This window comes from Vitis vinifera, chromosome 15, assembly GCF_030704535.1.
Source record: "Vitis vinifera cultivar Pinot Noir 40024 chromosome 15, ASM3070453v1".
Classification (NCBI taxonomy): domain Eukaryota; kingdom Viridiplantae; phylum Streptophyta; class Magnoliopsida; order Vitales; family Vitaceae; genus Vitis; species Vitis vinifera.
This window is the reverse complement of record NC_081819.1, coordinates 13,850,458-13,921,463: the sequence shown is the minus strand read 5'-3', so window position 1 is coordinate 13,921,463 and position 71,006 is coordinate 13,850,458. Positions and strand designations below refer to the sequence as shown.

At 30.9% G+C, this 71,006-nt stretch overlaps 4 protein-coding genes and 1 long non-coding RNA gene across 6 annotated transcripts; 4 read left to right on the top strand and 1 right to left on the bottom strand.

The window, feature by feature from the left end:
* The first annotated feature begins 10,764 nt into the window (after nucleotides 1–10,764).
* Nucleotides 10,765–18,955, top strand: LOC100254696 (probable serine/threonine-protein kinase PBL19). Of its 2 annotated transcripts, none has more exons than XM_002268294.4 (5): nucleotides 10,765–11,183; nucleotides 12,089–12,505; nucleotides 15,399–15,659; nucleotides 16,435–16,557; nucleotides 18,117–18,955. In XM_002268294.4, the coding sequence occupies exons 2-5, from the start codon at nucleotides 12,155–12,157 to the stop codon at nucleotides 18,663–18,665; spliced, it is 1,284 nt and encodes a 427-aa protein (XP_002268330.1). In that variant the 5' UTR covers nucleotides 10,765–11,183; nucleotides 12,089–12,154; the 3' UTR covers nucleotides 18,666–18,955. The 2 variants fall into 2 exon arrangements, with proteins under 2 accessions (XP_002268330.1, XP_010661424.1); XM_010663122.3 differs by lacking the exon at nucleotides 10,765–11,183 and adding an exon at nucleotides 11,567–11,798.
* Nucleotides 18,956–21,955: 3,000 nt separating this feature from the next.
* On the top strand, nucleotides 21,956–29,819 carry LOC100259799 (protein SRG1). Its single transcript, XM_002268252.4, has 4 exons — nucleotides 21,956–22,392; nucleotides 28,446–28,693; nucleotides 29,008–29,332; nucleotides 29,424–29,819. The coding sequence occupies exons 1-4, from the start codon at nucleotides 22,141–22,143 to the stop codon at nucleotides 29,691–29,693; spliced, it is 1,095 nt and encodes a 364-aa protein (XP_002268288.1). The 5' UTR covers nucleotides 21,956–22,140; the 3' UTR covers nucleotides 29,694–29,819.
* LOC104881813 (uncharacterized) lies at nucleotides 21,999–26,385 on the bottom strand. Its single transcript, XR_787749.2, has 2 exons — nucleotides 26,067–26,385; nucleotides 21,999–22,657 (listed from the first exon to the last, which is right to left on the bottom strand). It is a non-coding gene; the product is annotated as an uncharacterized LOC104881813 (long non-coding RNA).
* Nucleotides 29,820–33,064: 3,245 nt separating the features above from the next.
* LOC100266726 (protein SRG1) lies at nucleotides 33,065–41,098 on the top strand. The gene is made up of 4 exons (XM_002269396.5): nucleotides 33,065–33,309; nucleotides 39,777–40,024; nucleotides 40,392–40,716; nucleotides 40,808–41,098. The coding sequence occupies exons 1-4, from the start codon at nucleotides 33,106–33,108 to the stop codon at nucleotides 41,075–41,077; spliced, it is 1,047 nt and encodes a 348-aa protein (XP_002269432.1). The 5' UTR covers nucleotides 33,065–33,105; the 3' UTR covers nucleotides 41,078–41,098.
* Nucleotides 41,099–57,174: 16,076 nt separating this feature from the next.
* Nucleotides 57,175–58,580, top strand: LOC100264994 (FCS-Like Zinc finger 3). The gene is made up of 2 exons (XM_002268143.3): nucleotides 57,175–57,649; nucleotides 58,251–58,580. The coding sequence occupies exons 1-2, from the start codon at nucleotides 57,504–57,506 to the stop codon at nucleotides 58,408–58,410; spliced, it is 306 nt and encodes a 101-aa protein (XP_002268179.1). The 5' UTR covers nucleotides 57,175–57,503; the 3' UTR covers nucleotides 58,411–58,580.
* Nucleotides 58,581–71,006: the final 12,426 nt, after the last annotated feature.

Sequence of the window (71,006 nt, the reverse complement as noted above, 5' to 3'; positions counted from 1 at the left end):
AAATAATTTAAGTAAAAAGCTCTTTCATACATCACAAGAGTCCCTACGTGAGTGTATAGTTTTAAAGAAAGTTGAATTTCACTTTAAAAAGATTTTACATGAAACAAAGATAATGTTACTTTTCCTTGGGAAGTCTTTTCTAAGTGATGTGGAAACTTTTTGCTTATGTAAGCTTAATTTGAAAAAAGTATAGAGGATAACGTTGACACATAAATGACATTTTTTTATAGTGAAAATTACTCATTTAAAATTATATTTTCAACTTGTTGAAGTTAAAAGTAAACTTCTACTTTTGTTTTTACTACTTAATGATAAAAATTAATAACCATCCCAAATTAGCATTTTATGACCAAAATTATACATTCGAATTCATGTTGTCAACTTGTATATCACAAAAGGCCAAAAGTAAAAATCATCCCAAATAATTTAAAATTATCATTCTAAGCTAACTTCTCGTAACACCCCGATAACGTTTGGGTAAATACGTAATTTAATTATTTTGGATTATGTAACTATGATAGGGCTTTAATTTTAGGTGTTGGGCTTGAATTGTACAAATTAATTTTGAGCTCATGAAAAATAATAATAAATATATTTCTTTATTTTTTGAAAAAATATATTTAGGTAATATTTGTATATAAAAGATTGATAATAATATTTTCTATATTTTGAATGGAATAGTTTTTGGGCCATTTAAATGACCTAACTAGAAGGGGCTGGTTTTATGTCATTCTTTATGATCGGAAGAAAAAAATTTGGATTTGAGTGGTGTGTAGCTCTTATGCTGGAAGTTTATTCCATGCTAAATTTAAAATGTTTCCTATTAATTTCAATTTGGGCTTCTAATTTTGGATGGTAATAAAATATGAGCTACCTCAAATGGAAAATTTATAGTTAAAATTACTACCTCAAATGGGCAATTTATATCCAAAATTACTTATTTAAAATCATGTTTTCCAACATGTGGCTAAAGTCAAATTAAAGAAATTATCCTTATATTTTAACCTTTTAATGAAAGTTTTGTACAAGTAATATTCTTTAGGTTTGCAGAAGGATTCAATAAAGCAAAGATTTGAATATCATGTTACTCTATAATTTGATTTTAATTTGTAAGTTGTTATGGATTATGGACCGACGATGTTATGAAGGTCAATCTTAACTTTAAAGCATGTTTAAATAAATGTTAAAAGTGATTTATCCATGTTTTAAAGAAGTAAAAGGATTTATATTTTCCCTTATACTTGATGGAGAAATGTGTTTTTTTTTTTAATTTAATTTTTTAATAAATTAAAATTATTCTTATTTTTTATGAAAACATCTTTAAAAAATATAAGATTTATTTAACAATTATTTTTAAGAATAATTTTTATTCTCTTGAACAAAAAAAATAAAATAAAGAAAACACGTTAGGCAACAAAGAAACTATTTTCAATTCTTAAGAAAAAGAAAAACAAGGTATTTTTAAAGAACATTTTTTAAAATTATTTTCCATTATTTTCACTTATTTTCTAAGAATTGTTTTAAAAAATAATTATACAAACATGTAAAATAATTAAAAACAAAACATTAGACATAAAGATTATTTTTTGAATATATTTTAAAATATTAAAAACAAGTTAAAAACATTTTAAATCTTCAAACAAACTTTTATTCTATAAATATCAAACAACAATTTTGAAAAACTATCATCAAAAATTATTTTTTTAAACTATTTTAAAAAACAATTACCAAATAGGCTCATAATTTCCAAACATAAAATTCAATTGCATGATAATATAATACTTATATTTCTTCTATTACTAAAACTCAAAAGTTATGCTAATATCCCAAGTAAATATGCCCATATATATTCATCCTTTTTCATCTCTCTTTTCAATATATACTAGAGAGTTATGTTGGATGAAATTATTGGAAGATATCAAAATTATTCTAAGTTTAAGATATTAAAATTTGCTTTTCAAATGCAGAGTTAACAATTAGAGACTTCTACTTCTACTGCTAAATGATAACCATTCCCTTCCAAAATGACATTCCATGGGAAAGAATAATAATCCTCAAAAGCTATTTGGAATAGCACTTAAAGTGTCAAAAGCTATTTGGAACAGCACTTAAAGTGAAAAGCTATTCCAAATAGCTTTTGAGGAGTATTATTCTTTCCCATGAATGTCATTTTGGAATATCAGGATCTGAATATTTATGATTGTCGTCATATTTATAAGGAAGAAAATAAAACAATACATTGTTTAACTAAGAAATGTATTTGTAGTTTAGAATCAATTATTTGGTGGTCAAATTTATTTAAAAATGTTAGAAAGTTTAATTTTGAAGATTAGTGTGACTTATCTTTTAATCATATTAGTAGATATTGTACTTAGTAATTTCCTTTCATTAAAAAAGAAAAGAAAAGAAAAAAGTCAAAAGCTATTTGGAATAGCATTTAAAGTTTACTTCTACAATGCCATTAATTTTTTAATCATTGGGTACTTTATTATTATTATTTGAAAAAAAGATGTTATTAATCATGAGGATATTTCTATTTTTAAAAATTTTAATTAAATACAAAATCTTTTTCTTATCTGCATCTAACATATCAATTCCAAATTTGGAATTAAAATAAATTCTTTATTTCAAAATGTTTTGATATATGGGATGAATTTCCCGATTTGTTACTATGAGTAGATAGAAATGCATAAAGTGGTAGACAAAAGCAATTTCCTTTTATGATTGTTTTGTATATCTCTGCTTTGGCTCAAATGGGCATACTAAAGAAACTTTTAAGTTATGCTATAGAAAAAGGAGGGTGGATTCTTGAATTTTTTTCCTCTCTTGCTTCTAGTTTGAGGAGAAGTATTTATCTCTTTGCTTTTCTGAAACATGAACAATAGATAAATCACATTAAAAAAAGTGTAAAATCAACTTGTTAAAGTTTATGAAAAACTTGAAAAATTTTCTTGACAAAAATAAAAAACCCTTTTATTAATTGATAAACAACTTTTATATCAATAAAATCTTTTGTTATCACTTACCACTAAGGTGTTCGGATACCCATTTTTGTTTCTAGTATTAAAAATAGAAAATGGAAAATACTCCATTATAAAATGTAAAAAGTAAAAACTTAACTTAAAAAATAATAATTTTATAAATTATTTAAAGTTTTTTGGGTATATTAAAAAAATATTACTTTAATTTAAAAATAAATAAATTAATTTTAAGAACATATGTAAATATATATTTTTTATTACAAGAGTTCCAATATTTATATAAAAGTTACTATTAATTTTTATTTTTTAAAATAAAAAATAGATGGTATGTCAAAATAACATAAAAAAATTTATGAGTTAGCTTCAAGATATAAAAATAACATGATAATTGTGTACTTTTTTTTTTTTTACAAGATCATCACATTAATTCAAAGTTTGCATAATGCATAATTGCCTTATATGCACCAAACTAAACTTCTTAAAGAAAGTGGTTTTAAATTTTGTTCAAAATAATAAATTTACTTTTGAAAAAGTGAACATTTATGTTTTTTTCTTTCTTCTTTAAGCTTAATAAAAAAATTTGCTTTTATTTTAGTAATTCTGGAAAATAAAAATAAAAGAATAAAAGTAATATAATAGTCAAGAAACTATTGCAAAGTAAAATAACATTTTCGGGTTACCTTCTAAGATGTTCAAAAATGCTAATTAATTGTTTTACTAACCAATTTTCTTATCTCGAGTCATGAACAGAATTACAAATATGAGAACCATTTTTTTTCATAACATAAGAGTCTTGACCTTCGTTTTTACAGAAAAAAAAAACTTTTATTTTTTCATAAAGGAGAATTGTATTTTTTAAACATGCTCTTCTCTTTTTGGTTTTTGTAAGGGGGATAGTTTTCACATAGAATTTTTTTTAATGAATTTTATTTTAATAGTAGCAATTTCTAGGTAGTTTAAAAAAAACCTCCAAAAATTGCTCTCTTAATTTATCTCATTTATCGGGTTGGGTTGAATCAACCCACTTGGGCACCCTAACCCAACTCCAACACAAACAAAACTTTTATGTATTTTTTTAGTGCAATTTAAACTATATAGTGTATTGGCTATATGTCTATATAAGGAAAATTGTATAAAAATAATTGCACATTATATAAAAAATATGGCAAAATATTCTCCTCATTCCTTAGTAATCATACTTTTTGCTAACAAAATGAAGGGATGCTACCTTTTCCCCTGATTATTATTCTTAGTCAATTAATATTATTAGTAAATTGTTCTTAATTTAATTACAAAAATAATAATTTATTTTAATGAAATCCATGACAAATAAATGGCTTTTAACCTCCAATATTATGTGTTGTAATAGTATTGAAAGTGAATGAAAATATTAACAAAATTATTAAACACCTATGAAAAATTTTGAAGTATTTATGTAATTATTTAATATTTCACATTATTTTTCATATTTTTCAATAACTTATATGAATAAAAAATATCAATATTTATCATTTTATCCATCTCGCTTATGTCTTAAGGTTACGTAATAAGGTTAATTTCTCTTTCTAGGTTATGAAAAATTAAGAAGAAAAAACTTATATGTTAAATCATTTAAATAACTTATATATCATGTCTAAGGAAATCGAGGGAGTCCTTGATGAGTTCAAGGACGTTATGTCGCCCAAGTTGCCCAAAATTTTTAAAAGAATCAAATGAAGAAAGTTTAAAGTTGAGGGAACCCAACCCATATGTGGTAGGCCCAAGTGTTTGGGCTCAGCCCATAGTTCTTTGGGCTTTAAAATTGCAACCATGAGTTGGGCCTTAAAGCTATTTCCAACTCTCATCATCTAAAAATTTCATGTAACTATTTCAATGAATTGTAATCTCGTTTAGTCACAACATATCATTATCGGATCCTGCAATGTTTGGTTTTCCAAAAATATTAAGAGTTCATTCTACTTGAAGCTTTTCTAGTAGAAGTGTTTTCTTTGAAAATATGTTTTAGAGAAATAACATTTCAAGGGTTTTTTCATAAAATACTACAAATAATTTTTCAATGTTATAAGTGATTTTCAAATATTTAAAAGTATTTTCTAAACTATGTCAAACACCTTATTTTTCTTTTAAAATACTTGCTAAAAATAGTTTTTAAAAACACTTAATATATATTAATATTTACATGTATGCATTGGCAAAGCCAATTGAGGTCTAGGGGGTAGGTGCCCCTTCTAAAAATGTTTTGAAAAAAAAGTCCACTTTTTATAATGGAGGACTCCAACCAAGGACTATTTATTGCCCCCCTTAACAATGACAAGTTTGAATCATTGGGCTAAAAACCTTATATATGTTAAAAGTTGTCCTTGAACTAAACTCTTGGCTTCGCCTAAAAGATATGACGAATGTAGTTACATTTTTTGTTTTAATTGTTAAGTTTTTAGTTAGAACTCTTGACATATTTGATTAAATTTCATGAAATTGAGGTACAAATAAATGAGATCAGATACAAAAGAAAGATATAAAAATGTTATTAGAAAAAAAAAAAAAAAAACCTATGAGCAAGTGCTCACTTTTGATTAATCATCACCATTTGATATCACAAAAAAAAAAAAAAAAAAAAAAAAAAATACCTCTAAGAAAGTTTGATATGAAATACCTTCTAGCTTACTTACCTATCTAGGATACCATTAAATTTTACGAAAGTCTATCAAGTTGCTAGAAAGTTGATTAAGTTTGGAAATCAATTAGAACTAGCAAAGGGCACTTGACAATTTGCTCATTTAAAACAAAAGTTAATTTGACTTTAATCAAAGAGTAACCATCCACCAAACTTTGTATTATAAAAACAGCTCTGATTAATTGCTTTTAGTAGATAGGTATCTTAAATAATGAATATAAATGATACTTTCATTATTGAATTCCATAATTTTAACACTAAAAATACTATTAAATATGGTGTGGTTAGGATTTACTTTTTTTTAAAATAAAAATAAAATAATAGCCACTCCTGTATAAAATACAAAAACTCTTAAAAGAACTTATCTTAAAATATTAAAGGTTACTAAAACCTTTTTTTTAAAAAAATAAAATATTAAAAAAATTACTACATTAAATTTTAAAATATTTAGGAATGACTTTCAAGAATATAATGTAAGTCTATATAATTTGTATAAGAATTTTCCCGCTTTACTATTTTTTGTTTTTAAAAACAGAAACCAAGAAACCTTGAAAGACACTTAAGCTAATATTTTAATATTTTTTAATCTAAATTTTAATAAATTTAAATTTATTTTTATATTATTTATTTTTTAATTTCAGTATTGTTTTTATCGATTTTGTCCAAATAAATAAAATAAAAAAGTTTGCCTTTCATTTCAAACTTGAAATTTGAATGAATACATGAATTTTTTTATTTATATTTCAAACAAATTTAAACAAAACTATTCAAATTTTACTTAAAAGCAAACCTCAACTTCGTAAAAGACAAAAAGGGGAAAAAAAGAAAAGAAAAAAAAGGACCGAAAGATCCTCAACATTTAGGCCCTTTTGATAATTTTTTTGAAAATAGTTATAATTTAAAAGTATTTTTAAAATTATTTTCTAATGTTTTGTAAAATAAATTATTGTGGGACCTGAAATTCTTTTAATATGTTTTCTATGATTTTAAATATTTTAAAAATAAATTTTATATGAAGTGTTTTATTTTTAATCATTTCTTATATTTATATAATTATTTTTTAAAATAATCCTTAAAAAAAATTAAAAAATTATTTGAAAATACCTTATTTTCAACGGTTTTTTATTTTGTATCTGCCAAACATATTTTATGATTTTTTATTTTGAAGCTGTCAAATATGTTTTTTTTACTTTTTTTTATTTTGGAAAACAGAAAATTGTTTTCAACTTTGGATTAAAAAGAAATATACCAACATAGGTGAACCAAAATTTTAACAATGACCTCTTATCCTAGCTGAATACAAAGGCATCCTCAAGGGCTAAGGTATTCAACAAAGATCCATAAATCAACTGATAAATCCAAAACCAAAAACAAGGTTGACCTCTAGAAGTTTTTTTCCTGGATGTTTTTGGAGGGGGGGATTATTAATTGCTTGGAAATCTCTTGTGGTTCCCACTCTATCCGTCTTGTGTTTGATGCAAGTTGGCTATAGACTGAGATGTGAGCTGACTCAAGTCACTATTCTAATTCCAAAGTGTGCCCAATACAAGGCATGTGCCCTAAACTCCAAAACCCCTGATTTGATTGAGGATTGAGACCAAACACAACATGACAATTTGGAAAATGACTTTTGGGAACACCCCCTCTCTTTCTCTTTTCTCTTACTTGTATGAAATATCAATTTTCTCAATTTGGTCCACTTGGATTGGGTAGGTGACCTTTCTTGTGGACTAGGGGGTTTTTGAGAAGCATCCATGACTTCACCAACCCTTGACATGACTTGGGGTTTAGCAATTTCAAGAGTCTTATTTTAAATTTGTTATAGATATGTTTGGTTACTCTTTTTGTATCTTAATTATTTTTTTAATTAAAAATTTTAAAAATCATGTTTGATGGCATAGTTTTTTGTTGTTTTTTTTTTTTTTAATTTGACCATAAAATAAAATTTTAGAATGGGAAATTACACCCATTTACATCACTTTCCCTTTACCAAACAAACAATGCTAATGGCACACTTGTCAATATTGAAAAAGCATCAAAATTCATTGAAAATTCACTAAAAAAAAATAAAATATTTGAAAATATTTGCATAATTGCAAACATCATTTGTCTTCTTCCTATTTTGGTAAAACTTTATATGAAGGATATGTTTATATCTTGTATACTTGAACTCATTACTTCCATAAAGTTTTTAAAATTTGAAAATATTTTTTTAAATATAAAAGGTAAATTTTTGTTATATATATATAGATATAGATATAATAATTATTATGTTTTGTATAAAAAATTTATTTTTAAAAATAAAAAATAGGAAGTGCATTCAAAGAACATCCTAGTTATTTTATTTTTATATTTTTATTTAATTTTTTACAACTCATGACAATTTGTTTCCTACAAATTATTATTATTTATGATTAAACATTTGAATATTTGTTTGGACACATTTTTTATTTTTTATTTTTGAAAATAGAAAATAATAATAAATTCTATATAAAACAGAAGAACTTTATATTGAAAATACGATAATTTTAAAAACTCATTAAAACTTAAGATATTACAAAAAAAATCTACTATTTCAAATTTCATAATTTCTCACCGAAACCCTTAAAGAATTCTTATATTTTATATAAAAGGTATTTATTAAGAAAAAAAAAATATAAGAATTATATAGGGTTTGTTTGATAACTTTTTTTAAAAAATAATTTTGAAAAATGATTTTTTAAAATTATTCTCTAATTTTTGTAAAATAAAAGTTTGTTTGAAAACCTAAAATATTTTTAAATATATTTTAAAGATAATATTTATATCTAGTATTTTATTTTTAATTATTCTACATATTTGTATAATTATTTTTTAAAACACCCACAAAAAATATAAATGAAAAAAAAATTTAAAAGATGTTTTCTAATTTTTTTTAAAAAAAATAGAAAATAAAAAATAATTTTCAGTTGGAAAAAATATTTTTTGTTTGGGATAATGGGAAAATAATTCCAAATTGGCCATAGAGTAGACTTCCCCCCACCCACCCACCCTATTTAAAGATTATTGACTCATTATTATAGAGCTGTCATCTTTCCAATTTGTCAGTAATAATCAATGGTGAGCAGAGCAATATTGACCACTAACAATTAGGAAGACACCTACATTTAGATCAAGTATAGTCTCTCAGTATATATATATATCAAGGAAAGAAAAAAAAAGTTTCAATTCAATAAATATTTAAAATAAAAATTATATTATACCATAATATTTGCTATTAAAAAATATGTGAAATTTCTATTTATATCTCAATAATATTCATGATTAAAATATTTCAAATTTATAATATATATATATATATAATTATTAATTTTATTTATATATTTTATATATATATATATATATATATATATATAGCAGGTATCTTGACTTAGAGTTATCATATCCTATTGAAAGAGAATATATAAAAAAAAGATCAATTTTAATATATATTATGACTTAGTTTTATTTTTTATTAATAAGAAAAGTGGAGAAATAAATTATATTATTTTATTAGTGAAACGGAAGAAGAGAAATATTTTTTTATCACAACTTGAAAACTTTTGATACGAATACTGTTCACCCTCTTTTTTCTTTTACCTTTTTTATTATATTTTTCTATTATGTTATTTTCTTGGAAAACTTGAGAAAGAAAAAAAAAATAAAAACAAAGAGAAAAAATAGAGTAAAAGAGAAAAAATAGAGTAAAAGAAAAAATAAATAAAAATAAAAAATAGATTTAAAATCAATATATTACTTTAAATTAATGCCACTAATTTCAATTATCCAATATAAAGATGAAATAATTTAAAAATATATAAATTTATAATTATATTTATTTCTTTTAGTATTTTTCAAAGTATAATCCCGAGAAAATAATATTGTTTAAAACAATTTTCTATTTTTCCTCGACCAACCTAATCTTCATTTTCTCCGTCACATATATTGAAATTGCTACCAAGTTTATGTTGATTTTCAAAGACGTGAGCTGATTTTGAGAGTTTGGAGGGCGGTGGAAGTGAAACTGGGTCAAAGTACTAAGAAAATTTCTCCTAGTCTTTCCTTGAGCTTCGTCCAAAATGATCTCGCTTTTAGCCTTTTCAAATTTATTCTGTTAAAAGAATACTTGTACTGAATCCGCATTTTGAAAATGTGGTTTCAATAAAAAGTAGAACTCAAGTTACATATTTTTTAAAAGTGTTTTCAACTTAAAATTACAAACCATATATTCATTTTCATAATGCAATATTTTCAAAATACCGTTTCAATACAAAATTAAAAAAAAAAAAATTATATTTTTGAATTGTAAAAGTATAAATTTAAAATCACATTTTCAAAACAAGACTTTATCGTAAAAATGGATACTTTTAATTAAATACCACAAAAGTAATAAGTTTAAAAAATAATTATTTTTTAATTTAAATATCTTTTCAAAGTATCCATCAACTAGTCTTTTACAGTTGTACATGTTCTTATTTTTGTTAAATACGTTTTATCCTCTTAACCTTTTTTTGATGTGTTTAAAATTTTTTTTTTTCATCACATTCGAATCTCAAAACTTTGCTCTCCAAACTTATTAAAATGCAAGACTTTACCCCTTAAAATTATTAAAAGGCCCATAAATAGTTCCTTAAGTAAAGAAATAATATTAAAATGTAAAGAAAATGATCAAAACATTTATTACCCAAGTTTAAAGCCAAAATTTTTATTTTAAAGTTATTAATTTAAAATTTGTTTTACCTAATTTCATATTAATGGTAGAATCAAAGTATCAGAAAAAATTAATCTCTTTTATAATTTTATAAAAGATTCGTAATTAAAAGTAAAATATTGATATTTAAATATCGGGTTTTGAACCTGAAGGAAAAGATAAGGTATATTTAATTTTTTTAGTTTTAAATTTAAAAAAAAATATAATTAATGATTATAATTGAGAGTAGGTTTGATCATAAAGTCCTCCTAAGCTAAACTATTGTCGGTGATCATGGTTAGAAAAGAAAAGAACCTACCTACATCTAAATTTAGATTTTTTTTTTTCTTTTCAGAAAAAGAATTAATTTAGAGGCAAACTCCTGCTTCCTTTGTTGCTGGTGTTTCGTTCTTCTCTTTGAAAGCGTACAATGAAAATCACAAAAGGTTGCAGACTTTTTAATATTGATAGTTATATAAAAAGTTGGTCAATTTTCACGTTGAAATTTTCCAAATTTATAAATTATAATATTAGGATCGGTTTATCTTTTTAATTAAGTAACCCCATGTATAAATGGCGGCTCGTCAAAAGCTTGTAAAAGGACAGCTCAGGAGTGCCTGGACCATTGCAGCTCTCCTAACGAGGCACTGCGAACAGTGTTCAAAGTCCAAAGACGACTAGACCTGACAAGATTCAGAAAGCTCAGACAAAAAGCAAAAGAAGAAGAAGAAGAAGAAAAAACAGAAAACAAATCAATCATAAGTTTGAGTTTCTCAAGCCCCAGTTTCGTGGGATTTCTGGACAATCACAAGCATAGCAGGTGAAGCATGTTATGCTAACTGGGCTAATGATTCGTTTTTATGACTCTTGTCTGTGATACTTCGTTTTATCTCTCTGTTTTTCTTGTTTTTCTCATCTGGGTTTTGTTCGGAATGCTCAATTCTCAACTGGGTTTTGCTTGGAATGTGTTGTTTTGGGGTTTTTTTTGTTGAATTCCCATCTGGGTTTTGCTGCAATTTTTTTTTTTTTAGAGTAACTTGTTCTTGAATTTATTAGTCGAGGTTCGCATTATAATAGTTCTTTTCTTGTTTTTCTCGTGTGGGTCTTACTTAGAACGTTCAATTCTCAATCTTTGTTTTGATTAGAATGCTTTGTACTGGGTGCTTCTAATGAATTCTCATGTGGCTCTGGTTCAATTTGTGGTTTTGTTCTAACATTTCTGAATCTGATTCTCATTTGGGTTCTCACTATTTTTTTACACCCTTTTCTGTTTACTCAATTTCTTCCTCAAAATTTTGCGGTTAATTTTGACTCCTTCCTTGTTGTGTTGCCATTTTTCTGTGTTTTGTCAATATAAGATTCTCTTCATTCCTGTTTCTATAACTTCTCATAGGGTTTCCCTTGCCTCCCCCACTTCTTTCCTCTCTCTGTCTCTGTCTCTGCCTCTCTCTCTCTCTCTCTCTCTCTCTCTCTCTCTCTCTCTCTCTCTGTTTTTGTGTAGCCATTTCTGTGTGTTTTGCCAATCTAAGATTCTGCTCATTTCTATTTTGCTAAAACTTTTTCTCATCTGGGTTTCCCTTGCTTCCCCCACTTCTTTCATTTCTTTTTCAAAATTTCCCCTTTTTTTATTATTTTTTATTTTTTATAATCTCAATCTCTCTCTGTGATTGTGTGCAAAATGCTGATTGCTGTTAATTTATTAATGTAGTTGCTATTCTTTTCTAGATGAATTTGATGGACTCCAACAAAGTTCACAGTTGAACGTTGAGAGTGACTACTGAATTCTGAAGAATGAAGTGTTTCTACTACTTTAAAGATAAGACCCGATTGAAGGTACAAAGATCAGCGCCGGAGTTGAAAAACCAAAGCAAATCATACTACTCGGGGTCTGATCTGGTCATTAAATCTTCGTGTTCAACTACTTCACGGCGCAGTATACCAGAATTATATGAAGAGAAGGCTCAAAACTTGCGAGTCTTCTCTTTTTCCGAGCTTAGACATGCCACACATGATTTCAGTAGGATGCTAAAGCTTGGGGAAGGTGGATTTGGTTGTGTGTATAAAGGTTCAATCAAGCCTGCTGATGGAAAGGGAGACTCCTTTGAGGTTGCCATTAAAAGGCTGAACCCAGATGGTGTTCAGGTATGGGTTTGAGAAATTTCATACAATTTATTTGTTTATAAAGTGCCTGAGATATCACATATTGAGTAATTGCAGTACAGTTTTTGATTATAAATCCTTGGAGCTATAAATTATTATATTGAAACGTTTTGGTATGGTTAAGAATGATTTTGTGAAGTGCATGAGATATATCATCAATTGAGTAATTCTCTGTATGCTTTAGACTAGAAAATTTATCATTATTTTCTGTTGTTGTTGTTGTTGTTATAATTATTATTATTGTTTAAATACAAAGAAGGATGAGAAATCCTCTGCAAAAGAAATCAACTGGTTTGGATTGACTCTCTTTTTGCTAACTGATCCGCCATATGGTTAGTTGCCCAAGGAATCCAGTAGCATGAAAACCCCAACTCAAGTGATATTTAAAATTTGACACTGCTATCCACCAAAACCTCACAAGTTTCTCTCCTTCTTATTCACTCAAGACATGATTAGTGCAAAATCTCCAGGTTGGATAAACCATTAGCTTTAGCCAGCTTTAAGATTTCCAATAATCTAATATCTTTGCTTGGATGGCTAGTGCCACTCCAACATTCTTAGAGAATGCTCTCATTAATGTTCCATGATGATTCATAAGTTTTCCTTCAATTCCCAACTGTCTTGGGTTACTCAAGGAGCTTCCATCAAAATTCATCTTGACGCTGCCCATTGGAGGAAACATCCTTGTAGCAATATAACGCTCAAAGGGGGTTGCCTACAAATGGTGTGCACTAACTAACATCGAGAGAGAAGAGGAGAAATAGTTTAGATCACACATTGCCCCTAAAGCGCTCTGTTTGTCCTAAAAAATACTTGCATTTCTCTTCCTTGATATAGTCCAAATTAATGTGGGAATAACAATACCCCATGGTACTTCCCCCTAGGAAGACTTCTAAAACCCTAATAAGCAATATTCAACATCTCCACCACACTCGTATGCTGAACTCAGTCAATCCTAACAAGTCCGAATAATCTATGACACATTATCATTGCTGATGATTTGCTTGTTCTCTGCTCCTCTTACATATGATACAACATTCTGGTTGAAAGGCTTTGTGAGGTATCCTCTTGTGTAGTAAGTCATTAGTATTAACTTTCCTATTTTCCAACAGCCATGTGAAGGCCTTGACTTTGAGTTGGGCTTTAGATTTCCAAATGAAGTTTGTGGGAGGGAAGGATCTCGAGTTGGCAGAAACAGAGAGGGCTTTAAAGAATGCGCCGACGGAAATAGACCTGAGGGTGTTGAAGATCAAACCCACATATCCTGGAAAGTGGATGATAAAAACATGGGCTAAAGTCGACATAGGGAGAGAAAATTCCTTAATTTCTTGAGGGCATTAGTTTGAGCTTTTCAGTGTTTCTTCTAATAGAAATCTGTTTCATGCATAAGATTCACCTTGATTATTACATGTTGAACAACCTGGAGGTTAGTTTTTGTGACCTAAACCTTAGATTTTTTTCCTCTTGTGATCTGTTTTAGTTTTAATGCTTTTCATTTTTTTAATGGAATTTTTTTTTTAAAATTTTTTTATACAATATTGCATGAAAGTTGGTTCTGTCGCCTTTATCTGGCATTATGAGAGGCACACACACAACCATAGCTGTTGCATTTTGAAGCCAACCTTACATTGTCCTTTTTCTTTCATGGTGCTTGATTTCCAGAAAGATGAACTGAATAAAATTGATTCAATTTGTCATGGCTCTTGATGCCTTTTTTTTTTTCTAAGATAGCTCTGCCACATTACTCGTTTTCCAAGCTTTTCTTGTTGAGGAGCATGTCAGTTATCTTCCTTCCTAAAAAACCACACAATCATGTCCATTGCTTTATGTAGTATATTTTAAGTGCTCAATCAACTCCTCCTCATAGTTTGTATAATTCCATCCCAGCTTAAGATATTCACTTGAGAATGCAGTTTTAAATATGCAACCAATTGGCTTGTAATTGAAGCCCAATGTTAGTTCATTTGGAAATTTCAACATCTGCCTTCAGTATACTAATTGGTTGTTAAAAGTTGGTAAACAGAACCATCTAATTTGTCTGCCCTTGCCATTGATTGAAAATATGAATAATTTTACGTTTGTGGTGTTCAATCTTCTAAATATCTTGTACCCCAATTTTCTTTTCTTCTATTCATAAATTTATTCACTGGAGCATTTTGATGTTCTATGGAAATTGAATCAGTTTCTTGTGTTGTTGGATCTCAATTTACTATAATGTGCCTGAAAGCCTTTTATTGATTTTAATTGACTATTTTGTTGTGTTGCCTCCATATGACACTATGCATTAATATGCTGAAATGACATTTAGAACACAACACAATAGGCATTCATTTTTGTCGGCTCCCAAGGCCCCTTTATCATTTTAACACACTGATGTCGAAAATCCCCTTTGTTAATAAAAAACATTGCCGTCAATGTGATACTCGTTGAGATCTAGTAATCTAGCAAGTAAATCTGGGAATCTTTCAAATTTTTGTCTTGTTATCTTGATGAATTATATGGTACTTGTATTCTCTATGGATCAAAGGCTGCTTGGTTTAATGGAAGATGAAATTATGAAAGGAGCTTATAAGTGCTTTGGGAGGATGCATGTGTCATTGTTATTTCAATATCAGTATGCCATATAGTTGAGTACATGTTTAATATGGTATGAATAGGATGTGCATAGGCAGTCAATTTCCTCGATATTGGTGAGCACAAAACCTCCCAAACTGAACATGCTTGGTTCAGGAATTATGTCATTTATTTGTATGCTTAATTGAGTTGATGGATATACTTGCTTTCACTCTTGTTATTGTCTCATCAATACTCTTCCTCTTGATTGCCAAACTTGATGATTTATGAAGATTCTTGTTATCCCTTGTTTCTCATATAGGGTCATAAACAATGGGTGGCAGAAGTTCAATTTCTCGGTATTGTGGAGCACCCAAATCTTGTCAAGCTTATAGGATACTGTGCTGTAGATGGAGAGAGAGGAATTCAACGGCTACTTGTATATGAGTACATGCCAAACAAAAGCTTGGAAGATCACCTCTTCAATAAAGCTATCCCAGCTCTTCCTTGGCAGACAAGATTACAGACAGTACTTGGAGCAGCTCAAGGATTAGCTTATTTGCATGAAGAATTGGAAGTTCAGGTTCACTTCTAAACATATGATTTATTGAAATGCTTTGACTTCTTATTTTAGTATTCATACTAAGTATAATTTGGGAAGTTTTACTTAATAATACTGAATTTATGAGAATGTAATAAAGAGAACTTTGGAAGTTACAGCCAGGTAGGACTGAACTTAAGACCTAGCTGAACTTTACCAACCAGCCATTAAGCTACTGCTATTTCTGGGTTTCCTTACTGCTTATTTTAATACTTTCTCTGAAACGCAATAGAAGATCTTGACCATGGAAGAAATGAATGAAAGGTTTTTCAGAACTCAGAATGATCTTTGTAACAATGACTCTGCCGAAGGTTGTTTGCTGGACATAAATAAAAATCTATAGCTGGCTTTTGTGGTAAAAAATCTGAGACTTGTTGAAGCTAAAATGTCATTGAATGAAAATCTGTATTATATTAAAAAAATGTATGCCTATGATCATAATGATGATATTCATTGCTTTTCGATCATTGTGATATTTTGATTTGAAACAGATAAAACTAAAATTGTTTAAATTATGTGAAATTTTTAATGGGGGGTTGGGGGGTGAATTAAACCATGTTTATTTTGAAAGTAAGTTTTATTCATATTGGAATGATGTAATTGTCCTTCAATAATCTTGATGATGAGCATTACTAGAACCGTGGTGGTGGTTGTTTCCTCATTGACTTTCATTTACCTATTTTGCTACATTATATTCAGAGCTGAAGTTTACTGTTAGTTATTGTTAAACTCCTTTTCTTTTCTGTAAATGATGAAGGTGATATATCGAGATTTTAAATCATCAAATGTGCTACTGGACAAGGATTTTAACCCAAAGCTTTCTGACTTTGGGCTTGCTAGGGAGGGGCCAGCAGATGGGTTTACTCATGTTTCAACAGCAGTGAGTATAGAATGCACTTACTTCTTCCTCATTATCATTTACATTCACCTTGTGGGCCACAACTATTTTGTTACTCATAGCATGTAGTTTGTAGAAAACATACCTTATAGGGATCAATTTTTGAGAACATTTCTTTTTCTCCTGAAATAGATTAGTGTTAAATGTCATTCTGTGCATGCATGCAACCTAAATGTCCTTGTAAGTTGAGAATGCATGACCTGGTTAATAGAAGACAGTGCATATGAATTGATAACTGGGTCATCTTGTTGTAATCCATGGACCTGGTGGCTATGTGTCACTTGGCCTTGAACATAATGCTGTATGTCCTATTCTAATGCCATATTCTCTCATTGTATGGGTCCATCTCCTTGGTGATTGCCAAGGGCAGCTCTCCTTGAGGAATTCCTGTTGAAGGTGCCTGAGGCACAATACTTTGATGCTTGTGAGCCTGGAAGTTGGCTCAGCTTGCCACCACCAAGCATGTGGGGATGGGTTGAGGGGCTTGGCTCACTTGGTTTGGCTAAATTGATAGGAAAGGGAAACTCTGTTCATTGGATGCGTGTTGACTCCAATGTAATTTACATGTAAGGAGACTGACATGTCGATATTGTTACATACCGGACCTGGCTTCTGAGGTCCTGCTAACAAAGCCTACACATGGCAAGGCCTGCTATTGGTATTTGGCTGCGATTCACCTGGTGGCTATCCTCCGAATCATTATATAAAGCCCAAATGGCCATTATTCAGAAAGTGGGGTTGTTGGAGTGTTGAGGGGTGAAGGGTTTGAAGAATCCAACATTATTGGGGGGAAATGGGGAACCCTCCTCCGTCCCTTCAACAGGTGTAAGCCTCAGTGTGGTACATGCAATGTGGGGGCTGACTTGTTGGTAAATATGACCTGCCATACTCGTGGGCTTGCAGCCCTTGTTCTTATAAGGTCTGCACACAAGGCCCACACATTGGTTTGGGCTTGCACCCAGCTCCATGGCATCCTCTAACTTCTTTGTAAGGCCCAAATAGTCACAGTTCAAGGGAGAGAGTCATAACTCTATTCTCGTAAATCTCTCTCAATTCCTTCAGCATTCCTCTAGATTCTAACTGTTGGGTCTAACTGCTACCACCTCCAATCCTGTCTTTTTTCTCTAGCTTCTGTGTCTTCTCTGAGCTCACTTATCATTCATCCGGCTGCCCTCTTCCCTGGAAGAACTTAAAGTAAATACACTTTTAATTAGGAATGATTAGGCAAAATAGAAGTTGAGCAGGAGTAACACTGATTGTTCAGGCAGACTAACAAAACAAGCATATGGTACATTTTAGGATTTACTTAAAAGTGGGAAATTTTAGAACCCTCATGTTACGCACCCCTATCAAATGAAAGGTCTTCGTCCACATTACTGTAGATACTGTTTAGTTGCCAAATTAATAATGTGTGAAATTGGGTGATGCATTTGTAACTGGAGAAGTCGGGCATAATTTGGAACATAAAAAAAGAAGGGCCATTTTGTCAGAATGTTTAATGAAAACTTGTCTTTTTCTTTCCTTTTTTTTTTGGTGATCAGGCGGTAGGAACTTTTGGGTATGCTGCTCCAGATTATATTGAGACAGGCCACCTGACAACTAAGAGTGATGTGTGGAGTTTTGGTGTTGTACTGTATGAGATCCTGACAGGCAGGCGATCGATGGAGAGAAACCACCCAAGAGCAGAGCAAAAGCTTTTGGAATGGGTGAAACATTTCCCTGCTAATAGTAAGAAATTTCACATGATAATGGACTGGCGCCTGGAAAACCAGTATCCTATCAGTACAGCTCGAAAAATTGCCAAGTTGGCCGACAGTTGTTTGTCGAAGAGTGCAAAAGACCGGCCAAAGATGAGTGAAGTTGTAGAGACTTTGAAGCAAATAATCCAACTCCCTGATGAAGGCGGCCCAAGTGAGAAAAGCCCTGAATCTTTCGACAACGATTCAGATGACAAAGATAAGAAGGCAGATCAACCAGGGCCTTCTGACTCCTGGAAAAGGCGGATGGCCCATCTAGCAAGCCTGGGTGAACATGTAGAAGGGTCCAACAGGAAAAGGTTTATGATCATGCAAAGGGCCAAAGTTCCTTGATTGTGTTTTTGTCCTGGAATGCTGCAATTTTTTGTTACTGATAAGAGACTGATGGTTTCATTTTCTGCAACAGAGAAAAATATAGTGAAGTAGATTGACTTGTTGGCAACCCTTGTGTATGAAGTGAATGTGAGCTTTATACAAAATACAGTCATGAGATTGGACTGAAATGTAGTGGTGGGTCTTGTGGGATATAGCCTTTTTCTTGTAAATTTGATGTAATGGAATTTCATGATATGTTCTTTTTTCCCTGTTTCTTCTTCAAATTGACAAAAACGTTCCCTGCTTCATTGGATTCTCCAAGCCACTTTGTCAAGTGTTGGCCTTGGGTTCCTCATCTTCAGTGCTTCTAGAGCGCGTTAAAAATCATTTCTAGTATAAAAAGAGTTCTGTATATGATGAAATTTTAAAATTATTTTTATAAAGTACTTCTGGAGGAAGCACTTGATAGGTATTTACTAAAATTTTTTCAAATGGTATTTAACAATATTTTTAGATAAATGATTTTTCAAATGGTATTTACGTGAATGTGTTTTTTCATCTTTTACATGTAATTTGGGAGAAACATTTTTTATTTCACAAATAATTTTAGCCTGATTTTAGTTTGTTTTTCCCTTTTCCTTTTTTCATTTAGCACTGCTCAATCACTTGGGTGCTGTGGTAGAACCAAATGCCCTGTTATTGTTTCATGAATAATTTTATGATCCCCACAACAAACGGGAAAAATAATTTAGTAATAAAAAAACTGTTTTCTATTTTTTGATCTTAAAAACAAAAAATAGAGTGTTTTTAAAGAATATCTTTAAGTTGTTTTTTGTTATTTTCATTTATTTTTTTATGGCTGTTTTAAAAAATAATCATACAAATATAGAGAATGATTAAAAATAAAGTACTATATATAAAAATTATTTTAAAATACATATTTAAAAACATTAAAAACAAGCTAACAATATTTCAAGTTGTCAAACAAACTTTTATTTTATGAAGTATTAGATAACAATTTTTAAAAACCATTCTAAAAATAAATTATCAAATAGGGTCAAAGGATCTGTTTGGAAACTATTTCCCCATAACGGACATGGAGAAAGTTCCTAATGCTATATAAGTATGAATCCCTTTTAATCATATAGACCTGTTTTAAAGTCATGAGGATCCCTTTAGGCTCAAAGTGGATAAAATATACAAAGTTGGTTGCTAGTTATTACAAATGATATCAAAGTCGATTCCTGAACCTAGTGTGGGGGTTTGTTTGATCCTCTGAGGGGTGTTTGTTTATTTGACCCTACAATTTCGTAAGACACAACGAGGACGTTGTGTTTGTTATGAGGGGATGATTGTGATATTCTACATCGGATAAGAGAGAAAATTTTTAAAACTATATAAATATGAACTCTTTTTAACTATGTAAATGTATTTTAAAGCTGTAACGACCCCTTTAGGCCTAAGTGGACAATGTCTACATAATTGGGTGTGAGTCATTACAATTATTTGATATTAACTTAGGTTCAAGTTAGTTTTGGGTTAATGAACTCTTCTTTATGCTCAATTTGGATTCAGTTCAAGTAAAATATAACTTAATCCCAACTTGAAAAATTTAAAATACTTAGGTAATGTTTGTTTTTTGGCTGAATAGAAAAAACCAAAATATTTGACTTTTTTCTATTCAGTTAAAAGTACCTTATTGATATTAACGAATATAACTAAAGTGAACTTATTATCAAAAAATTTAGTTTAATTATGTTAGTTGATGTCAATGAATTACTTTTAGCTGAATAGAAAAAACCAAATATTTTGGTTTTTTCTATTCAGCCAAAAAACAAACACCACCTTACTCACATCCATTCCAATGTCAAGTTAAGTTTGAGTTGAGTTAGATTAACTTGCCCAACTTTTACCCTTAGAATTCAAAACTAACGTCCTTTTTAAGTTAATTTTGTCCATTTCAATTATTCCAAAACAGGAGGTGAGAAGGTTGAGAATAGAACTCAAGAATAAGTATGAAAAAGGTAATTAGGTGATGGTTTTTAGCTCCACTAAAAGTTTGACATATTTTAAGGATCCTTGTCTCACAAGGATTATGATTTGGTAATTTCTTATATGTTAAGAGTCCCTTTCCCATAAGGATTTTGAATTGGCTTTTTTCAAGGCTTGAGGTTCTATAAATAAGTCTAAGCCCTTTGGTTAGTTAGTTTGAATGACTTTAGCCAAAGTAATTAGACTAACTTTAGTAAATCTTTATGATTTTAGTCACAAAACTTAATGCTTTTAACCAATTTTGCATAAAGAAAACTCCCTCGATCGATTTTGTAATTTTGATTTGAAGATTGGTGGATTAATCATCATTGTCAAAGATATAGGTAAACTCCCTTGACCCATTTTGTAATTTTGATTTGAAGGTTGGTGGATTAATCATCATTATCAAAGATATAGGTAAGACATCGTTATCGAACCTCATTAAATATTGTGTCCCTTCTTTTATCTTTATTTCTTTTGTTATTTTTTCTTTTAATATTATAAGCTAGTTGAGGTTGTATTTTGTTTGATGTGTTTTGAAGTCCTATGGGATTATAATTATGTCAATTGCTTGTAATAGTTGGTGTGATGCTCCATGTATATTCCACTCTTGTATGATAATCATTAGTTTTAGACCTAATTTATTTTGACTTTTTATCATGATGATTATCTACTAATTACATAATTTTTGAAATAACATATAAAATTAAGGGATATTTGATTAAAGGGATGATTAGAAAGCCAATATTAGAAATTTAACCCTTCGTTATTGTCTGATCCCATTTTGACAAAAATATCTTTATTATTTTCTTGTAAAAATAATTTTTTTTTTAAAAATATACAATAAATACTTAAAATAATTAATGACATGTAAAAAAAGAGATTATTCTTCATATAAAAATATAGAAATGGAAAAATTCACAAATATAAAAAATATTTCATCCATTTTAATTAATTATTTCTAAAATTAAATGGCCAGCTACAAAAATCCATCTATTTCCTAATGGGGTTGAACTTGCTAGATTACTGTGATGTGGTGGCTTAAGTTCCTACCAAGTGGCTCTAAAAGTCCAAGAAAACAATCCTCCTCACTTATGGAGGTTTTTTTTTTTTTCAAAATATTGGTAAAAAAAATGCTTTGCCACGTGGACAACTGAGGTAAAGAGAAATTATATCTTAAGCCGACACTCATTTTATTTTTTTATATGTAGCAAAGCCCACACCTTTTTGTCTGATTCCACAAAAATATATCTTAAGCGTAGTGGGTAGCCTGGCTTGGCAGCGACTTTGGATGCATCATAATAATTAAAGATGGCTGAAAAAAATGAAAATGATATGTTGACTACTTTTCATTTTTGAAATTTGAAAAACATCATCATATTTGGCTTCGTCTCAGTCTGTAAGACTATAACAGATCCTTTGTTTCAGGGATAGACAATATCATTATCTCTTGCCGACAGCTATGGAGTCAGGACTGTCAAGCCTTGGAAGCTCTCTGCTGGTGCCTTGTGTTCAGGAGCTGGTGAAGGAGCCTCTAACAGCAGTCCCACATCGATACGTGCGTCCTGAACAAGACTCTCCAGTCTTATCCAACGCTACTGATTCTATGCCCCATGTCCCCATCATCGATCTCCACCGTTTACTGTCAGCAGATTTCACCCATTCAGAACTGGAGAAGCTCCACCGTGCCTGCCAAGAATGGGGCTTCTTTCAGGTACATGTCTTTAATTCTTTTCCCTCCCTCTTTAGTATTTGTTTATTTATATTTTTTGTGAAATTTAGTATTTAAATTTCTTTAGTAATATTATCAAATTTGTTACTGATCATGGGCACAATTTGACATTCCTGATATTTTTTGGACCTTTTTTTTTTTTTTTTCAAAGCATCATATACAAAAGATTTAATTCAATAATCGTATCTCCTTTGTTAATCCCTATCTTTTTGTACCTTAGTCTTCATGTAATCAAACTGGGGATTTCCTGGAATGAAAAAGACAAAGCAATCTGTGGGTCTTCAATTGATGGGGGGTCAGGGATACTGTGATGAACAGGTTGGTGAAAAAACTGAGAAGGGCAGATGCTATCAGGTAATAAAAACAATGGAAAACACCAATGAAGAGGTTGGTGAAAAATTTGAGATGGGTGGATGCTATCGGGCAATAAACAATGGACAACAAGGGGCTATTAAGTTAATTAATGCCATTTATAGGTGGATGATCCTTACGTTGGATGTTAAAAATGTTGACCTCAATTGATTTGGTCATGCACTCGAAGCAGCCGTCATGATTAACTGTGTTTTCTTTCTGGTCTTTTCTTTTGGTTAGAGCTAATATGGACTTCTTGATCCCAGCTTGAGAGCAGCCTCCTTTTTTCTTGCTTGGGTTGCCTGCTTTTGCTACTATGTGTCACACCCATTTTGATCCATATTCTTTCCCCATATTTTCCCATTTTTGGGATGTAGAAAAACATTTAAGGGAGCCTTAGGATGTCACTAACACCTTTATTGTAACATTTAAAAAAAAAAAATCCCATATGGGGATCTCTCCCTATAAATTCCATCCTGACTCCATGAGGGTTCTCATGGGGTTAGTTTTGTTAAACATGATCGAAACATCCCAATATCGGATGAGGGAGCTTGGGTTCCTTTTCCTAAGTCAAGATGAATTTTCGTAGTACTCTAAAGAGTCTCATTTATGAGATCTTGGACTCCATCAAGAACTAGGAGCAATGTAGCCACCTCTTAGTCTCTTGCCACCTAGAAGGGTTGGCAAATGATGATGCATTCCTTTGTGAATCATAGGTGAAAGGTGATAGAAGTGGTCATCACCTCATTACCTCCTTTTGCTTTGTAAATTTTCAATGTGATTTGTTCTCTCTTCATTGGATTCTAACTATGCCTTTGTGTTTTAGATATTTAGGGTAACTAGTTTGTTCATCTTTCTCATCATATATAGCTATAAAAGGGTTGTTACCATCATTCAAATTGGTGCACATTGGATTTCCTTCCTTTTTATCATCCTTTTTGCTACACTAGGCTTCCTCAAGTTCTTATCATTGGGAGAATTCCAATTAGGTAGGTAAAAGATTCTTAACCAACAAAACAATAAATTCTTTCTTGGGTCTAATGCCTTAGAAGGTTGCGATGTGGATCCTAACTAAGAAGAAGCTTGCTATAGGAAGTTTTCTTCTAATTTCTTTAAGGTCGAGAAAAAGAACTTTCACAAAGGTAGAGAAATACTGCTAAGAAGTTTCCTACACCTTTCAAGGAAGTAAGGAAGGAACCTTTTAAAGTTTTCAATGAATGAACCAATTTATTATAGGTTTTGTTTAATGTGTAACCATATACACTAGTGCATTCATCATAAGAGACCCATTTCGATGACCAAGACAAGTCATTTCTCCAATTAGGAGGTAATGCACTATAATTTCAAATGGATTGGCTAAGTCCATGAACCAATTATAAATAAATTGTTTACTTTCATGGAACATATGACTTGGATCTCTATGCAACTCATAATGCACCAAAGTCATGTACAATGTAAGAGATTTCATGCTTGAATACACAAAGAGCATAATGCATGAATAGGATAGAGAAATTGAGGAACTTGAATCATATTATAAAATAATAAATCTATTGTTACATCATCTTTTTTTACTCAAAGACCTTTAGCATAGTACCTTGGAATTAAAGCTATTTTGACATCATTTGGCCTTTTTCTCCCTTAGACATTTACATACGTGACTTGAGAAAAATAATATGCTTGGTGCAAATGAGGTTTTAACTTTGCTCTCTTCTACTGCATTCTTTACATCGCATGATGGAGCATTGCTGATTGATCCCCCCAAATACCATTAGGTCATTGGATCCATACAATTCCTCTCAATCACTTGACCAAATATTTCTTTTCCCATAAACAAGCTCTCTTAGTTCATACATTGCCCATCCACTGATCATTGGTTAGTAGTTAAAAGGGTTCTTCAGTATAAAGGAAAAAAATTCTTGACTTCCTTCTTTGCAAGCACTCACCACTCACTTTCCATGCCTTTGCAAATGCAATTAGGCGGGAAATTTTGATGATCACAATTCCACATTAGCCTATGTTATATCTCTTGTTTCCAATCTGATCAGTTTGAGTTCTAAGAAACAAAAAAATATGGCTCAATTCTTGACCAAAGTAGAATATCGAGTTGTCGTCTCCATTGCAGCTGAAGTCGATTAGGTGTAGAACCTACTCAGTGAACTTAATGCTCATTCTCTATCAAATGATTTATTTTGACAATGTAGGGGTCGCATATGTTTGTGCTAATCTAGTGTTTTATTCTTGCATGAAGCATATTGCCATATATTTCTACTTTGTTCATGATCAAGTGTCCAAGAAGTTGCTATGGGTTTCTCATGTCCACACCTTCAATTAGCTCCCAAATTCCCTCATAAAACCACTATTGTGCTTTCAATTTCTAGATCATCATTCCATGATTGACATGGGGATAGAAGCTCCATCTTGTAGGCATGAAAGGAAAAACTCATTGACATTGTCCATGCATATTTTTGGTGGGTGTTGATTTGTAACCGCTATCCATATTCACTTCCTTAATCTCATTTGTAATAGTAGGAACTACAACTCACACACACATCATTTAATAAGATGTGTAGAGACACACTCATCTTTCTCATCCTCGCTAAGTTTACACTACAAAACCTACCATTTCAGTCAAGGGCCTAAAACCCCTTAGGAGAAAAGCAATTCTAAAGTACACAAAACACACATAAATTTTGTTACACGAGTAGAAAATTAAGAAAAAGACAAGATTTTTAACATTAGATGATCAATGCGATCTCTACGTCCATGGAGTGCACTAAGAGTTACAATGATGCAAGGATTGAGATGTCCAAAAATTTCAGCTATCGGTCGACGGAAATTTCGGTAATTTTTCGAAAAATATCGCCGATATTTCGGTATTTATCGGTAATTTTGCCGATTTTTCGGGAAATTTCCCGATATTTCCTACCAGTCCAGCCCGCGCACAGGATACAAAATCTGTCCATTTTTTTTTTTTTAAACAAACATAAGATGTTATTTGGTAATCTGATCATGATTTGCAGGCAAAGGTTGTGTTTTTCAGCCTGGCTCAAAAATCGTGGATTTAGGGTTCGTGAAATTTAAATCCAACGGCACAAAAGGAAAGAGACCCCTAGAACAGATCCAGAAAACACAAGGAGCAAAAAAAAAGCAATTTTTTTGGTTTTCCTTGGGAGTTTTGCATGGATTTTCTCGGAAATCAAACGAGGATGAATTTTCTCGGAAATCGAATGGGGGATGGATTTTCTTGGGAATCAAACGGGGGTTGCAAAAAAAAAAAAAAAATAATAACATGATTAGATTAGTACCTGCGAGGATTGAGAGGGGCAGAGGAAAATAGGACCTTTTTAGGGATTCTCTTGGAGGGCAACTTCAGAAAAGGGCTTCTTGATGCCCGAGGCCCCAGTGAGAGAAGTGGGTCGCCCTTTTGATTTTTAGATTAAGTAGAGATTAAAAAAAAAAGGAAACAAATCATGAGAACAATTTTCCTCTCTCCGTATAAATAATTATTAATTATCCATTTTTAAATCAAAATTTTGATTTTTATCGGTGATATTTTATAAATTAAAAATAATTTGATAAAATAAATTTCTAATAATTTTAATTATTTAAATAAATTAATGTTAATGAAAAAAGTTGTTACCACATATTTTTAATAAAATTTTAGAAATTAAATCTTAAATAAAATATTTTATATAAATTAATTTAATTTTTTATTTAAAATGTAATAAAACATGTTTTAATAAAAGTATTTTAAAAATTTTAAAATAAATATTGTCTTAAATAAGATGGATTTCCTTTGTCTAAAACCATATTGATCTTCATTTTGATATAAAAGATTATTACAATGTCATATGTATTATATTTATGTTAAATTATTTTTATTTAATAAAATCAAATATTTTTTAATTTAATTATAATTTTATACACTTCCTAAATTCATATTTATTATTCTTAAAATTCAAATATCGAATCTACCATATATCTCTATGTCAATTACACTTATAAAATAACTTTAAAATGTGTATTTTTACTTATTTTATTATTATTTTTAGATCAAACATTCCTATGAATTTTAAATAATTTTTGTTCCACCAACATTTGTGAAAAAATATCCATTGATATTTTTTTAATATTTTCGATATATCAGTAAAATCGAAATACTGATATATCCGTAATTACTAATATTTTCATCTTTACAATGGTGAAACTTTAAAAAAAAACCTCTTAATTACCATTGCACTCTCTGAAAAAACAAAACCTTAAACATAAAAATTTAAATATATAGTAAGGGCAAACTCACCCATCATCACATAAAAAAAAAAATTCTCTAATGGGCAGTACCCCTTTAACCCCCATGAACTCATCAAATAACTTGATCCCATGAGCTCATCAGGGATCTCAACCCCCATGAGCTGATTGGCCAGTTCAACACCCCCCCGGTCTGCATCCTGAGTGAAGCGCAGCAACCTTCACAATCCAAAAAATTTGACATAGCAAGAAAAGGCAAAGTATGACAAACTATCTCCTTGTTTATGATACTAGAAGACTTTAGGTGGTAAGGGTACGTTAGCCACCATTATTATATCCACCAAGATTGGTCGGTTGGACACAAATCCTAACTCTTGACTCAACCTTAATCCTCGCTTTTCCATGAAAGAAGACATAGTATGGAAAAAAAAAAACAGATAGATAAAGAAATTACCATAGTCACTATTGAGGGTCATCATTGATCCTTACATTTGAATGGTGAGGACTTCCAATGTTGATGATTTCAAACATGGGGTCAAAGATAATGGTTAGGACTTTTGAATGGATATATAATGAGATGAAAGGTTAAGGGTCTAGAAGAAGTAGGGAAGAATTGTCCAAAAATAGCTAAGTATCAGGTTTTAAGGCTAGGAGAGGCAAGTAGTCCTTTAGTTCTTTAGCACTTTCTCCAAACTTCAAATATACTTCAATTGGAGATCTTCACCTATATTTTATATGTCAAGTTTCTATACAAAATGTACCTATGTTGCATAGGTAGTTAGGAAGAAGAAAATAAGAAAGTGAAAAGAAAAATCAGAAAACAAGACATTGCCATCCATGTGGTTTGACAAATACCATGTGAGCCATTGGAGAAGATGGCAAGCAAGTTTCATCTTTGCATAAAGATTCCCAATTTCATCTGAGGACCCTGACTCTCTACCAAAATCTGTATCTTTATTATTGTTTCTAATAATATAAGAATATTCATTGTAGGAACCAATTCCTTACAGAAGAAACATACTTTCATCAAAAGGAAGAAAAAGAAAAATGTCCCCATGAAATTTCCTTTACACAGATAGAAATTTTTTTGATAGGAAGATGTTAAGGAATTAGAAATTGAATGTGAAAAACAAACTTGAGAAACTTTCCACAAGTTTTACCTTTACATTAAAATTAAAAGGCCAATTTCTTATAAAGATCAGAGAAACAAGGCTGTATGGACGTACTGTCCTTTTTTTTTTTTTTTTGGTTTATTTACCACTAAATGATCTAAATTCTAAGAACACATTATAGTAGATAAAATTTGGTCAAAGCACATTGCAAGTAATCAAAGTAATTTTGGATAGAAATGAAATTTGAAACAAGAAGTTTTTAATTTCCTTAAACACATTCATACAATTTTTTGCCACCAAAGTAAGTATATCAATTGATTACAGTTGATAAATCATGGAGTGAGCTCTTCATTGGTTGAAAAAGTAAAGGCAGAGACACAAGAATTCTTCAATCTTCCATTGGAGGAGAAAAAGAAGTTTTGGCAAAAACCCGGAGAGGTGGAGGGATTTGGACAGGCCTTCGTTGTTTCTGAGGAGCAGAAACTTGACTGGGGAGACATCTTTTTCATGTCTACTCTTCCAACTCACTTCAGGAAGCCCCACTTATTTCCCAAACTCCCTCTTCCATTCAGGTTCTCTCTCTCTCTCTCTCTCTATCTCTCTTTGCATGTACTTGTTGGGGTAAAATATCAAGTGAAGAAAAATTGTATAAATACTTTTGAAGAATTATGTGCAAACTTGTAAAATTAACATATATCAGATGCATCAAAGATTAAAATGTGTCTATCTAATAATTACATATAACAATTAATTTTAAGTACCCTTCAAATTTTTTTTGTTTGTTTTGTTTGGCCTTCTATGGAAAAAGAAGGGATTAACCAAGGACAAAAGGCATATGGAGCTTCTGTTTACTAAATGAAGTGCCAACTATCTTGCTTTCATGCAGAGATACCTTGGAAGTTTACGTGGTTGAAATGAGAAATCTTGCCCTGACAATGCTTAGCTTCATGGAAAAAGCTCTAAAAATAGAAGTTAATGAGATGAGAAAATTGTTTGAACAAGGGTTACAGGCAATGAGGATGAACTACTATCCTCCATGTCCAAAACCTGAGCAAGTCATTGGCCTAACCCCTCATTCGGACTCAGTTGGCCTCACTATCCTCCTTCAAGTCAATGAAGTGGAAGGCCTGCAGATAAGGAAAGATGGGATGTGGATTCCCATCACACCCCTTCCTAATGCTTTTATTGTCAACATTGGAGACATTCTGGAGGTAACTGAAGAACCTGTCATTTTATGTTCAAATCAATAGAGCATTGTATTTCAATGATTCATGTTGTCTGTTTTCCTCCCTGATTTTGCAGATTTTCAGCAATGGGATTTATAAAAGCATCGAGCATCGGGCAGTCGTCAACTCAGTTAAGGAGAGGCTGTCTATTGCTACATTTTACAACCCACAAATGGATGCAGAAATAGGTCCAGTGCCCAGCCTCATCACTCCAGAGTTTCCAGCATTGTTTAGAAGAGTGGGGGTTGCAGATTATGTCAAGAAATTATTTTCACGGGAACTTGGTGGAAAATCATACCTTGAAGCCCTGAGGATTGATGGAAAGGAAGAAGGCCAAAACATTTGAGTATTGCCTATATATGCAAAAAAAATTGGACAGAATAATGCTACAAGAAAGAATGAATAATGTCCTGAAAATCTGCAAATGATGATGGATGCTTCTGGTGTTTAATGTCAAACTTTTTTAATATCACCATAATTCGCCCCTTTATTTTTAGAAGAACAAATTAAAATTCTAAATATATCTTATTTTAATCCTAAACAATTTGATCTTTGTGTCATTTGTTTAACATCTCTACATATCAAAAATAAGAAAAACAATATCAAGACTAACAAATCTAACCCTTAACTAAGTATTTTGTTCTTAATTTTGCATCTTTCCTGTTGGCAATTACCCAATTTTCATCAAAGCCACTGAAAATAGAGACGAGCACTATGATGAGAAACTTGAACACAAACCACCATGAAGATACAACAACCACAAGTTATAGGTGTGTGAAAAAGATAAGAAGTTGCCCAGCCAAGCTTGGAATATACCACATCACTTGCATACTCAAAGGGGTCTCAAAACATTCATAAACAGCTACCGTAACCGGGACTAATTCATATTTTTTACTTCCCAATCCCCAGATAAAAATAAAAATTGAAAGTTTATATAATCATGGGGAACATGCATGTGAGAACAAAACGTAACAGAAATCTTTGTATTTCTCAAAAAAAGAATAAAAGAAGAAGAAGAAGAAGAAGGGGAAGAAGAGATTTATACGTGGCCTTATATCCTGAAATTGCATTAGAAGAAGCTAATGCTTTGGGGGTAACTACACCCATGGTTATTTTTCAGCCACAAATGTGACTTTAACCGTGGATGGCAGGGCCAGCTTATGCGCACCTCGACTAATCCCACGGGGCCTTAAAATTAACAACTAGGTAAACCTCTAATGACCTTGAGGGGACTCGAATTGGTTAAATATAGTGTTTTTTCATGAGTACAAATTTAATCTCTAAAAAAAAAAAATTCCTTTTTACCATAAAAATAAAATTTGTTGTAATTTTTTTTTTTTCATAAAAATTTATTTGTGCCTAAAAATATGGTAGCAAAATGTAAAATTTGTTGTAGTGAGGTTATGAATTTTACTTGTAAACCGAAATAGAAGTGAACTTCCAAAATCAATTTACATTGTGAAAGATTTCAGAAACAATGCATGCCTCTAGTTTGCTAACATACTACCTTTTCCTACTTAAATTCATTCTCAAAATTTTCTAGCACTACTACCCCTAAGCTTTATTCAAGTATTTAACTTCCCAAGTTTACTGCAATATTTGAGCTCAAAACTTGAAATTACCATAATTGATGTAGTCATTACTATTGATGATGCTCCGCTTTCAATTATTGAAGGGGAGGCTATAGCCTCAATGGATGTAGACTTAATAGTCTCCACACTAGATGTTGATTGAGGCTTTGCTTGAGTTCCATTTTTTTTATACACTTTATTTGGATAAACTTGAAATTTTATTTTGATGAGTGGCATGTTTTCCAAATGATACTCCTTTGACAGTCTTATTTTTTGCTATCAGATTGGTATATCCCTTTATTTTCTTTATATTCTATACATATCTAACTTGATTTTCCTTTTTTTTTTGGTTGTGTTTGTGAAGTTAAGTGTGATGATCTACCTTTTGAGGTAACTTTTCCTACTTTTACATGTGTCTTTCATTACATTTGAGAATAATGCACATTAAGTTAGGGAAGGGAAAGAACCAACAAAAATTTCAAATTTATGTGCTTTTCTTGAAGGGTAAGTGGCTTCCTGTTAGCTCTTTAACTCGGAGTATGCATCACAAAGGTCTCATGGGGCGGCAACTTGGCTCCACGAGTGACCCATAAGTGTAATGCCACCTTACTGAACATGGATTAATCATTGCTAAGGCATCCTTCCAAAACCTTGTAAATATTGTGTCCCCTTCTTCTATTTAATTTTTTTTTCTTTTAATTTGTATTTTATTTGGTGCTTTTGAAAACTCATGGGATTAGAGTAAATTACAATGTATGTGACATTTATTAGGCATTATAATTATGTTAATTACTTGTAATATTTAGTGTGATAATGCATATATATATTCAACTCTTGTATGATAATAATTAGATTCACTAGTTGATGTTATTTATTTTGACTTTTTATCATAATGATTACCTATTAATTACCTAATTTTGGAAGTAACATATATTACCCTCGCATATACTTTAGTATTAAAGTAACATTGTTTTAGTCATAAAGTACCAATATTTTAGGTATAAAGTACATTTTTTGATTGAATGATATACCATCCTTATGTGAGTTAGGCACGACAATCCAAATACACATATAAAGACATTTATGGGTAAGGTGAGGTAGATATTATTTTAGTACATGAAATGAAAATTATTTTTTTTAAGGTATATTTCCTATAAAAATAATTTTTTTTTTGGGTTATCTTTTTATTCATATTTTGTAAATAATATATATTTACATAATTCCCCCTAAATTAATTAAATAATCAAGTACAAAAGTCCATCGGTTGAACTTGCACGATTGTGTGAGGTAGTGGCTTAAGTTCCTACCAAGTGACTTTAAAGTCCAACAAAACAATCTTCTCATTTATGGAGGGTTTTTTTTCTTTTTTTTTTTGGAAAAAGTAATGCTTTTTTATTTTATTTTTAATATTATAGTATTAGGATGCCATTCAAAATATTTGTCAAAGAAATGCTTTGCCACGTGGACAACATATGTAAAGAGAAATTATTTTATCTTTTTATATGTACCAAAGCCCACATTGGCAATATTTGTTTTAAGTTAATTTAAAAAAAATTTAAACAAGCACTAACAGTATTGGTTTCAAAATTTTTTTTAAAAATATTATCAATGATGGTTTCAAATATTTTGTAAAATTATTCTAAAACTAAGATTGGTAATAGATAATAGAACTAAAATTGAGAGCTATAGTATTGGTTCATATGCTCAAACCAATATTGGCAATATTGGTTTTATGAATTACATTAAAACCAATGAAGATTAAAAAGAAAAAAAAAAGCTTCTGCCCACATGACACAAAACATTACTTTCTCCAAAACTCTCAATTACTGAGACATAATGATTGTGATGATATCAAGTTGGATTAATGTTTTCATCATAAAGGAGAGAATCCTTCGATCATCATTTTTTCTGATACCACAAACATGTTTACAAATTTTTATCTCAAGTGCGGTGGGTGGGCTGTCTTGGCAGCGACTGTGGAGTGTGGATGCATCATTTTTAAAATGCCAAGGCAATATTTTATATCATAATAATTAAAGATGATGGAAAAAAAAAATGATATGTTGAGTACTTTCCATTTTTGAAATTTGAAAAACATCATCATGTTTGGCTTCGTCTCAGTCTATAAGACTATAACAGATCCTTTGTTTCAGGGATAGACAATATCTTTATCTCTTGCCGACAGCTATGGAGTCAGGACTGTCAAGCCTTGGAAGCTCTCTGCTGGTGCCTTGTGTTCAGGAGCTGGTGAAGGAGCCTCTGACAGCAGTCCCACATCGATACTTGCGTCCTGAACAAGACCCTCCAGTCTTATCCAACACCACTGATTCTATGCCCCATGTCCCCATCATCGACCTCCACCATGCCTGCCAAGAATGGGGCTTCTTCCAGGTACATATCTTTCATTCTTTACCCCCACTCTATAGCATTTATTTATGTATTTTTCTGTGAAACTTGGTATTTAAATTTCTTTGGTGACATTATCAAATTTTTTACCAATCATGTGCACAATTTGACATTCTTGATATTTTTGGAACTTTTTTTTTTCTTTTTTTATCATACATGTTTTAGAAGTGTTTAGTTGGGAAATTGAAATGATTTTTAGTTGGTGAAGTGAAATTTGAATTTTTATAATGGATCACTTACTTATGTTGTTGCCATTAATTAATTCTACCCATTGCAATTATTACCATTTATAATGCATTTTCTGGAATGAACACTGAGTTGAACTTTCCACAGTTGATATTATGTAGATTATTGCCTTATCATAATTATTTGGAAGGGCAATAATCTGGGACAAGGGATAAATCTCATCTCCTTTGTTTACCCTTATCTTTTTGTACCTTAGTCTTCATGCAAGCAAACTGGGGGTTTCCTGAAATGAAAAAGACAAAGCACCTTCAATTGATGGGGATCAGGGATACCATGATGAACAGGTTGGTGAAAAAACTGAGAATGGCAGATGCTATCAGGTAATAAACAATGGACAACACCAATGAACATGGTGGTGGAAAATTTGAGATGGGTGGATACAATCAGGTAATAAACAATGGGCAAGAAGGGGCTATTAAGTTAATTAATGTCTTGTATAGGTGGATGATCCTTACTTTGGATGCTAAAATGTGACCTCAATTGATTTGGGCATTCATTCGAAGCAGTCATCATGATTAACTGTGTTTTCGGTCTTTTTTTTGGTTGAAGGTAATATGGACTTCTTGATCCTAGCTTGAGAGTAGCCTCCTTTGGCTACTATGTGTCGCACCCCTTTGGATCCATATTCTTTCTCCATATTTTCCCATTTTTGGAATGTAGCAAAACATTAAAGGGAGCCTTAGGATGTCACTATCACCTTTATTGTAACATTTTTTTAAATCCCATATGGGGATCTCTCCCTGTAAATTCCATTAGGGTTCTCATGGGGTTAGTTTTGTTAAACATGATGAAAAGATCCCATAATATTGGGTGAGGAAACTTTAGTTTCTTTTCCCAAGTCAAGAGGAATTTTCCTGGTACTCAAGGAGTCTCATTTATAAGATCTTGGACTCCATCAAGAACTAGGAGCAATGTAGCCACCTCCTAGTCTCTTTCCATCTAGAAGGGTTGGCAAATGATGATGCATTCTTTGGTGAATCATAGGTGAAAGACGATAGAAGTAGTCATCACCTCCTTTTGCTTTGTAAATCTTCAATATGATTTGTTCTCTCTTCATTGGATTCTAACTATGCCTTTGTGTTTTAGATATTTAGGGCAACTAGCTTGTTCATCTTTCTCACCATAGCTATAAGAGGGTTGTTAATGTCATTCAAATTGGTGCACATTGGACTTCCTTCTTTATATCATCTTTTTTGCTACACTAGGCTTCCTTAAGTTCTTATCATTGGGAGAATTACAATTGGGTAGGTAAAAGATGCTTAACCAACCAAACAATATATTCTTTATTGAGTCTAATGCCTTAGAAGATTGCAATGTGGATCCTAACTAAGAGGAAGCTTGCTATAGGAAGTCTTCTTCTAATGTCTTTAAGGTTGAGTAAAAGAACTTGTACGAAGGTAGATACAAACTGCTAAGAAGTTTTCTACACCTTTCAAAGAAGTAAGGAAGGATTAAGCCTTTGCAATATCAAGTGCATGTGCCTTTGCCTATTATTTTCCAATGAATGAACCAATTTATCATAGACTCTTTTCAATAGGTAACCATACACTCTAATACACTCACCATGATAAACCCATTTTGATAACCAAGATAAGTCATTCCTCCAATTAGGAGGTAGTGCACTATAACTTCAAATGAATTACTTAAGTCTATGAACCAATTATGAACAAATGTACTTGTAGGAAACATATCGTGACTTGGATCTTCTATGCACCCAAATTATGTATAATGTAAGAGATTTTAGGCTTGAATACATAAAGAGTATAATCCATGATAGGGTAGAGAAATTGAGGAATTTGAATCATATTATAAATAATGAATCTATTATTGTTATATCATCATTTTTCACTCAATGACCTTGGTCTCTTACCATACTATCTTGGAATTGAAGCTATTTTGACATCACTTGGTCTTTTCCTCTTTTAGACATGTACATAGACGACTTACTTGAGAAAAACAATATGCTTAGTGTAAATGAGGTTTTAACTCTGCTCTCTTCTACTGCATTCCTTACATTGCATGATGGAGCACTGTTGATTGATCCCCCTTAATATCATCAGGTCATTGGATCTATGCGATTCCTCTTAATCACTTGACTTGATATTTCTTTTGCAATAAACAAGCTCTTTGAGTTCATACATTGCCCATTCACTAATCATTGGTTAGTAGTTAAAAGGGTTCTTCATTATCTTAAAGGAAGAACCCTTAATCTTGACATCCTTCTTTGCAAGCACTCACCACTCACTCTCCATGCCCTTGCAAATGCAACTAGGCGAGAAATTTTGATGATCACAATTCCACATTAGTCTATGTTGTACTTCTTGGTTCCTATCTGATCGGTTTGAGTTCTAAGAAACAAAAAATTATAGCTCAATTCTTGACCAAAGTAGAATATTGAGTCGTTGTCTCCACCGTAGCTAAAGTTAATTTGGTGTAGAACCTTCTCCATGAACTTAATGCTCATTCTCTATCCAATGATTTATTCCTACAATGTAGGGGTCACATATTTTTGTGCTAATCCAGTGTTTTATTCTTGCATAAAGTATATGGCCATAGATTTTTGCTTTGTTCATAATCAAGTGTCCAAGAAGTTGCTATGGGTCTCTCACATCCAAACCTCCAATTAGCTCTCAAACTCCCTCATAAAGCCACTATTGTGCCTCTAATTTCTAGATCATCATTCCAAGATTGACATCCATGACGGAAGCTCAATCTTGTAAGGGCATGAAAGGAAAAACACGTTGACATTCTCTATGCATATTTTTGGTAGGTATTGATTTGTAACCACTATCCATATTCACTTCTTCAATAATATTTATAATAGAAGGAATTACAGCTCACGCACACATCATTTAATAAGACGTGTCGAGACACGCTCATCTTTCTCATCCTCACTAAGTTTACACAATAAAGCCTACCATTTCCTAAAAAAAAATCAGTCTGAACAACATCAAAACAACCTCACCAACTCAGCAGCTGAATAGCAACCATTTTATTAGAATGAAGAGTTATATTAGTTAGATGGTTAGATGGTTAGAACTGTAATTGGTTAGCTCAGTTGTTAAAACATTGCATATAGATCACCTCTAAGTAATAAGTTTTTCTTCCCAAATGTCAAAGCTCTTTCATGGTATTAGAGCCACGACCATTTTTCTTGAACTTTCTCTGAAAAAATCTTAGTAAAACAAGTTCCAGAATATTTCTAGAAAACCAAACAAGCTTGAAGCTATTTTCTCCAAATGGCAACTTCGCCTCAAACTTCTGCATACGTCTAATGGAACCATGCAACGAATGTAGGTACTGAATCATGCATTACCAGTTAAACTAGATAGAACTAATTACATTCTCTGGCATACTCAAATGAAGAATGTAATCTCTGAGAATGGATTCGACGAGCATATTGAAGAGATAAAAGTCTGCCCTTTCAAGACAACGACAACAGGTGAACTCAACCCAGATTTCATCACTTAGAGACGCTTTAATAGAATGATCTTAAGCTAGATATACTCTTCTGTTACCCCTGAGATAATGGGACAAATAATTGGGCATCAGACATCCCATGCAGCATAGATTGCCCTAGAGAAAATATTTTCCGTTTCTTCCTATGCAAGAATAATGCAACTTCGTCTTGCATTTCAAACCATTTAAAAGGGTTCTCTTACAATGATGGAGTACATCCTCAAATTCAAAACGCTTAGCCACAATCTTGCTGCCATTGGAGAACCCATTGCAGAAAGGATCAAATATTGCAGCTTCTTGGTGGTCTTGGAGCTGACTATAATTCTATAGTAGCATCTCTCACTGCTTGGGATGATGACATCTCTCTTCACTTCGTCAATAGTATCTTGCTCACACACGAATAATGTCTTAATTTCCAGAATACCATAACAGAAAACGAAGCTATATCAGCCCATATTGTCACTCACAATTGGGCTACTCATCCAAGAATCTATCATAATGGGCAACCCAACTCTCTATTTCATCATCAACATTATTCCCATCATCCTCCAAGAAGAGGATGCTTAGGTGGACGTGGAGAAGAACATCGTCCCAATAACATAAATGATAGACCTCAATGCCAATTATGAGGCAAATTCGGTCACACAGTCATCTCATGCTATCACAAGTTTGATATCCCATTTCAACGATCAGGTTCCCCTACAACAAATTCTGCAAAGCCTTCATCAACCCTAAATGGTGCAACAACCAGCAATGGTATCTAAGCAATGATGGTCTCACCTTCCTTAACACTCAATGACTCCTAGTTCCTTGACATAAGAGCAACTCACCGCCTTACCCAAGTACTGAACAACTCTCCAATCCTCTTACCTATCAAGGCCATGACAAAGTCACCATTGGAGATGGTAAACAACTATCCATTTTACACGTTGGATCCAAGTACTTTCCTACTCCACATAGATCTTTTAAATTATAGCAAGTTCTTCATGTTCCTAATCTAGCTACCAACCTCATAAGTGTTTCCAAATTTTTTCATGACAATAATACATTTTTTGAGTTTCATGCTACTTTGTTTTTTATTAAGGACAAGACTACAAAGAAGACACTTCTTCAAGGAACCATTGAGTAGGGTCTGTGCAGGTTTCCAAGTTTCCATCCTCATTTATCATTAGCTTCTCCTCTCTCTAGCTGACTTCCACACCTGGCACCGAAGACTAGACCATCCAACTGTTCCTATAGTTAAACAAATTCTTTCTTCATGTAATATCTCATGTACTCATTCTCCTACTCCTATATGTAGTGCTTGTCAACTTTCTAATTAAAGTTAAAGACTACCTTTTCACTTGTCTTTGTCCAAAGCTCAACATTCCCTCGCATTAATCCATGCTGATCTATGGGGCCCTGCACCTACTCTATCCACAACTGGTGCAAAGTATTTTTTATTAACATCTGCTACATTCCCTCTCAAGATCAAGTAGTTGATATCTTTACCAAGCATCTTTCAAGCTCACTATTCTTTATGTTTCATACCAAGCTGTACATTATTCCTCACCCAGTGAGCTTGCGGGGGAATGAACCACATCAAAACAACCTCACCAACTCAGCAGTTGAATAACAACCATTCTACTGGAATGAGAGTTATATTAGTTAGATGGTTAGATAGTTAGAATTGTAATTGGTTAGCTCAGTTGTTAAAACACTATATATAGATCGCCTTCAAATAATAGCATATAGTAGTTTTTTTTTCCTAAATGTCAAAGCTCTTTCACAGTCAAGGGCCTAAAACCCTTTAGGAGAGAAAGCAACTCTAAAGTACACAAAACACACATAAATTTGACATAAACTAAGCAAGAAAAAGCAAAGTATGGCAAACTATCTCCTTATTTATGATACTAGAAGACTTTAGGTGGTAAGGGTATGCAAGCCACCATTATTATATCCACCAAGATTGGTAAGTTGGACATAAATCGTAACTCTTGACTCAACCCTAATCCTTGCTTTTCTATGAAAGAAGACAAAGTATGGAAAAAGTAGTTAGATAAAGAAATTACCTAAGTCGCTATTGACGGTCATCATTGATTATCACATTTGAATGGTGAGAGCTTTTCAGGACTTCCAATGGTGAGGCTTTTGAAGGCAATATTGTTGATGATTTCAAAGAAGGTGTCAAAGATAATGGTTAGGACTTTAGAATGGATAATGAGGTGAATCGTAAAAAAAAAAAAAGCCTAGTATTGGGTTTTAAGGCTAGGAGAGGCAAGTAGTCCTTTATATACTTTCTCCAAACTTGAAATATATTTCAATTGGCTATCTTCACCTATGTTTTATATGTCAAGTTTCATTAAAAGGAAGAAAAAGAAAAATGTTCCCATGGAATTTCCTTTACAAAGAAAATTTTTTGATAGGAAAATATTAAGGAATTAGAAATTGATTGTGAAAAAAAAAAAAAAAAAACTTGAGAAACTTTCCACAAGTTTTACCTTTATATTAAAATTAAAAGCCCAATTTCTTACAAAAATTAGAGAAACAAGGCTGTTTGGACGTAATACCTTTTTTTTTTGGTTTATTTACCACTAAATGATCTAAATTCTAAGAATACATTATAATAGACAAAATTTGGTCAAAGCACATTGCAATTAATCAAAGTAATTTCTGGATAAAAATGAAATTTGAAACAAGTTGTTAATTTCCTTAAACATATTCATACAATTTTTTGGCACCAAAGTAAGTATATCAATTGATCACAGTTGATAAATCATGGAGTGAGCTCTTCATTGGTTGAGAAAGTGAAGGCAGAGACACAAGAATTCTTCAATCTCCCAATGGATGAGAAGAAGAAGTTTTGGCAAAAGCCAGGGGAGGTGGAGGGATTTGGACAGGCCTTCGTTGTTTCTGAGGAGCAAAAACTTGACTGGGGAGACCTCTTTTTCATGTCTACTCTTCCAACTCACTTCAGGAAGCCCCGCTTATTTCCCAAATTCCCTCTTCCATTCAGGTTCTCTCTCTCTCCCTCCCTTTCTTTCTCTCTCTTACACACATACATTCATGTTCTCTCTCTCTCTCTCTCTCTCTCTCTCTGTACTTGTTGGGGTAAAATATCAAGTGAAGAAAAATTGTATGCTTTTGAAGAATAATGTGCAAGCTTGTAAAATTAACATATATCAAATGCATCAAAGATCAAAATGTTTTTAATTAATTATTATATACAACAATTAATTTTAAGTACCCTTCAAAAATTTTGTGTGTTTTCTTTGGCCTTCTAAAGAAAAAGAGGGGATTAACCAAGGACAAAAGGCACATGGAGCTTCTGTTTGCTTATCCTCCTACTGAATGAAGTTCCAACTATCTTGCTTTTCATGCAGAGATACCTTGGAAATTTATGTGGTTGAAATGAGAAATCTTGCCCTGACAATGCTTAGCTTCATGGAAAAAGCTCTAAAAATAGAAGTTAATGAGATGAGAGAATTGTTTGAACAAGGGTTACAGGGAATGAGGATGAACTACTATCCTCCATGTCCACAACCTGAGCAAGTCATCGGCCAAACCCCTCATTCGGACTCTGTTGGCCTCACTATCCTCCTCCAAGTCAATGAAGTGGAAGGCCTTCAGATAAGGAAAGATGGGATGTGGATTCCCATCACACCCCTTCCTAATGCTTTTATTGTCAACATTGGAGACATTCTGGAGGTAACTGAAGAACCTGCCATTTTATGTTCAAATCAACACAGGATTGTATTTCAATGATTCATGTTGTCTGTTTTCCTCCATGATTTGGCAGATTTTCAGCAATGGGATTTATAAAAGCATCGAGCATCGAGCAGTTGTCAACTCAGTTAAAGAGAGGCTGTCTATTGCTACATTTCACAGCCCACAAATGGATGCAGAAATAGGTCCAGTGCCCAGTCTCATCACTCCAGAGTTTCCAGCACTGTTCAGAAGAGTGGGGGTTGCAGATTATTTCAAGAAATTATTTTCACGGGCACTTGATGGAAAATCATACCTTGAAGTCCTGAGGATTGATGGAAAGGAAGAAGGCCAAAACATTTGAGCATTGCCTATATATGCAAAACATTGGACAGAATAATACTACAAGAGAGAATAAATAATGTCCTGAAAATCTGCAAATGATTATGTATGCTTCTGGTGTTTAATGTCAAGCTCCAGTGGTTGGTGTACTCCTCAGTGGTTTTCTTATATACAGACCTACAATAAAGGGATCCTTTGACCAAGGATGCCCCAAATGCATTAAATATTTAGACAAATGATACCCTCTAATTTTTGGCAATTTAATTTTTTTACTATTGATAATTTTGGAAGGATTAATGGGAACATAGAGCAAGAAAAAATGATAGCCAGAAGGTAACCAATAGCTTCCATTTTGATTAGCTTACTACTTGGTCATCTATAAGAAAGTTTGAAGAAGATAATCGAGCAATAGCAACAATTAAAGGATTGAGATCCCATAGCTCAACTCTAGAATCAAGGGCCATGATCATGGGATTAATCGACTCTACTATTAAAAGATTGTGATCCCTTTACATAGATATGTCAAAATTCTCCTGCAAACTCAAGTGGGTGCAGTGGAAGCCATCTTGAGCTTGGAAATCAAAGCACTGAAACAACCTGAAGATAAAGTGATGACTTTAGTTGTTCTTCTAAATAAATACTTCCTTAGCACTAATTCCTTATGAGAAAACTATAAAGATCAATCCCGACCACATGAACAAACTCAAAAATTCATGTCTTATGAACTCACAAAAGAAAGCAAAGAGTACTTATGATGAACGTATATATCCAAATATTCCCAACTTATCCATTCCAGATTCTGTTCTTTTATTCTTTTCTGCATCTGATTATGTTCACTAACTATTTTTTACCATGCTTCTGTTTGTTCTTTTTCTTAAAATTGAATATTTTGAGAAATCATAACCTAAAAAACACCTTCATTTGATTATGAATTAAACTTGACCACATCGGAAATAAATTAATCATATCAGACAGCTCATTAAGGGTGTTATGAATTTGATCTGACAAATGAAATCCAAAAAAAAAATAAAAAAATAAAAAAATAAAAAGATCAGAAAGCATAAATTTTAGCATCAAGGCAGTGTTTGGATTGAACATATATAAACACTTTGTAGTCATGTTTGGGAACCTTTGATTATAGTGCTTATGGCTTTTAAAACAATTTAACATAGAAGTAAAGATAAGATGGTTCTTCCGGACAATATGTTTTACTTATGTGAGAAACTCTATAGACCTCAATGAAACTTTTAAATATCACCGTAATTTGCCCCTTTATTTTTAGAACAAATTTAGACTAACAAATCTAGCCTTAACTAAGTATTTTGTTCTTAATTTTGCATCTTTTCTATTGGCAATAACCTGATTTTCATCAAAGCCACGGATAATAGAGTTGAACTATGATAAGAAACCAAACTTGGAATATTCCACTTCACTTGCATGCTCACAAGGGTCTCAAATGTTCATAAATAGGTACTGTAACCTGGGACCAATATATATTTTCCACTTGGAGAAAGTAATAATCATTTTTTCATTATAATACCCAAGATTCATCTAAAACATTTTAGAACTTGAAGTGTGATTAAGGAAGAAGTTATGATTTTTGTGGTTAAATTTTTCTCGGTTAGATGCCTTTGAAATATAAATCTTTGGATTGTAAAAAGCTTCAAGTTTGTTCTATTATTAACTTAGTTGTGCTAAAATTTCACCAGGGGACATACTATATCGAATTCATGAGATATCCTAGTGTCTTTATTGAGAATATCTATTGTTACCTATCTAAACCACTAGTCACGCAATCCATAAGTAATGTACAATCACTCTAGGATCTCACCCAAAGGCCAAAGTAACTACTAACCTTAGCAATAGTAGAATATTTTCTCAAAGTTGAGGAATAAATGAATAATGACAAACCAAAGGAACAAACATCATTGGTTTCTCAGTTAGAATATTGACAACTATGTTATATATAATTAAAATAGTAAAATATTTTCTTTTTTTATTTTGTTTTGATTTAAAAATTAAAGATTTTAACTTAACAAAAATTAGATCCACGTTCAAGTTAAAACCATAAGAAAAAAGATAAAAGCACCATCACTTACTATGATTTTGATATAATAAATTTAAAATAAAAATAAAAATAATATAAATTAATATTTAAAATCATCAAGTATATTATTTGTGGGATAATATTTTCATTTTTGTCTATTATATATATTTATGTTTTTATGTAATTTGTTATTGAAAAACTGAAACTCTAATAGGGAACACCTAAAGGAGGGGTGATTTAAAAATTTTCAATAAAAATTTATATGTTATACCTAATTCTTTTACCCTGCGAGATGATAGAGACAATTTATTCTATCAATTATAGACAATTCAAACAAAATATCAAATATAAAAGATATAAACAATGAGACATAAGATTTTTACATGGAAAACCCCCACACTAACTATAGAAATAAAAAATCATGAGACCTAAGACCTACTAATCTAAATCTACTATATAAAATCAAGTTATATAGATTTACCTAATCGTTTTATCCTAAAGACTTACTCTCCAATACTTACAACTTGATTCACGTCTACAACGCAACAACCTTTAATTGCTCCAGTGGATTACTTTAGTCTCGCCAAAGGGATGAAAGTTTTCAAACCAAGATTTAAATATCAAATCCTTGAATGAGAGATTGAGAATAGTGTGACACTTTAGGCTCTCTCTAGGAGACTTTTTCTAAAGAATGTAAGGTCTCTCAATGATCTCAATGCGATTAATTTCTTACCCTCAAGGGCTTATAATGAGGTATTTATAGGCAACTAAGCCTAAGAGATTTGGTTTTGGAAGAGTTCCAAATTCGATTTGCATGAAAAAATCTCAACAAAACAAGTATGACTGCTTGAGCGAACTTACACCGCTTGAGTGATCCTTTTCTCTTTAAAAAAGTCAATAAAAATTATTTTAACTTGATAAAAAAGGTACTGAATCTTTTTATACCTCATAGGAGCCTAATATGCCACAAGCCAAATCTTTTTAGATGTACTTATGACTTCCTGGTTGGACTAACAATAACCACTGATCTTCAATGGAGAACATGTCACTATTTAAAAAAACTTTTATAACCAAACATAAAAAAAAAAAAAAAACAAACAAAATTGCCGACATATAAACAAAACTCTATGTCCTAATGGTTATATTAACTATTTATTATATATTATCATTTTAAGTTTAATATGTCCAAAAAAGAATTAAATCAATAAATATGGAGACATAAGAGAGTGAAAAAAAATTAAAATTAAAGAAGTTTTATGAGAGAATACATGAGCATATTAAAAGAAATGCCAAAGGAAAAAAAGAAAAATAATAATAAGAAATATAATAGTGGCAATGTATATGATGGTAAGAGAGGAAAAAAATGAAAACAGAAAATTTTAAAAAAGTAGGAACGTGACAATTGAGATGTGTGAGAGAAAAAAAAAAAGTGGTGGGTGCACTTATCCTCAACTTTTGAGGGTAATTTTGAAACAAATTCAAAAATACTATTAGAGTGCATAAATAAGTAATATTTTTTCTTACTTCACACTAAAATTGAAAGGGTAAAAACAATGTTCCAAAAAGTTCTTTTTTATTTTTATTTTTTGGTGATATATGATTGCATGATTTCCCCATTTTTTAAAATCAACTTACAAGATGATTATCTAAAAGAAATTGTGTTAAGCATTAAGTAGAATGATCAAGAAGATGATTAGTCATCTAGCTAAAAAAGTGTAATTGTCCTATCATACTAGGTAATAATCAGTCCAAAAAAAGAACAATCAATCGCTTTGTAACATGTATAATAGCTTTGTGTTAGCATAGGAATGGTCATACCTTCCACGTATACTTTCTTGTTTGTTTTGGCATTAGAGGTCTCATGATTACTTTTGCCACTAAGAGTCTCATAATATTTTGAAGATTTTACTATTATTCAATAGTGCTAGCCCTCGTGAATATTTATTCTCATATGTATTTCCATTGTCAATTAGATATACCAATATTTGTTACATATTCATTCCCATGAAAGCTTCTTTACAACAGAATGCGGAAAATCTAGAAGGTACACTCCACTTGCCATTCGAGCAAACTTGCCTTTGTTATATATTGTGTACTAAATTTATATATACTTAAACTCATTATATAAAAAGAATATTTTAAAAAGCAAATTAATTATAATTATTTTATAATTAAATGCAAAATTTTCTTTTAATTGATTACCAAAAATATAAAAATTATAAAATTTTCTTCATAATGTTTTTAATATCATTAATAATTAATTAAATATTAAAAAAATTATATATATATATATATATATATATATATATATATATATATATATATATATATATATATATATCATAATTTATTTTATATTGTTTAATATAATTGAATTAAATGGATCATAATTTTAATATTAATATATAATTTAAAATTAGACATATTATAATCAAATATCATAATATTAGATGTAATTTAAAAATAAATGTACACTTATAAAATTCATATTTTTATCGATGCATACGATATTATTATCAAATATGATAAATCATGTTATACATATATCAAAATTTTCAATAAAATAACTTTAAAATGTCTATTATACTTCTAATTATATTATTATGAGGTTTTCCTAACATTTTCATGAGTTTTTAACAATTTTAAGCCTACTGATATTTTTTTCCAAAATATCTGCCGATATATCTTCGATATATTCAATATATCCGTAAAATCGAAGTACTGATATATCCGCGATAACCGATATTTTCATCCTTGGTCTCAACTACATATGTAGCCGAAGAAGTTCTTTCCAAACATCTAAGCAACTACCTTCTACTCCCGACAAGAGCAGTAATAATTGAATTTGAAAATTAATTAATTTGGGTGCGTTGAGTAAGATGATAGTTTGTTTTAAAAGATCTAGTTAAACACATGGTAATATAATTCTCATATAGATAAAAACATGTGCACTATGATGATCAAACCATAGTTGATGACCCAACAAGCTTTGTTTTAATGTATCTAAATAGGTATAAATAATAAACATCATAACTAATAGCATATTTGTCATCATTAGCCCTCCTACCATGAGGACAACTACTTGTACTTTTGCCATTTTACTTGCCATGAGAGCTCTACCATGTTTTGTGGTTCCATATTACCATAGAATATATATATATGTATGTATATATAACTCTTTTTTCATTTTCTCTAAACTTCCAGACATATAACAACTCATAAATTTATATTTAAGGACTCGCCTAAAAACATATGTCTATGCTCTTATCATATTCTAATTAGGATCTTTGAGGGATATGTTTTGGGTCTTTCACTCTATGGTACTTTTTCCTTCTTCCTTTAGTAGTTCTCATCCTAGGACTATTGCCACTTATCAATTCAAAAGTGTATCACAAACCTATTTCTTTTTTAGGGGCTCTTAAACAAAAATCATACCCCCAATTATTTCATAAGAGTGCACCTATACCAGTATGCAAACATATTGTCACTTATTTTCCACTGTTCCCATGCTAGTGACCAATCAAACATTTATTTCCTACAATTGAGTAATCCATGCCATAAGATCACATGCCTTTACAATAAGGAGGATAATTACCCCTTAGCGTTCAAGCAAACCTTCCCACACAAGATTCAATTACACTCCATTACCTATTGGCTAAAAAAACTAGCTATTCATCAAACCATTACAACATATACAAATTTAAAGATAAATGACGTATATGCGATATGTTGTAATAATTCATAAACACATGACTTGGAAACATTAAGTAAATCTATTCCTCATCTTCACTGCCAATTTCACACAATTTGCACATATACTTTACAACAAAGAACATAGACATTAAAGAGGAATGACCCTCTTCACATCAACCACCTTAACTAGGATTAAACTAAGAATTATAAAATCCAACAATCTAAAATCAACTAATACTAATATTTAGAACTAGAAACACCCCACCCATAGTGAGGGGTACCAAATATTAGTTATTGGTAGATTAACAAGATTGTGTACACAACCTTGTAAGTACTTGATAAGGAAGATCAGTCTACAAACTTAGGAATTTTCTGCCTCTTATAAAGTGATATCAGATATATCAAGCTACTATTTGAATTCAAACTATTACAAGGTGTTCTTTATGCCTCATCTAGCTACCTTTGCAAAAGCTTATATAATTGAGTTAAAATAAGGACATTGGATAATTTCCAACCATAAATTGGTGGTAAAACATAACCACACTAGTAGCTGCTAGGTGTCCTTTACATATGATAGATAAGTTTCCTTGCTATATTCTATATATGACACTTGCCTGTGCATCAAAATCCTATGTGGTTAGATCACGACCAAGACAAGTAGACTATTCCTAGCCACACATTAATGGATGGAACATGGACCAACACTTGGTATAATTGCTAGCTTTTCAACAATGTAGGGCTTGAATCATTGATTTTTTTTGGAAAAAGAATTAATCAATTCTAGTTTTTACATTATGAACCTCACATTTAGTGTATTGAAGACAACTTATCATCTCTAGTAATGGGCAATGATGATTAAATGTCCCTTTACATATTTCTTGCTTCAATAGCTTATTAAGCTAGCTAGGACTTGAAGAAAATTTATCTTTTTTTAGAGGACAATTGATCATTTTGCCCTTAAGAAAAACAATTAAATATTCATTATTCTAGGAATTTAATCAATAACGATTGATCATTTTATGTCATTTTTTATAAAACAATTGATCATTTTTTAGCCGCAAATTCTTCATTTTCTTTCTCACTAAAATATCTTTCAAGATTGAATTGTAATTGGATTGGTAAAATTAAGCCTTCATTACCACCTAACTTCCTCATCAATTTAGTTTTATTAACTATAGATTATAGTTTGTCTATAAAATATTGTTAGTAATTATTATTCTTTCTAGACCTTAATCAAGCTAACTCAATGGTTTGTTTATGTTTAAACTAATTTATAATACTTAAAATTTCCAATATCCTACAAAGAATTATATAATGAAAAAGCAATTGTTCAACAAATTTATGTTGAAAATTAGGATTATTACCAAAACACCTTAAAAATATCTAAGAATGTCATTTTCATTAATATTCATTGATTTCAAGTAAGTGACAATATCAATAAACAAATTTTAATGGAGGATATTGCAAGCTAGTTCACAAAAAAATTTAATACAAGCAAACTAACATATATGATAGTCCAAAAATGTATGTTATCAATTGTTGGGTAATTAACAACAAAATCATGCTCACTATGATGTCAATTGTAGTTTTTTCCCATTCCATCAATAAAGATAATAAAGACTAGGTTTCTATGAGAAGCCTTGTGCTATTAATCATGCTTTATATCTTATGATTGCATTACTCTCATTATGTTTTCGTACAAATACCCATTTGTACCCAATAGGCTTTACATTTTCAAGCGTTTGGAATATAGGTCAAAAAACTTCTTGCTTTGTTAATAAGTTTAACTTTGCCTGCATAGCTTCTTTCCATTTGGGCCAATAATTTCTATGTCGACATTCTTCCACATTTCATGGTTCGAGATCTTCATCATTTCTTATAATATTAAAGGCCACTTGGAAAGAAAAAATATTGTTAATAACAATATTATTTTGACCCCATTTTTCTCCCATGTGCACATAACTTATTGAGATCTCACAATTTTCAGGTACTTGTGATTCTTTAAGGGTTACTTGTTTAGTTCGTACCACTTCAAGGGTTTCTTATTTAATATGTGCCTCTTTAGTGACTTTCTAGATTATTTATGTCTCTTCTAGGCCTATAGATCTATCAAGTTTAGACTGATCAATCATTTTGATGGTCTCTTCTAGAATGCCAAGTTTTCACTATGTTCTTCTCTTTCGGGGAGTTACATCATTTGAGCCAACAGATCTACTGTGCTTCAAACATATCTTAGATTCATTTGTTAACTGTCCTATAAGGGCATCAATCTATGTTGGAGTATTTGTAGCTGGGATATGTGACTTTGTCACTTTCTTTGTATCAATGAATGCATTTAGTAATTGGTTTGGAAGATTTTGCAACTGAAAGATCTTTTGAATTTCTAGTTCACATTGATTTGTATGAGAATCAAGATGGGACATAGTAGATGTGTTCCAAGTAATTTCTCGTCATTCTTCTAGTGGATTTTCTTCCCCTAATGATGGGAAAACACTCTCGTTAAAAAAACAATCCATAAAATGGGCTATAAAAACATTTCCTATCAAGGGTTCAATATATATTATGATAGATGGAGAATAAAAATCTACATAAATCTCAAGTCTTCATTGGAGAACTATTTTAATGCGTTGTGTAGGTGCAATTCGTACATATACTACACAACCAAAGATTTGTAAGTGATAGATATTTGGTTGTTTTCCAAGTACTAGTTGTGAAAGAGAGTATTCATGATAAGTTATAGGTTGAATACAAATTAAAGCTACAACATGCATAATAGTATGTCCTCAGGTAGAAGTGGGTAATTTGGTTTTCATAATTAATAGATGAGCTATTAATTGGAGACATTTGATAAAGGATTTTGCTAAACCATTTTAGCTATGGGTATGAGCAACAAGATGCTCAATATTTATCCCTACTGACATGCAATAGTCAATAAATGTTTGAGAAGTAAATTTGTCAGCATTATTAAGACGTATTGTTTTGATTGGATAATCTGGAAATTGTGCTCATAATTTAATCATTTGTGCAAGGAGCCCAACAAAGGCAACATTACATATAGAAAGAAGACAAACATGTGACTAGCTAGTAGAGACATCTATTAAGATCATAAAATACCATAATGGTTTATTAGAGCCACAAATTATGCTCTAATGGCACACATAGAAAGGGATTATGTAAATGTAAATGCTCAATTCACCCAACTTAACTTGAATTGTTGCTAAGACCTTAGACATGGGTCTAACATATATCTTGAGCTAAATCTCAGGTTTAAATGATGAAAAGAATACAAGTTGGAGAAGCCATTTTCAGTCATGGTAGAAGAGAGACTAGACATGCTTAGAATGAGCTTCAAGAGTGTGAAACATAAGAAAAATTTTGATAAATGAAAGTGGAGCAATTCATAGCAGGAAAGAAAGAAATGAAGGTAGTGGAAAGATTTGGAGAGCAAGCAAACACGAGAAAGAAGGTTGAAGGATATGGCTTGAAGTTCATACATTCTAATTAGAACTCAAATGCACTAGAATGATGTTAGAATGTTGCCAATACATTTATATTTCACATGACCGTGCAAAATGGATAATCCTCATGCAAAATCAACATCTTTTCATTAAAGACTCCCGTGACTCAAATTTTTACAACTTTTATTAAGAACCTTTGATTTGGAAAGAAAATTTTACATGCTCTCTAGGATCTTGCCATGTGTCAACTTAACATTTAGTTTATAAATGGGGCATTAGAGTTCTTTTTTAGGAGTGAGGGGAATTATTAGATGTTTTTGGATTTTCTTAGGGAGAAAAGACGACATTGTAGATTCTTGGTTTGTTTTCTTTATTTTAATCAATTGTTTCTAATTTCTTTTATTCAAGAATGGTTCTTTATTCTTCTTTCATGGATTATGTGAATGAAATCACCACCATGCTAGGCTAAAAAGCTATCTTGGGGTGTTAAACATGAAAACCTAGGGTTTAGAGCCAAAGGAAAACAATGGGTAAATTTTGAACAAAAAATGGAATGAATGAAAGGTTAAGGCATAATAGATGAAAATAAAAATATCATCTAATGTTAGTTTGAATTAGGGGATGGTACAATGACCCATTCCTTGATATTAGGGATTCTTGGTAATTCTTGATCCCTAGTTATCAAAGGTTTTGTTATTGTTATCTACCTTAAGACAAATCTACACAAAGTAGTAAAGACCTAACTCCTAGACCTAAACCCAATTTTCATACCCATTCATTTATTTTGTGTTTCAGCAATGGAATAAAATATTAAAAGTTAGGATATGAATACAACCCTGAGTTGTGGAACTCATGTTGATCTCGTTTGACCCAACATTTTGAATACCCTAAGACTAATTAAAATTGATACCCTTATTTTGCCTAAGGTCCTATACCCAAAGTTGGATTGTGGAACCCTTAATCTTCAATCATTTGAATTAGAAATCAATCATTCTTTTGCAATTTATTTAAGGTTTATTTATTAAATTCAATTTTGTTCAAATCAAAATTTTATTTTTTCTAATTCAAGAATTTAGCAAAAAACAATCTTTTAGACCTAGTTTGACAACTTCCATATGCCAGTCCTTGAGGATGATTCCCGGAGTACTACAAAAGTCCTAGTGACTTTTTCTCTAGTTTTTCTTGGCTAAAGTTGCTACATAATTAAGAGTACGTTTGGTACTGATTTTAGGAAGTATTTTTAGTTTTTTTTAATACTTGAAAATTTTAAATTTTTAAGCATTAGAAGGTTAGAAACACTTATTAAAATCATTGTCAAACGCACTCTTAGGCTTGGTATTTTGGACAACAAAGAATCATGGTTAATGGTCCACAAGGTGGATGAATAGGCCCACATATGTCCCCATGTGTTCTTTCTAAAAAGACTGGTGACTTGGATATGACTTTAGTAAAAGATGGTTTAACTATTAATTTACCTTATAAGTAGGCAATACATGAGTATTTATTAGGCAAAAAAATTATCTGGTTCTTTAATGGATGCCTATGTGACTGTTCTATTATTCAACACATCATTGAAGACCCTGGGTGATATAGCATGTCATTTCAAAGGATAAAAACTTTTAGGTCATTGAACTTTTGGTTCACGACAACATATGATTCAATAAGCTTTATAATTGTATGATGCAACCCAAATGAGAAAGCTGAGAGTTTTTCTACTTTAAGCCTTTGGCCAAACATAATAAAAGGAATGTAAAGATATTCTACATTACCTTCCTTCATAGTTTCAATATGATATCCATTTATGTGGATATCTTTAAAACTAAGCAAAGTTCTTATGGATTTACTTGAATATAAAGCATCATTAATTTATATGTAATCTAGTTCCATTTGGTAACATTATATTTGTTCTTTTAGAGCCTTCAACCAAGTTTATAGTATTATATATGGTACTTATATTAGTTTTTGTTAATGTAAATTTGAGGAAGTATCTTTTATCTCGAAGATTTGTGTGCATGGTCACATAGTCTACGAGACATACATGATCATCATTCATTTTGAGACCCAATAACGCATAAATTTTAGATATAACTAATATTTAGAGAAAAAAAAACAAAGGCATAATGTAAATAGCGATATGAATGCAATAACAATATGTAAATATAAGACACAATGATATATTAATTCATATAACAAGATATAAAGTAACGTTAATAGTCAATGTTCGAATTTTCATCATTTATTAAATGGTCAATTTTTTCACTAGGAGCTCTAAAGAAATTAATGTCATAGTACGTTAGGTCCAACCCATCACCATCATTAAAGTTCATTTCTATCTCTTTTCCTTTTATTTTCATTAATGTTTGGTAAAGGTCAGTCAAATGTTTGGATGTACGACAGGTAAGCACCCAATGCCATTTCATACCACATTTATAGCAATTACTCGCATGGTTTTTGGGAGGTTTATCCTATATACACTACCCATTTTCTTGTTTTGCGTTAGATTGCTCCACTTTTGGTGGTGCAATGCGGTATATATATTGTTTATGGGAGTTTGAGGAATTACTACCATGAGAACCATGGTATCTAGAACTCATTTCACAATCACAACCATGTCCTCATCCTCGTTTTCAAGGAATGGTTTAGATCCAATTGTACGAGATTGGTGATTTCTCATAAAAAAACTCATTATTTTGTTCATCCACAAGAAAAAATGATACTCATTCAGATTATTTTGTAAATTTACGCTCTTGATACTACTGCTATAAGAGCACATTTGAGGCATAAAATATAGTAAAAGTTTTTTCTAACATGTCTTTTTTTTTCTCCACACAACTTTAATTGAGAGCTGATTTTGAACAATGCAGAGTTATATTCACTAACAATTTTTTCATCATTTATCTAAAGAAATCAATGTCATAGTACGTTAGGTCCAACCCATCACCATCAGTAAAGTTTATCTCTATCTCTTTTCCTTTTAATTTCATTAATGTTTGGTAAAGGTCAGTTAAATGTTTGGGTGTACGACATGTAAACACCTAATGCCCTTTCATACCACATCTATAGTAATTACTCTCATGGTTTTTGGGAGGTTTATCCTGTATACACTACTCATTTTCTTGTTTTGCCTCAGATTGCTCCACTTCTGATGGTGCAATGTGACTTTTTTTTTTTTTTTTTGGGAATTTGAGGAATTACTACCATGATAACCTTGGTATCTAGAACTCCTTTCACAATCACAACCATGTCCTCATCCTCATCTTCAAGGAATGGTTTAGATCCAATTGTATGAGACTAGTGATTTCTCATCAAAAGCTCATTATTTTGTTTAGTAACAAGAAGACATGATATTCATTTAGAGTATTTTGTAAATTTACGCTCTTGATACTACTACTATAGGAGCACATTTGAGGCATGAAATATAGTAAAAGTTTTTTCTAACATGCCTTTTTTTTTTTCTCCACACAACTTTAATTGAGAGCTAATTTTGAACAATGCAAAGTTATATTCACTAACAATTTTAAAATCTTGCAACCTCAAGTACATCCACTCATATTAGCTTTTGGGAGAATCAAAATTTTTTTGTGGTCATAGCTTTCCTTCAAATCACTTCATAGACCTTTACTATAAGATACTTGTTTTTTAACCTTCATGGAGATGACGACGAATGAAAATAAGTATTTTTGCACAATCCTACAGGGATGCTTGATTTCCTTCTTTGATCGTAGTTGTAAGATTCATTGCATTAAGATGTATTTCAGTATCAAGGATCCAAAATAAATAATTCTTTCCCAAAATATCAAGTGCTATAAATTCAAGTTTTGTAATATTCAATATTATAAAAAAAAAAACCTCATATATATGACAAAATAATATTATTAGAATTAGTTACAATAAATTGATAACAGTAGCATGACTTTTGATTATAATTAAAACCAAATAATTTGCTTATAACTTTTGACAATATATAACATAATCTAAATGAACAAATTAATAGTAATGTAAATATGTAAAATTTATTTTATACAAAAATAACCTTAGGATTGAGATTAAAGAATTACTTTTAAAGTAATCCATACTGATAACAAGAATAAATGTAATACAAACAAAAGTAGAGAATATATATATTACTTTAATAATATATAATGGGGGGAAAGAATCAAAGAAGAGAATTGAGAGAGTTGGAAGAATGAAAGAAAAAGAATTTCTTTTTACTAAAGATGATTTTTTTACGAGGGATGAAAAACCTTTTTATAGACTTTCAAAATTATCTCCCATTACTCATCTTTAAGATAAGTAAATGAAGTTAATAAATGAACTTCAATGATAACTCAAATGTAACTTAATATTGTCATTTACCACCTGAGTTAAAATTTTCAAGAAAAACATTGAACTAAAAATGATTCTCTAAGTGCAATTCCATGATACCCTTTATAAAGTCTTCAATTTCCAAAGCCTCAATCATCATATTTTTCAAATCAATTAAATCAAAATTTATTCTAATATATTTTATTAGTCAGAAAATAAAACTACAGGATTCTTCCTAAACTAAAAAAATCAATTATTTTAATACTCAACTTCAATTATTTTAATATTTTTTAATTTCAACTTTCTCACCTACTCGTATTTAACTAGAATCTTGCTCATGATCCAACGTGGGATTCGTGGCAAGTGGCAGCCCCAAATAATGGAGTCGCTTTCGCAGGCATCCCACGAGGCGCCATCTTCACCGTCCATCTCATCTCACTCCGTCCTCCACGCGATTCCCCGGCGAAGACCGCGTCCACTTATATTCCCATTTCTTTATCGTCATCCGCCACGTACTTGACAGCACCTCGCCCCCTTATTTAATCAAACATTTACCTGGGGCTGCGCTGGTGGCCCTGACATCCCGCACGTGTCTCGGGCAGCCAGGAAAAAGCAGCTGCCCAGTGGTTTACGGGTAGAGGGGACAGCGACCTTGGGAGTAGAGCCATCGTAGGCCCCGCTGTTGGTGGTTGTTTATGAATTGTCGGGCCCACGCCGACTAGGATTGGAGTCGACGGACGCAGAAGACGACGAAGGTGTGGGGCCCAGGGGCTATCTGGACAAATTATGAGTTTTTGTGCTATGAGATTTCAATTATGAAAAAAGTTCGAATTGATTTGTTTTTTTGTCCAGATACCCCCCTTCAATTATGAGTTATGACGTGGCACTGGAATTTTCTCCTTTCTTTTTTTTTTTTTTGGTCCTTTTTATCATGACAATAATTGGGTATAAAAACATATTAATAAAAGGTCTGAAAAAAAATAAACATAAAAATAAGGGTGGAATGAAAAATATTTTTCTGAAATATTTAAAATTAATATTTATTTATATTTTTTAACTTTTTGTGAGTAAAATAAAATATAATTCCCAATAAGTACCAACTGAAAGAAAAAAAGTTATAGGGAAATAATTTTAAAAATTCCCAATAAGTACTTTATGGTTGAGAAGTCAAAAGCATGATAATGGATTGATTGATCAGTCTTGTAGTAAAGTAGAGAAAATAATTCAGAATTTCAATTATTCTAAAGAAATAATCATTACCATTTATGAAATTTTTTTCCTTAGCAATGTTGAAAAGTTTTGAATCAATCCATGAATAAGTCTGAAAATGAATGAATTGATTTATCATTTATGAAATTTATGTTCCATCCCACAATTAATTCATGCCCTATTCTTGAAAATGGTTATCATTTTCGTAAGTAATAATAATAATTATTTTTAAATATATTTAATAAATATTCAAGAAAAAAAGTTTTTAATTAAAAAAAAAGATTAATTAAGTAGAAAAATCAAATAGCGGGTGGGTTCCAAAAACATTTTTATTTTCAAGGTGATGTCACAAGCCTTAAATCTATGACATCAAACTTAAATCCCTATTCATTGAACCTATTGAAAATATGTCATTTGCCTAATTGTTAGGCCAATTTGAAAAACAAGTATATTTGAAGTAGGAGACAAGCCTTTACTATACTATTATATTTTATATATTTTAAAAGTGATTTAATTAAATAACAATCTATTTTTATGTATTATATTTTTTTTTTTATAAAATAGAACTGCATCTAAAAAAGTCTTTCTATAAAAAAAAAATTTAAAAATTGGGGTCTGGTTGGTCATTTTTTTAAAATTTGTTTTTAAAAATTATTTTTAAGTTAAATAATAAAAAATAGTTTTTAAAAATAAATTTTAAAAAACATAGTCAAAATAGGACCGTGTTTTCTTTTTGTTTTTTAAAATCGATGAAAACAACTCTTACTTATTTTTTAAAAATTGTTTTCTATCTCATTTTATTTAACAAAATTGTTTTCAACAAAACAATAACAAAATAGTGTTAAAAATTTATGAAAATAATTTTTTATTTAAATAAAATTGTTTTTAAATCACACAAAACACTCTTACTTTTTCATATTTGAAAACATATTTAATTTTTATAGAAAATAGTTTTTAAAAACTTTGTTGTCCACATAATTATTTTTGAAAAGCATATTTTAATCGTTTTTATTTGTTTTATATAAGTCGTTTTAAAGTGTAAAAAAAAGTTAATTTTGAAAATTATTTATAAATATGAAAAAGGGTTTGAATATATTTCAAATTCTCAAATAATTTTTTTTAAAAAAATATATAAAATTATTTTTAAAAACTATTTTCAAAAAGTTCCCAACGAGCCGATTTTATTTTATTTGTACATAATATAAGAAGACAATATTATAAATATAAAAAATAGTGAAATAAATATTATCTTTAAAATGTGAAGATCAAAGAAATATTTCCATTATCAATTTTTTGTGATCAGAAAAAAGTTTTGAACATTGGATAATTGAGAAAATGGAGGAGATAAATAAAATATTGCCAAAATTATTGAAATAAAATTGAACATAAAAACAAAAAATTTAAATGCATGTATGCCACTCGAGCCAATGGATTCAGTCCCATGGATTTGGGAAAACCACCATCTACAGCTGACATCTCGCAGGAACTCTCTAGTAATCCCATGGACCACAATCTAAAAGGATCACATCCCACCATCAGAGCCTGCAACCAATCAGAAATACTGGTGGGTGTGCAGGCTACCTGTTCTCTATGGTCCTTTGCGCACCTGATTTTCAATTCTGCATCTATATAATTTCTGCTCCTCTCTCATTTCTCCTCCCCCTGGCAGTCCTTTCAATCTGCATATAGCCTCCTGCGCATCTCAACAGCCATCAGCTTCTCCATCTTCATTCACTATGGCAGCTTCTTCTTCTTCTTCTCCCAGATCAGGCTTGCTTTATTACGCCGGGTGTGAGGAGTACCCCCACCAGCCCCATTTCTTAGAAGCTTGTTTTCTATGCCAGAAACCACTTGGAAACAACGCAGACATCTTCATGTACAGGTGATTAGCTTTATGTATCAATTTGAAGAATTCTCTCTTTTATTTTATTTGCAAGGTTTATGATACCCAGATGTAGATTTGCCAATTAGCACTTTGTTATTTTTGGGTCGTTTGCAGTGGATTTTCAGTCAAAGAAAACCCTAGAAAAATTGTTCTAATAACATAGACATCTTCATGAGAGATTTAAGTTGGTGGATTACTTGTAATGATTGATGTTTTTGATTCATTTTTTGTGTTCCATTTGTTTCAGATGATGTAATAAGCATTTCTGTTTGGCTGTTAGGACCATCTGAGAAAACATGTCAAAAGTTGAATCTTATTTTAGTCTGCCTTTGTTTCCCGAGAAAAACAGCTCCAACCCAACTGAATGTCTTCAGAAAACAATTTTGAAGTAGGTGATGCGAAGTTTTGTCTTTTGGGAACAAAAAACTATCAGACTTGCATATTTTTCTTTCAAAATTTCTCAGCAACCAAACATAAGATCTGAATAGGCCCAAAAAAAAAAATCTAATTCCAGGATTTAATTCCAGATGAAGATTATTAATTATTATTTCACATGAATAGAAAAATCTAAATTTTGTTTTTTGATTTTATTTTGCAGAGGGAACACTCCATTTTGTAGCAAAGAGTGCAGACAAGAGCAGATGGAGTTTGATGAAGCCAAAGAGAAGAGCTGGAATATGAGGTCTCTTAGAAAATCAGACTCCAACAAGTCTTCCAGCAACAAAGCTGTACGGTCAGGCACAGTTGCAGTGGCTTAATCACGTACATATTCTCAGAACCATACTTCAATTTTCATGTAGAGAGATGTTAATGGTGAAGAGAGAGATGAATTTGAATGAGGGGTGTAGTCTGAGTGTCTCATCTGTAACGCAAGCGAGCGAGCTATGGTGGGCATCAGATGAGAGAGGAGATAAGAGAGAAGAGAGAAGAGAGAAAGAGCCATCTGAAATTTTTTAATTTTTCTTTTTTCTTCTACTTAGGCTTCCTATTATGGGGTGTTTATGTTTGTAATTTTGGTTATGTGTCATCTCTCTTAATGAATAATAATGCTCTCATAACTTGAATAGCAAAAAAAAAAAAAAAAATGTAATAATTCAGCCCTCCTTTAATATTTTCCTTCACTACAATATTTTCTCTAATTTAAGAAGAGTGCACTAAATCTATTTTATGAGAGTAGTGTTCCTCTCGGTTAATAAAAGTAACAAAATTAAGAGTATAATTATTTAATAGGTTAATTCCATTCACTTCCTCTAAGGTTTCGGCTAAATACATATAAGCTCCATAGGTCTGAAATTTCATCAAATATATCTCTTATCCTTCTCATTTTTTTTTTCACTTACCTTCCCTCCCGTTCAAAATAAAGGAGGTGCATGATGAAATTTCAAACTTACGGGAGCTATATGTATTTAGCCAAAACCTCAAGGGAGATGAATGAAACTAACCTTTATTTTATTATTAACTTAAAACTCGAGTTGAAATCCCATGCTATAAAAACTTAATGAAATCTTTTATGAGAAACACCATGACACTCACCATCACCATTGTTTAGAGGAAAAACAAATAGAAAGGAAAATCTTACAGAACACAATTGATCAATGAAAATTTTGAAAACATAAACCATGGGATAATTGTGACTTGAACATGGCTTGGATGCATAGAGGATCGATATAACAAAAGCATAAACCAAGGGATCATTGTGACTTGATAAGTTACTCATGGTTGTTTGTAAATTTAGGCAATTCAATAGAAGTTATAACATATAATCTTGCTTTTCAGTATAATGACTTATCTTGATATCAGGATTGAATTCTAAATTAGATGTAATAGTGTATGTGTTGTATACATTGAACAATCTATATATCATTAACAAAAAAGTGGGTTTAAATACACTAATTTGAGCAAATATAAAAATAAAATGAAGTTCAACTTTTATAAATTAGTTTTATTTTCATTCATTTAAAAATATTTTAAAATACATACACTTTTTATAATTCAAATAATTATTTCCTGAAATACTCTTTTACTTGATAGTATCAAATAAAATTATCAAAAAATTAATTTATCTTTTAATTTGATAAAAGTATCTTACAAGTAATATTATAAATTTTTTATTATATAATATGAAATATAAATCATTTTGGAAAAATTCTCTAGAATTCTCGAGTGATAAACAAAATCTTTCTAATTATTTAATTAATAATGATTTTATATCATGTATTATATAAATCCATTCTATCTTCTCATTTAATAAATAAATAAATAAAACTAAATAAAAATTTTGTTAGTTGACATCAACAATAAAATAAGAAATTTTTAAAATTAAAAATACAATTAAAACTAAAATACTTAAAATTTAAATGCAATTAAAACCAAGAAAATTTAAAATTAAATACAATTAAAACCAAAAAACTTAAAAATTAAAAAAAAATATTGACTCCTATTTCTAACTCTTTCTCAAATCTATTTTTTCTACTAGTGTGATTTACCAAAGTGAAAGTTAATATTTTATTTTTATATTTTAGCTTTAAAGTTTTTGTTTTAATTGTATTTTTAATTTTTTAATTTTCTTATTTTATTGATCTTAAATCAATTCTCATGATATAAAAAAAAAATATATTGTCAATTGGTATTATTAAACTAATAAGTAAAAGGTCATTTTAGGAATTAATTATTTGACTTATGAAAAGGTACATACATTTTAAAATATTTTTAAATGGATAAAGATAAAACTAATTTATAAAAGTTAAGATTCCTTTTTCTATATATATTTTTTCAAATTAGTGAATCAAAACCCACTTTTCCCTATCATTAGAGGGGAGTATATCCTAATGCCTTCATAAGGGTACATTGAAGATGTCCACTAGGCACACCTTTTTTTTTTTTTTTTTTCTAATAAGTAAATTTTGCCCCTAATGTAACTTGAACTTCGAACCTCCCACAAACTCTCCCTATTGCTTTACCACTTAAGTCAGGCCTTAAGGGTAAGATTTAATTGGAATAACCCATAGAAATAAACAAATTATGAAACCACATTAAAACTTATATCTTGTTGTGATTACTTTGTCCTTTATTTTCTTGTTTGTTATTTTCTTCCTTTTACTTATCAATCATATTAATAAAAAATAATTGTTCCAAACATCAAATGTTTACCTACATCATACAAATCATTAAAATTTTCCTAATAAAAATCTGCCCAATATTCAAATTCCAATTTACTTTTGTTGGTTGGATTTTCTTAACTTTTTTCTTTTCATTCACCCTTATTGGTTGTCTTATAGGTTCCTAATTTCTAACCATACAATTATAAAAGTATTTGAAGTGATTGTCTAGGCATCAACTCCTTAGAAAACCTACCTAGTTCTTCAATAGGTTATCCATTTCTTACTTTGCCTAATTGCATAAGCTACAAGGCAACAACCCCAAATAACATTTTAAGGTGGAATTTTATTTCAAATTACCGGATTAATGATTAATGTTATCCACATAATTACATAGATAATAATTGATTTGATATATAGTAACAGTAGTATATATAACACATAATAAAAACTATAATTTACATAATTTAGTAAATTAAAATCAAGGAGTACCCTCATGCATATCCATCCTTCTTATATATACTAATTATTAAAATTAATATGCAAACATCCATGGTACTTGTATGAACTAACTAGTAAAATATGTTAACCTTTAATCCATAGTAAAGTCTTTGATTATGAAGTTCATTTTTTATAGTAAATAGTCATGAAATTCCATGAACCGTTGTTATATTGTATAGTTCATTTTTTAAAAACAATCATCATATATTATATTGTTGATATCAAATTTTTTTTAAAAATAAATTGTTACCACTATGTGAACCACTCTTAACAAGTGAAATTCCATGAAGATGAAAAGAGAATACTTTTAAGAAAAAGAGTATGCTACCTTTACAATTATGACAAATAAATTATAAGTGAGATAAAAAACTAAATAAAATAAGAAAATAGAAACCTACCTTATACCATGAAGGTTGATATGATAGCACTAAATGTGGAGAACAATAATGGCAGATGATCTAAAAAAAATGAGTTATATGTCAAGGAATGAGGGTTGCTTGTGGTGAATAATGGTGGTAGCTTACAATGATCTAATGTCTTTAAGTTAGCCAAGCTTGGTGAACAATTGCAAAGGTTTTCTAGGAAGAAAAGAGAAACCAAATTAATTTTTATTTCTCTAAAATAAAAGAATATGATCAGGAAAAAAAATCATCTAGACATGAAATTGAAAACAAGGAAGATCCATGTTCTCCCATAAGATGTAATAACTTGTGGAAGATTCTTGAGTTTTTAAGTGTCTATTCGATTTTGTGTTTCTTTTACTACCTAATCAATTATGAAAATGTTTGTTTTGTATCCTAAAATTTATTGTCTATTCAATTTTTTTTAGTACCTATAGATGAAAGTCCTTTTGAGTAGTTTATTACCTTCTTCCTTTGTTAGATAGTGCTAATGTATAATCATTTTGCTAGGAGGATTTTTGTGGCAATCTTCTTATCATTCAACTCATTTTGTTTAGATCTAGATGAACTTGAAAATCTTCTTAGAGTAGCCCCAAAACAAAACCAAACTCAAGTAACCCAATAGAAAGAGGAATTGCAACTCAGGATCTAAAAAAAGAGATTGAAAACATGTCACTTCAACCAAAACTTAAAAAATCTCATAAGCCAATACTAAGAAGGAAAATATAAAAATAAAATAAAATAAAATAAAAATTTATAAAAATGCCTATAAAATAATTGAATTATGTATTTCATTATGAATTTGGATCTTCAAAATTTTGGAAATATAATTTGGTTTTGTAATTTTTTTTAAGGTAATAAAAACCTTAGCTTAGGCTCTTTGCTTATCCAACATTGAAACTTTGGTTTTTTTCCCCCTATTTTTTTCAATGACTGTGTTGTTAGTAATTATTTACTTCAAATTTAAGTTCATACATTCACCAATCTTAGCTACACTTTCTTCAGAAAGATGAGGAAGTGTTGCTAAGAGGAAAATAATGTATAGCTTTTATTTCAACTATGGTTCAAATAAAAATTTTACAACCCAATAAGTAAAATCAATAATTGTATCCTCTATGTTGAAGCCATGCATTTTAGAACTTCCTCCTTAGTGCAACTCGAGCTCTTAGATAGTAGATCTCAAAGCAACAAAATTTTTATTAGTTCAAAAAATGAAAGACTACATTGATATATGCTAGTGCAAGAATTTTGATGATTAAGTTAGTATATTTTTGGAGAATGTTGCATTATGGTTGTAAACAAACATATACACATAAATTGTTTTTCACACTTAGTAGATCTAAATGCACTTCTAATATTTGTCTCACCATAGTTTTTGGTGTTTCTCTTTTCTACTTCTCTTCTTCTTATTTCCTTTATTAGGAAGCTATGGCTCATTCCTTGTTCAAGATTTCCCATTAGATGTCTGATTTTGATTTCATCTTATTCAACTATATTGTGATGTTATATATGATAACTACAAGCATGATTAATAAGAAAGATAAATAAAGTGAATGGACCCTCCTAAATTTAACCTTAGTGAATATGAACAAAGTCTAACCATTTCGGCTAACCATGTATAAAAGATAAAAAGATAATATTAAATATTTATTTTGTCTATATATCATGTAATAACAAGTGTCATCATATATACACATTCCTAAGCCAACAAGATTTTTAGATTTATTGAAGTCTACATAAAAAGGATTAACACTTATCCATTGAATAGAAAAATACTTAAGTTCATTTCTCGCATACATTCTACATGAAATTTGATTTCTAAGTATGAATTTTTTCTGACAAAATCATATTTTGTTTCTAAAACTATTTATTTCTATGAAAATTTTAATTCTTTTCATAATTAATGAATTTCCTACATGATATTTTTTTGGTGCCAATTTTAGTGAAATTGAAAAACAAAATTGAGTCATTTGTTCCCATAAACTATTGAGGGACAACATTCTAACAGTAAAATTCTAAACTCATTCCTATAATAGATTATTTGGAAGAGATCATAAAATCATCATTAGACACTTCCCATAGAACTTCTTTTACACAAAACTATAACATTAGTGGCAAATAAAATTTAAAAGAAAAAATTTCATAATTTTTTTTCATGCAAATTATTTGCTAATGACACTTTGGTGAATGAATCTAAACTTGTCTTCAAAATATAGTTCTACCGATGAAATCTAAACTCATAGATAAAAAAGTTTCCTGTAGGAAATTTTGTGAATAAATGTTAAATTTGTCATTAATAAAAACTTGAGAAAAGAATTTTTACATATTTATTCTTTTTCATAATACAAAGTTTGGTCAATAAAGCAATTTTTTGTTATGACTCTTTATCTTTTTGTCGTTGTGGTTGTCATGTAGAAGTAGTTATTGTGGCAATGGTAGCAACATTGAAAAGAGGTCTATTAAAGATTGAAAAAGGGTCTACTAAAGATACGTAAGAGAAAACACTAGTTGTTGAAGTTTGCTTGGAATTGTATAGCTTTTCACATTTGGATTGTTGGAACATTATTCAATTTCATATAAATAAATTTACAAGTCTATTAGCTCTATATACTTATATGAATTCCTAAAAGAGCATCTTGTGAAATAGTTAAGACAAATTGTAATTACTCAATCCAATCATATAGATAGTATCCACTTTGGATCCTCAGACTTGTAGACATGTTTATCTCATGGGACACAACGAGAACATTATGTCTATGTGGGAGATTGATTGTGATATCTCACATTGGATTAGAAAGAAAGTTTGTGGCGTTATATAAGTATGAACTCCTTTTAAGCTTGTAAACGTGTTTTAAAGTCATGAAAACCCTTTGGGTTCAAAACAGACAAGATCTATATGGTTTGGAGAGGGTCATTATACAAATGTACAATATTATAATTAATAGAGAGACAAAATATGTATTTTGTCTTATTTTTCCCTTTATTTATTTATTGTAAGTTTGATAGCCTTTAATTTTCAATTTGTTATCGGTATTTATAATTTTTTGTTATTGATGATGTAACACAAATCTGGTTGCTTTACCTTGCATAATCATTTACAAATTAAAGAATATTTTAATGTCAATATGGTACGGCCAAGAACTCTATTGCTTGAAAAAAATGGAAAATTATGTGTTGGTCCCAGTTGGGTATGAAAATTGCTCTTAAGTCCATATAACTTGCCCATTTAAGCCCAAAACCCAACAGAAGTATAAAAATTGAGAAGGATATTATCCTTTAATACTTCCTAATAAGTCCTTTGTTGATTGTGAAAAACAAAAACACAAAATACACATTGGAATTCCACATTGCATCTGTCCTAAAATTATCTATCTCTTGACCATTTCAATTCAACCCCAAACATTACCCTAAAAATATCTCTCTTTCCTTATTTCAGTTCAGCTAAGCCGTCTCAACTATTGTTGCCCTCTCCATCTCAACTGTTGTTGCCCTAAATCTCTTCCTAGATTTGTTGCCCTAAAATTATCTTCCTCCTGATTTCAGTTCAGTCGTTCCTACTATCGTTGTTGTAAATCTCCCCCTAGCTTTGTTGGCATAAAATGATCTAATGCCTTAGGAGTACGGTTCTCGAAATCTCTCGATTTCAGTTCAACCCTCCCAAATAATTTGTTTGTTTACTACCATACACAATGTTTCCAACTATTTTGCCTACACATATTCTCCTAATTTTTGTGTTTGATTTGCTTAGTCTTGGGAATTGCCTCGAAGGTCATTACATTGTTTAGGAAATTCTAGGCTCTCATTGGAAATGATTTAAAAAATAGTTGGCATTTCTTAAAAAATAGTTTTTGAGAGGAAATCTTAGAAACAGTTCTCAATTGTGAAATTGTCTAGGAATTCAAATATGAAATAACAACTTTTGTTCAAGTATTTAAAAAATAGGCTATCAATGTGTTCTTTTTAAAGATTTGTTTTTAGTTTTAGAAAATTGTATTCTTTTTTGAAGAACCATTTTATGATTTAGAGAATTGTTTTTTTTTTGTGTTTTAGAGAATTGTATTCTGCTCCCAAGACCAAAAAAAATTGTTTTCCAGAACAGTTTCCACATAGGTCTTTGTTTGATAGGTCTTTGGAAGATTGTTTTCTTCCAATTTCTAAGTCCAAAAGGAGTAAGGACGACTTTTGTTTAGGAGCATGTTCAATTTGGTAATCCTAGTATGATGGTTCTTCTTGTTTTATCTATTGATTGCTCTATGATAGTACAATGTTAGACTGAATTGGTTGTTGAATGCTTTTGGGCTTTTGGTCTTTACCTTGGACTCTGTAAATTGACAATTTACAACAAGGCATATAATTTTGGGAGAGAATGTAAAATAACCTTAAAATTGGTTGATTAATAGATTGTTTAGGAGTTTTTATTAGAATGGTCAATCGATTTTGTTTGATGATTTTTCAATGCACCTTAGTTTTTTTAACAATAGATCTTAGTGATAGAATGTTGTTGGTATTAATTCGTATGAGAACATTATATATTCTGAGATGAAAATAATTTTCAGATGATAATGAATATGAATAAAAAACTTTGGACTATTTGATGCGTAGGTGTTTTTATATGCATAATTGTTTATTCAACAATACGAAAGAGGTGTTTTGTTACATTTTCGGGGGAGAGAGGATAAACTTGTCCAAAAAAATAATGGGTAATGGGAATATGTGGGTGAAATGAGTAAAGGTATTCACATATATAAAGGAATGACATTTCAAGAATTCACTTAAAGAGTATTAGAGAAATTCGACACCTCCCCTGATATGATGAAGATGCACTGCACCCTCAAGTTTAACCCCAAAATCATCTAAGATTTAGAAGATGAGGATGACTTGGATAATGTGGTTTCCCATAGTGATGACTTTGCAAATGTCTACATAGTAGAGTCACCCTATGTAGAAGCCATTGAGGAAAATATATCGGATATAGAGTTGGCATTTGGGTAATGCGCTTTCACATGAATGTCCAAGTAAAATATTGTGAATATCAATTTTATGCATGATTTAGTTTAATTTTATGTATGTATGTAATATGCAAAGGTTCACCTCCCACATTTTCTTCCTCCAATGTCTCATGCAACACAATATGTGATGTTATGATGTTATCAAGAGGTTTTGCATTGCATTGTATGAAAGTGAGTACATTCAATAGAATCGAATCGGTTTCATGATGCAACATTAGGGTTGGGGCATACATTAAAAAATGTAGAGGAGTTCCAAAATGTAATATACCAGATGTCATTAGGTGAGAGGTTTCAGTACAAGTACAAAAAAAATTGACCCAATCATATGTCAATGAAGTGTTCAGTTGAGGGTTGTCCTTAGAAAATAATAGCTCATGTTGTAGAGATGAATGAAATCTTGCTACTGCATACTTACCAAGTTAATCATAATCATATAACTCAAGATGAGTGTTCATCTAAGGTGAGGGTCAGTTCAAAGAGAAGCGTTATTGTTGTTGAAGGTGTCTTTAGAACAACTCTAGACTATCTTTTCCGTCAAATATGCAAGGATTTTGCTTGTGATCATGGAGTTGAATTGACATATAACCAAGCATGTCACCTTAAAGAGAAGGCAAAGGATCACATATATGGAGTTTCACGTGACTCCTACATGTTTTTGCCTTGGTTATGCCATAGGTTAAAGGAAATAAACCCCAAAACTATTGTGGAGTATGTTTCTCGTGAGTCACTTCATGCAATTATTAATTGCCCATGCATTTTGAATTCAACGGTTCAACATAGGGTGTCAACTAGTATTGGTTATTGATTCTTACCACCTTAGTAGTCTATATAAGAGAGTTTTTTTGTCCGTCATTGCATATGATGCAGATAATGGAATGTTCCTTCTAGCCCTTGGTATGGTCAATTTAGAAAATTATGAGGAGTGGTATTGGTTCTTAAATAAATTAAATGAGGTCTTGGATGGTAAAAAAGTTGTCATTATATCATATAGACATGAAAGGATATTGCGTAGTGTTTTCGAGTTGTTTGGGATAGAAAATCATGTATATTGTTATCGACATGTGAAAGAAAAGTTTGTTAGCTTCTTCAATAGGCAAAACATTAGAGGAAAGAAAAAGAAAGAAGATGCTTTGTTGCTTTTGGATGGCATTGTGTATACTAAGTTAGATATAGACTATAAAGAGACATTTGAAAAACTTGTGCACTTCAATGAGGACCTAGCAATGTGGGTTGCGAAAAACAATCCCAGCCATTGGGCGATGTCAAAGTTCCCTAAAAAAGATGTTGGGATAAAATGACAACTAATATTGCAAAGTCCTTCAGTGTGTGGTTAAGAGAAAAGTGCCACCAAACAATTTATACGTTGTTGTTGATGCACATGGATAAGCTTGTGGCCATATTGGACAACCATATGCATGGAAGAACATGATTGGACCGAAAACAAAAGAGAAGCTAATGTCAAATATCATGAAGTTTGGTTTGATTAGTGTGATGCCCTATTTGGGAAGGACATTTAAGGTGTTTAATGGGGAAGTTTATTTGGCTGTAGATATGTAGCAATGTACTGTACTTGTATGACATGGCAAATGTTTGAATTGTCATGTGCATATGTTTGTGTTGTCATCTACATGATAAGAAAATCAAATATAATTAAAATTAATTAGAATTTTATATATTTTAAAATTATTTAATCTTTATATTAAAATTTTATATAAGTTAAATGAGTTTGAAGTAATATATAAAAATAATTTATTGATTTTTTATTTTTTATTTTACTTTTTACTTTTTCTTTCCTTTCACTTTTCCTCTTTGTTTTCTTTCTCTCAAATTTTTCAGGAACCAAACATAACTTAGCCCTTATAAAGATGATCAAATTTACATATAGTTAGATAAATGAGTGCTATAGGCATTGCATAAGTAGATAAATAAATGGGTTAAGTCAAGGTCTAAGCCTTCTAGGTTTGGATTTAAGTTGGGAATTTAACTTGGTCCAAACTTGACCTAAAACTTAACATTGAGGCTATATTTTGTTCTCAAATAAGGTTAAGGAAATTGTTTGGTTATCTGTGGAAAAGTTAGAGGGGAAAAAAACAAGAAATTAAGGGTTTGTTTAGTAACTATTTTAGAAAACGGTTTTCGCTTTTCCAAAACAAAAAACCATGAAAACATGTTTGACAACAAAAAATTATTTTATGTTTTCTATTCTTAAAAATAGAAAATAAGGTGTTTTCAAACAACATATTTTGGTTTTGTATGTTATTTTCACTTGTTTTTTGAGGATTGTTTTAAAAAAATGGTTTATTACACTTTAACCCCCAACCTATAGCGTGTTTTGCACATTACCCCTTCAAGTTCAAAATCGAGTAATATACCATTCATCCTTTATAATTGTATGCAATGTGCATTTTTTTTAGAGACAATGTTATTTTTTTGTATGGAAATGCACGTTCTCTTTGTATGACCAAGGGCAAAATGGTAATTTTCTTAATAAGTGAGGGCAAAATGGCCATTCCACTTTAACATTAATCTGCAACTCTTCTCTCTCTCGTCTCTTCTTTTATCGATCGTTTCTTCACTTGTTACCTAGTGAAGCCCTAAGCCAAAGCTTTCCTCACCCAATGAAGTTAATGCAGGGCTGACATAAAAAAGAAGACATGGAGTTTAATGGTAATTTTTTTACTTTCAATTCTTTAATGCTTAGAAACATGCCGGGAAAGAGGGTTAGGGTTTTGTTCTGATCTTTCAAAAAAATTGGGAAAATTATAGGAGAATAAAACTCTGCCAAATTGAGGGTTAAGGTTTCATTTGATGTTTCAGAAGAGTAAAGGAAATTTTAGGGGAAATTTGGGGATTTTAGAGTTAAAGAAATTATTTGGTGATTTTGCAAATTTCCACCTCACGGAAAAGGAGGAACAATAGACAAGGAGAAATTATGTGGGGTTTTTGGCATAAGCTTTGTGGGATTGGGATTTTAGGGCTTTGAAAGAAAAAAAAAAGTTTGGACTTGGGGCTTCACTAGCAGCAACAAGGGAAGAAACGATCGATCGACCAAAAAAAGAAGGGCTGCAAATTTAAAAAAGAATGACGATTTTGCCCTTGATTACGCGGAGAGCATGTGTGTAGACCCCAAAATTTGTCCCATTTAATTTATTTATCTAATATTATCTTTTTAACCTAATATTTTAAACTCATTTTGTTTTAATTTTTAATTTTCAACTTTAATTTTATTATTATTATTATTATTATTATTATTATTATTATTATTATTTATTTTTATTATTGATTTATTTTATCTTATTTTATTTATTTTTTATTTTATTTATTTTATTTTTATTATTTTCTCTTTCTTCCCCTTCTCTCTCTCATCCCCATGACAACCCTCACTTACCTTTATTTCTTCTTCCCATCTTCTTTCTTTTCTTCCTATTTTTTTTTTCCCATTTTTCCTTTTTTCCTTCTTCTTTCCTTTTTCCCCACACCCATAACCCTTATTTTCTCCATCTTTATCTCTCTCACCCCTCATATCACTACCGATAGTGTCACTGCCGTGGCCTCACGATACCGGCGATGACCATCTTGCTCCGGCCACCCCTTGTTTATTTTATTTCTTTTGTTTTTCTTTTTCTCTCTTTTTCTCTCTTTCCCTTTCTCTCTCTTCCTCATCCCCATGATGGCTACCCATCTCACCATTACTACCAACGACGCCACTGCCAACTGACGGTCTCCTCCACCACCGGCGACTGCCCCCCCATCTCCGGCCATATCTTCCATGTCTTTATTTCTCTCTCTCTCTATCTTTCTTTTCTCCCCACCCTGACACTCATTCTTTCCACTTTCATTTTAGAGGTAACCTTTTCTTTCTTTCTTCCTTTTGATTTCTACAGTGCTTTGTTTGGAGATTTGGGTTTTGTTTATTTGGGCTTTGGATTGTGTTTACGGGCTTTAACGATGTTGGGCTTACATGATTGTTGATTTGGGCTGCAGATTTGTGTGATTTAGGCTTACATATTATTAGATTTCCTATTGGGCCTTTGATTTATTCATTTGGGCTTATTTTGGGTTAATTTATGTTTTCTATTTATTAGTGTTGGGTCTTGGCTTGTTGGATTGCTATTTGGGCCTATTATATTAGTTGGATTTGGGATGATATATTTATTAAATCTTGTATTGGGCCTAACTCATTTTGCTTACATGGTTGTGGCATTTCTTTTTGTTATTGCTGAGAGCAGGAAAAGAAGTGCAGTATTGATTGAGTAGTTGGGGTAGGTGAAGACAAGGCATGGGTTGAGTTGACTGAGGACCAAAATTTTTGGATTAAGAAGGAAAAAAACAAGCATGCTGGGAG

Coding starts and splice junctions, on each gene's coding strand:
- LOC100264994 (XM_002268143.3), top strand. CDS start 57,504: ATGGCAGCTTCTTCTTCTTCTTCTCCCAGATCAGGCTTGCTTTATTAC. Junction 57,650..58,250: donor GCAGACATCTTCATGTACAG/GTGATTAGCTTT, acceptor TTTATTTTGCAG/AGGGAACACTCCATTTTGTA.
- LOC100266726 (XM_002269396.5), top strand. CDS start 33,106: ATGGAGTCAGGACTGTCAAGCCTTGGAAGCTCTCTGCTGGTGCCTTGT. Junction 40,025..40,391: donor AAATTCCCTCTTCCATTCAG/GTTCTCTCTCTC, acceptor CTTTTCATGCAG/AGATACCTTGGAAATTTATG. Junction 40,717..40,807: donor ACATTGGAGACATTCTGGAG/GTAACTGAAGAA, acceptor ATGATTTGGCAG/ATTTTCAGCAATGGGATTTA.
- LOC100259799 (XM_002268252.4), top strand. CDS start 22,141: ATGGAGTCAGGACTGTCAAGCCTTGGAAGCTCTCTGCTGGTGCCTTGT. Junction 22,393..28,445: donor AAGAATGGGGCTTCTTTCAG/GTACATGTCTTT, acceptor AATTGATTACAG/TTGATAAATCATGGAGTGAG. Junction 29,333..29,423: donor ACATTGGAGACATTCTGGAG/GTAACTGAAGAA, acceptor CTGATTTTGCAG/ATTTTCAGCAATGGGATTTA.
- LOC100254696 (XM_002268294.4), top strand. CDS start 12,155: ATGAAGTGTTTCTACTACTTTAAAGATAAGACCCGATTGAAGGTACAA. Junction 12,506..15,398: donor TGAACCCAGATGGTGTTCAG/GTATGGGTTTGA, acceptor TTTCTCATATAG/GGTCATAAACAATGGGTGGC. Junction 15,660..16,434: donor ATGAAGAATTGGAAGTTCAG/GTTCACTTCTAA, acceptor TAAATGATGAAG/GTGATATATCGAGATTTTAA.